General features: G+C 51.3%; 2 protein-coding genes and 1 long non-coding RNA gene across 3 annotated transcripts; all 3 read right to left on the bottom strand.

Moving 5' to 3' along the window:
- Positions 1–22,539: 22,539 nt before the first annotated feature.
- Positions 22,540–31,859, bottom strand: LOC116942074 (protein S100-A1-like). The gene is made up of 3 exons (XM_076066889.1): positions 31,589–31,859; positions 25,685–25,827; positions 22,540–23,965 (listed from the first exon to the last, which is right to left on the bottom strand). The coding sequence occupies exons 2-3, from the start codon at positions 25,814–25,816 to the stop codon at positions 23,762–23,764; spliced, it is 336 nt and encodes a 111-aa protein (XP_075923004.1). The 5' UTR covers positions 25,817–25,827; positions 31,589–31,859; the 3' UTR covers positions 22,540–23,761.
- Positions 31,860–46,179: 14,320 nt separating this feature from the next.
- LOC116942075 (protein S100-P-like) lies at positions 46,180–49,602 on the bottom strand. Its single transcript, XM_032953634.2, has 3 exons — positions 49,473–49,602; positions 48,525–48,690; positions 46,180–46,997 (listed from the first exon to the last, which is right to left on the bottom strand). Exons 1-3 carry the CDS (start codon positions 49,574–49,576, stop codon positions 46,833–46,835), a joined length of 435 nt encoding a protein of 144 aa, XP_032809525.2. The 5' UTR covers positions 49,577–49,602; the 3' UTR covers positions 46,180–46,832.
- A 6,720-nt stretch (positions 49,603–56,322) lies between these two features.
- LOC142924438 (uncharacterized) lies at positions 56,323–68,310 on the bottom strand. The gene is made up of 2 exons (XR_012941661.1): positions 67,020–68,310; positions 56,323–61,517 (listed from the first exon to the last, which is right to left on the bottom strand). It is a non-coding gene; the product is annotated as an uncharacterized LOC142924438 (long non-coding RNA).
- Between the last annotated feature and the right edge of the window lie 2,269 nt (positions 68,311–70,579).

Here is a 70,579-nt window from a genome sequence, read left to right as displayed (position 1 = left end):
GGTTGGGGTAGTGATAGTGGTTGGGGTAGTGATAGTGGTTGGGGTAGGGGTGGGGGTAGTGATAGGGTTTGGGTAGGGGTTGGGGTAGTGATGAGGGTTGGGGTAGTGATGGGGGTAGGGGTAGTGATGGGGGTAGGGGTAGTGATAGGGGTTGGGGTAGTGATAGGGGGTTGGGGTAGTGATAGGGGTTGGGGTAGTGATGAGGGTTGGGTAGTGATGGGGTAGGGGTAGTGATGGTGTAGGGGTAGTGATAGGGGTTGGGTAGTGATAGGGGTTGGGGTAGTGATAGTGGTTGGGGTAGGGGTTGGGGTAGTGATAGGGGTTGGGGTAGTGATGGGGGTAGGGGTAGTGATGGGGGTAGGGGTAGTGTTAGGGTTGGGGTAGTGATAGGGGTTGGGGTAGTGATAGGGGTTGGAGTAGTGATGAGGGTTGGGGTAGTGATGGGGGTAGGGGTAGTGATGGGGGTAGGGGTAGTGATAGGGGTTGGGGTAGTTATAGGGGTTGGGGTAGTGATAGGGGTTGGGGTAGTGATAGGGGTTGGGGTAGTGATAGGGGTTGGGGTTAGTGATAGGGGCTGGAGTAGTGATAGGGGTGGGGTAGTATAGTGGTTGGGGTAGTGATAGGGGTTGCGGTAGTGATAAGGGTTGGGGTAGTGATGAGGGTTGGGGTAGTGATGGGGGTAGGGGTAGTGATGGGCGTAGGGGTAGTGATGGGGGTAGGGGTAGTGATGGGGGTAGTGATAGGGTTGGGTAGTGATAGGGGTTGGGGTAGTGATGGGGGTAGGGGTAGTGATGAGGGTTGGGGTAGTGATAGGGTTTGAGGTAGTGATAGGGATTGGGGTAGTGATAGGGGTTAGGATAGGGAGAGGGGTTGGGGTAGTGATAGGGGTTGGGGTAGTAATGGGGTTGGGGTAGTGATAGGGGTTGGGGTAGTGATAGGGGTTGGGGTAGTGATAGGGTTGGAGTAGTGATGGGGGTTGGGGTAGTGACAGGGTTTGGGGTAGGGGTAGTGATAGGGGTAGTGATAGGGGTAGTGATGGGGGTTTGGTAGTGATGGGGGTTGTTGTAGTGGTAGGGATAGGGGTTGTGATAGGGGTTGGGGTAGTGATAGGGGTAGTGATGGTGGTTGGGGTAGTGATAGGGGTTGGGGTAGTGATGGGGATTGTTGTAGTGAAAGGGGTTAGGGTAGTGATAGGGGTTGGGGTAGTGATGGGGGTTGGGGTAGTGATGGGGGTTGTTGTAGTGATAGGGGTTAGGCTGGGATAGGGGTTGGGGTTGTGATAGGGGTTGGGATAGTGGTAGTGATGGGGGTTGTGATAGGGGTTAGGCTAGTGATAGGGGTTGGGGTAGTGATGGGGGTTGTTGTAGTGATAGGGGTTTGGGGTAGTGATGGGGGTTGGGGTAGTGATGGGGGTTGTTGTAGTGATAGGGGTTAGGGTAGTGATGGGGGTTGGGGTAGTGATAGGGGTTGGGGTAGTGATAGGGGGTTGGGGTAGTGGTAGGGGTTGGGGTAGTGATAGGGGTTGGGGTAGTGGTAGGGGTTGGGGTAGTGGTAGGAGTTGTAGTGATAGGGGTTGGGGTAGTGATGGGGGTTGGGGTAGTGATAGGGGTTGGGGTAGTGACAGGGGTGGTGGTAGTGATGGGGGCTGTTGTAGTGATGGGGGTTGTTGTAGTGATGGGGGTTGGGGTAGTGATAGGGGTTGGGGTAGTGACAGGGGTTGGGGTAGTGATAGGGGTTGTTGTAGTGATAGCGGTTGGGGTAGTGATGGGGGTTGGGGTAGTGATGGGGGTTGTTGTAGTGATGGGGGTTGTTGTAGTGATGGGGGTTGGGGTAGTGATGGGGGTTGGGGTAGGAATGAAGGTTGGCATGTTCACAGCTGGAGGTTGCGCAGCTCTGTGGCCCCACGCTCAACCTTCAACGAAGCTACTTCCATCCTCACGGTGATGGTGATGATGGTGGTGACGATGGTGAAGCTTGGACAGCTGAATGGAGTTCACAAGAAGTCACCAACAGCAAACTCCTGCTCTTTGAAGACCCCACGACACAGAAGACCCCCCGGTTGCGATATCCACTCTGATGATTCTGGGGCCACAACCGCCTCTACTGCACCAACCATGGTAGCAGCAGCAGATGAAGATGATGATGCGGATACTTGATTAATGTTGATGATGATGATGTTGATGATGTAATTGATGATGGTGATGTTATTAATGATGTTCCTGATGACGATGGTGATGCGGAGAATGTATTATGTTGATGATGTTGATGACGATGATGTTGATGATGCACACTTCGAAAATTGACAACTTTCCGCTCAGCGCACGGCGACTGTGGTCAACCCCCAGAACAGAACCATGTAACCTGTGACGTCGACTCAGTGTCTGAAGGAGGTGGTGTCATCATCATCATCACGGCAGTGACGATTCTAAACTAAGCTATTTTAATTTCTTGGATTCGAAGCTTTCGTGACTGCAGGAATCCGTACTCTTTGGTTCTTTCGGTAAAGTCACGTGGTAGGTAGAACAAATAATAAAAGGTCGCGACGTTTCGATCGCAACATAAGCGACCGTCATCAGGTGCCTGTTTCTAGCAGATTCCCTGCTGTGATTGTCTCACCTGATGACGGTCGCTTGTGTTGCGATCGAAACGTCGCGGTCTGTTATTTTCTACCTACGTGACTTTACCGAAAGAACCAAAGAGTATTTTAATTTTTTTTTCTATTTTACCAGGCAAGGCCCACCGAGAGCTCTGTTTCAGAAGCGACCTGGCCACGATCGATAGCTCAACGAAGTGGCTCATCACGTGGACATCTATTGCAGCCAATGACTCCAAACGCGTGGTGATGTTGATTCTAAATGTGGAGGGATAAACCGGAGGACCCGGAGAAAAATCCACGCCACCACGGGGAGAGAGAGGGAGAGAGACACACACTGCAAATATACAGCAGCAGGCGTCAGGGTTACAATTGAACCCACGATCTCCTGTATACCAGGCGAGGGAGTGAACATCTCCTAGCCACCGTGGCGCCCCACGCACCCACTCCACTACTGCTGGTACACTGCGAGACGTTGTCTGGCTCATGAAAACAACCTGATGGTAATATGACAGTGGAGGAGGAGTTGAGCTGGTGGTGAGTCGTGGATTAAGGTGGGGAGGGGAGACGGAGGGAGGAGTGACGCACGCATGAACCAAGCTTACAGGGCAACTCGGCTGAACCCGCTAACTCGGATCGTGTTGTCTATTTTCCCGGTAATCGACCGGGCCGGATGCTGATGGAGCTTTTAAAAGGCCGATGCCACCGGGAATTAATAAAATAATTACATAAGCACACACACACACAAAAAGAGACAAAGATTCCCCGTATAGCCTCTAACTGATGCCCGGTACATGGCGCACGCGGGGGGGGGGGGGGGGGGGGCAACACCACGCCCGACCGCCTTTGTTTCCCTAAGTGGCGATGTTTACAGGCCGCGCCAGGTACTCATTTGAGGCTGAGTCGACCTAGGGGAGGCCCAGAATGCTGGTACACTGCGAGACGTTGCATGGGAAAGGCCCAGCTCTCTCTCTCTGTGTTCCATGTCGATCCTGGTTCGACGCAGCGTTCTATAATACCCACACTGTTTTAACACGTAAAACACATAAAACACATTAACACATAAAACAGTGTCACAGCTGTGTCTGATGAGCGACGCTTCGGGCAATGGCCCTGCTGGCCAGCGCACAGAGATGCCCGTGTTGTCAACGACCACTGTATTGTGCAATTGTGAGTCTCGAGCGATCTTGAAATGTTCCACTGATGGTCCCTTGCAGACAGTTTCCCGGATACTTTAGCACGGCAGATCCGTGGGGCCACGATCCCTGCTGCACCACGAGGTGGCAGCCGAAACCACAGCTGCCTGCCGCGTGTGTGTGTGTGTGTTTGGTGTCTGTGTGTGTTGGTGGGGTGTGTGTGTGTGTGCTGGGGGTGATCAGGCTGTGTGTGTGTGTTGGCAGGGTGTGTGTGCTGGGTATGTGTGTGTGTGTTGGCACGGTGTGTGTGCTGGAGGTGATCAGGATATGTGTGTGTGTTTGGTGTCTGTGTGTGTTGGTGGGGTGTGTGTGTGCTGGGGGTGATCAGGCTGTGTGTGTGTGTTGGCAGGGTTTGTGTGCTGGAGGTGATCAGGATATATGTGTGTGTTGGGTATGTGTGTGTTAGCAGGGTGTGTGTGCTGGGGGTGATCAGGCTGTGTGTGTGTGTTGGCAGGGTGTGTGTGCTGGGTATGTGTGTGTGTGTTAGCAGGGTGTGTGTGTGTTGGCGGGGCGTGTGTTTGGGGTGATCAGGCTGTGTGTGTGTTGGCAAGGAGTGGCGTGTGCTGACTCTGAACATCCCCCGTGTAGCTTTAACAGACTGGGCAAGTTCTGTTTGTGAGCACCTATGAAGGCCGGCACGGCACACCAAGGGGTGGGTGGCCAACAATACCACCGGCCACCTTTGTCTCTCTAGGAGTAGCGATGTTTACACACCGTACCAGGTACTCATTTGAGGCTGAGTCGACCTAGGGGAGGCCCAGGACCGCTTCAAATAATCGTCACCCGTGTTGGCGTACAGTAGTAACCTCATGGATAATAGCACTGCACAGGCGGACTGTGCGTTCAGCTTGTACGCTTGCAAACGTTGCGCAAGGTGCTCTAATTATAGAATAATTGTAGATGTAGTGCTTTGGGCAAGGGCGCGGATCTGATTTGGTGGACTTATTCGAAACGAGAGAACGCGTCTCACTCTCCTACCTCTCCCTCTCATCTCACTCGACTCCCCTCCACTCACTCTCTCACCTCTCCCCTCTCATCTCACTCCACTCCCCTCCACTCACTCCCCTACCTCTCCCCTCTCACTCCACTCCCCTCAACTGACTCTCTCACCTCTCCCCTCTCATCTCACTCCACTCCCCTCAACTCACTCTCTCACCTCTCCCCTCTCATCTCACTACTCCCCTCCACACACTCTCCTACCTCTCCCGTCTCATCTCACTCTACTCCCCTCCACTCACTCTCTCACCTCCCCCCTCTCATCTCACTCCACTCCCCTCCACTCACTCTCCACCCTCTCATCTCACTCCACTCCCCTCCACGCACTCTCTCACCTCTCTCCTCTCATCTCACTCCACTCCCCTCCACTCACTCTCTCACCTCTCCCCACTCATCTCACTCCACTCCCCTCCACGCGCTCTCCTACCTCTCCCGTCTCATCTCACTCTACTCCCCTCCTCACACGGGGGATCTTTGTTTCGTGTGTAGTGGAGGGCGGTAGGTGGCTGTCGTAGGGAGTGGCTGTAGTAGGGGGTGGCTGATGTAGAGGGTGGCTGTCGTAGGGGGTGGCTGTCGTAGGGGGTGGCTGTCGTAGGGGGGTGGCTGTCGTAGGGGGTGGCTGTCGTAGGGGGTGGCTGTCGTAGGGGGGTGCCTGTCGTAGGGGGTGGCTGTCGTAGGGGGGTGGCTGTCGTAGGGGGGTGGCTGTCGTAGGGGGTGGCTGTAGTAGGGGGTTGGCTGTTGTAGGGGGTTGGCGGTGGTAGGGGGTTGGCTGTAGTAGGGGGTGGCTGTAGTAGGGGGTGGCTGTAGTAGGGGGTTGGCTGTCGTAGGGGGTGGCTGTCGTAGGGGGTTGGCTGTCGTAGGGGGTGGCTGTCGTAGGGGGGTGGCTGTCGTAGGGGGTGGCTGTCGTAGGGGGTTGGCTGTTGTAGGGGGTGGCTGTTGTAAGGCGTTGGCCCTGGCGACAGACGGGGCCGGCGGGACCGGACCGACCGCTCCGTGGCCGCGCCTCTCATTCCTGTGTCGCTGGCGCATGCCCGGGGCTCGGGCGAGTGTTAGGGTGACTGTTAGGGCTTTGGTGTTAGGGCTAGGGTTAGTGTTAGGGTTAGAGCTAGGTTTAGTGTTAGAGCTAGGGTTAGTGTTTGGGTTAGTGTTAGAGCTAGGGTTAGTGTCAGAGCTAGGGTTAGTGTTAGAGCTCGGGTCAGTGTTAGAGCTAGGGTTAGTGTTAGGGTTGGTGTTAGAGCTAGGGTTAGTGTTAGGGTTAGTGTTAGAGCTCGGGTTAGTGTTAGAGCTAGGGTTAGTGTTAGAGCTAGGGTTAGTGTTAGGGCTAGGGTTAGAGCTAGGTTTAGTGTTAGAGCTAGGGTTAGTGTTTGGGTTAGTGTTAGAGCTAGGGTTAGAGCTAGGGCTAGGGTTAGTGTTAGGTTTAGTGTCAGAGCTAGGGTTAGTGTTAGAGCTAGGGTTAGTGTTAGAGCTAGGGTTAGTGTTAGAGCTAGGGTTAGTGTTAGGGCTAGGGTTAGAGCTAGGTTTAGTGTTAGAGCTAGGGTTAGTGTTTGGGTTAGTGTTAGAGCTAGGGTTAGAGCTAGGGCTAGGGTTAGTGTTAGGTTTAGTGTCAGAGCTAGGGTTAGTGTCAGAGCTAGGGTTAGTGTTAGAGCTAGGGTTAATGTTAGAGCTAGGGTTAGTGTCAGAGCTAGGGTTAGTGTTAGAGCTAGGGTAAGTGTTAGGGCTAGGATTAGTGTTAGAGCTTGGGTTAGTGTTAGAGCTAGGGTTAGTGTTTGGGCTTGGGTTAGTGTTAGAGCTAGGGTTAGTGTTAGAGCTAGGGTTAGGGTTAGTGTTAGAGCTAGGGTTAGTGTTAGAGCTAGGGTTAGTGTCAGAGCTAGGGTTAGAGCTAGGGTTAGTGTTAGAGCTAGGGTTAGTGTCAGAGCTTGGGTTAGTGTCAGGGCTAGGGTTAGTGTTAGGGTTAGTGCTAGAGCTAGGGTTAGTGTTAGAGCTAGGGTTAGTGTTAAGGCTAGGGTTAGAGCTAGGGTTAGTGTTAGAGCTAGGGTTAGTGTTAGGGTTAGTGTTAAAGCTAGGGTTAGTGTTAGAGCTTGGGTTAGGATTAGTGTTAGAGCTAGGGTTAGTGTTAGAGCTAGGGTTAGTGTCAGAGCTAGGGCTAGTGTTAGAGCTATGGTTAGTGTTAGAGCTAGGTTTAGTGTTAGAGCTAGGTTTAGGGCTAGGGTTAGTGTTAGGGCTATGGTGTTAGGGCTAGGGTTAGAGCTAGGGTTAGTGTCAGAGCTAGGGTTAGTGTTAGAGCTAGGGTTAGTGTTAGGGCTAGGGTTAGTGTTAGGGCTAGGGTTAGTATTAGAGCTAGGGTTAGGGCTAGGGTTAGAGCTAGGGTTAGTGTTAGAGCTAGGGTTAGTGTTAGAGCTAGGGTTAATGTCAGAGCTAGGGTTAGAGCTAGGGTTAGTGTTAGAGCTAGGGTTAGTGTCAGAGCTTGGGTTAGTGTCAGGGCTAGGGTTAGTGTTAGGGTTAGTGTTAGAGCTAGGGTTAGTGTTAGAGCTAGGGTTAGTGTTAAGGCTAGGGTTAGAGCTAGGGTTAGTGTTAGAGCTAGGGTTAGTGTTAGGGTTAGTGTTAAAGCTAGGGTTAGTGTTAGAGCTTGGGTTAGGATTAGTGTTAGAGCTAGGGTTAGTGTTAGAGCTAGGGTTAGTGTCAGAGCTAGGGCTAGTGTTAGAGCTATGGTTAGTGTTAGAGCTAGGTTTAGTGTTAGAGCTAGGTTTAGGGCTAGGGTTAGTGTTAGGGCTATGGTGTTAGGGCTAGGGTTAGAGCTAGGGTTAGTGTCAGAGCTAGGGTTAGTGTTAGAGCTAGGGTTAGTGTTAGGGCTAGGGTTAGTGTTAGGGCTAGGGTTAGTATTAGAGCTAGGGTTAGGGCTAGGGTTAGAGCTAGGGTTAGTGTTAGAGCTAGGGTTAGTGTTAGAGGTAGGGTTTGTGTTGGGTTAGGGTTAAAGCTAGGGTTAGTGTTAGAGCTAGGGTTAGTGTTAGAGCTAGGGTAAGTGTTAGGGTTAGGGCTAGGGTTGGTGTTAGGGCTAGGGTTAGTATTAGAGCTAGGGTTAGTGTTAGGGCTAGGGTTAGTGTTAGAGCTAGGGTTAGTGTCAGAGCTAGGGTTAGTGTTAGAGCTAGGGTTAGTGTTAGAGCTAGGGTTAGTGTCAGAGCTAGGGTTAGTGTTAGAGCTAGGGTAAGTGTTAGGGCTAGGTTTAGTGTTAGAGATTGGGTTAGTGTTAGAGCTAGGGTTAGTGTTTGGGCTTGGGTTAGTGTTAGAGCTAGGGTTAGTGTTAGAGCTAGGGTTAGTGTTAGAGCTAGGGTTAGTGTTAGAGCTAGGGTTAGTGTCAGTGCTAGGGTTAGAGCTAGGGTTAGTGTTAGAGCTAGGGTTAGTGTCAGTGCTAGGGTTAGAGCTAGGGTTAGTGTTAGAGCTAGGGTTAGTGTCAGAGCTTGGGTTAGTGTCAGGGCTAGGGTTAGTGTTAGGGTTAGTGTTAGAGCTAGGGTTAGTGTTAGAGCTAGGGTTAGTGTTAAGGCTATGGTTAGAGCTAGGGTTAGTGTTAGAGCTAGGGTTAGTGTTAGGGTTAGTGTTAAAGCTAGGGTTAGTGTTAGAGCTTGGGTTAGGGTTAGTGTTAGAGCTAGGGTTAGTGTTAGAGCTAGGGTTAGTTTCAGAGTTAGGGCTGGTGTTAGAGCTAGGGTTAGTGTTAGGGCTATGGTGTTAGGGCTAGGGTTAGAGCTAGGGTTAGTGTCAGAGCTAGGGTTAGTGTTAGAGCTAGGGTTAGTGTTAGGGCTAGGGTTAGTGTTAGGGCTAGGGTTAGTATTAGAGCTAGGGTTAGGGCTAGGGTTAGAGCTAGGGTTAGTGTTAGAGCTAGGGTTAGTGTTAGAGGTAGGGTTTGTGTTGGGCTAGGGTTAGGGTTAAAGCTAGGGTTAGTGTTAGAGCTAGGGTTAGTGTTAGAGCTAGGGTAAGTGTTAGGGTTAGTGTTAGGGCTAGGGTTGGTGTTAGGGCTAGGGTTAGTATTAGAGCTAGGGTTAGTGTTAGGGCTAGGGTTAGTGTTAGAGCTCGAGTTATTGTTAGGGCTAGGGTTAGTGTTAGAGCTAGTGTTAGGGTTAGGGCTAGGGTTAGTGTTAGAGCTAGGGTTAGTGTTAGGGTTAATGTTAGAGCTAGCGTTAGGGTTAGGGCTAGGGTTAGTGTTAGAGCTAGGGTTAGTGTTAGGGTTAGTGTTAGAGCTAGTGTTAGGGCTAGGGTTAGGGTTTGTGTTAGAGCTAGGGTTAGTGTTAGAGCTAGGGTTAGTGTTCGGGCTAGGGTTAGTGTTAGAGCTAGTGTTAGGGCTAGGGTTAGGGCTAGGGTTAGTGTTAGAGCTAGGGTTAGAGGTAGAGCTAGTGTTAGGGTTAGTGTTAGGGCTAGTGTTAGAGCAATGGTTAGGGCTAGGGTTAGTGTTAGAGCTAGGGTTAGAGCTAGGGTTAGTGTCAGAGCTAAGGTTAGTGTCAGAGCATGGGTTAGTGTTAGAGCTAGGGCTAGTGTTGGAGCTAGGGTTAGTGTTAGAGCTAGGGTTAGTTTTAGAGCTAGGGTTAGTGTTAGAGTTAGGGCTAGTGTTAGAGCTAGGGTTAGTGTTAGAGCTAGGTTTAGGGCTAGGGTTAGAGCTAGGGTTAGTGTTAGGGCTATGGTGTTAGGGCTAGGGTTAGAGCTAGGGCTAGTGTCAGAGCTAGGGTTAGTGTTAGAGCTAGGGTTAGTGTTAGGGCTAGGGTTAGTGTTAGGGCTAGGGTTAGTATTAGAGCTAGGGTTAGGGCTAGGGTTAGAGCTAGGGTTAGTGTTAGAGCTAGGGTTAGTGTTAGAGCTAGGGTTAGTGTTAGAGGTAGGGTTTGTGTTAGGGCTAGGGTTAGGGTTAAAGCTAGGGTTAGTGTTAGAGCTAGGGTTAGTGTTAGAGCTAGGGTAAGTGTTAGGGTTAGGGTTGGTGTTAGGGCTAGGGTTAGTATTAGAGCTAGGGTTAGTGTTAGTGTTAGAGCTCAGGTTAGTGTTAGAGCTCGAGTTAGTGTTAGCGTTAGAGCTAGGGTTAGAGCTAGTGTTAGAGCTAGGGTTAGTGTTAAAGCTAGGGTTAGTGTTAGGGCTAGTGTTAGGGCTAGTGTTAGGGTTAGTGTTAGGGCTAAAGTTAGTGTTAGAGCTAGGGTTAGTGTTAGGGTTAGAGCTAGGGTTAGTGTTAGGGTTCGTGTTAGGGCTAGGGTTAGTGTTCGAGCTCGGGTTAGTGTTAGAGCTCGAGTTAGTGTTAGGGTTAGTGTTAGAGCTAGGATTAGAGCTAGTCTTAGAACTAGGATTAGTGTTAAAGCTAGGATTAGTGTTAGAGCTAGGGTGGTGTTAGTGTTAGAGGTAGGGTTTGTGTTAGGGCTAGGGTTAGGGTTAAAGCTAGGGTTAGTGTTAGATCTAGGGTTAGTGTTAGAGCTAGGGTAAGTGTTAGGGTTAGTGTTAGGGCTAGGGTTGGTGTTAGGGCCTGGGTTAGTATTAGAGCTAGCGTTAGTGTTAGGGCTAGGGTTAGTGTTAGAGCTCGGGTTAGTGTTAGAGCTCGAGTTAGTGTTAGGGTTAGTGTTAGAGCTAGGGTTAGAGCTAGTGTTAGAGCTAGGGTTAGTGTTAAAGCTAGGGTTAGTGTTAGGGCTAGTGGTAGGGCTAGTGTTAGGGCTAGTGTTAGGGTTAGTGTTAGGGCTAGTGTTAGAGCTAGGGTTAGTGTTAGAGCTCGAGTTAGTGTTAGGGTTAGTGTTAGAGCTAGGGTTAGAGCTAGTGTTAGAGCTAGAGTTAGTGTTAAAGCTAGGGTTAGTGTTAGGGCTAGGGTTAGTGTTAGGGCTAGGGTTAGTGTTAGGGTTAGTGCTAGGGTTAGTGTTAAAGCTAGGGTTAGTGTTAGGGCTAGGGCTAGTGTTAGCGCTAGTGTTAGGGTTAGTGTTAGGGCTAGGGTTAGTGTTAGAGCTAGGGTTACTGTTAGGGTTAGAGCTAGGGTTAGTGTTAGGGTTCGTGTTAGGGCTAGGGTTAGTGTTCGAGCTCGGGTTAGTGTTAGAGCTCGAGTTAGTGTTAGGGTTAGTGTTAGAGCTAGGATTAGAGCTAGTGTTATAGCTAGGATTAGTGTTAAAGCTAGAATTAGTGTTAGAGCTAGGGTGGTGTTAGTGTTAGAGGTAGGGTTTGTGTTAGGGCTAGGGTTAGGGTTAAAGCTAGGGTTAGTGTTAGATCTAGGGTTAGTGTTAGAGCTAGGGTAAGTGTTAGGGTTAGTGTTAGGGCTAGGGTTGGTGTTAGGGCCTGGGTTAGTATTAGAGCTAGCGTTAGTGTTAGGGCTAGGGTTAGTGTTAGAGCTCGGGTTAGTGTTAGAGCTCGAGTTAGTGTTAGGGTTAGTGTTAGAGCTAGGGTTAGAGCTAGTGTTAGAGCTAGGGTTAGTGTTAAAGCTAGGGTTAGTGTTAGGGCTAGTGTTAGGGCTAGTGTTAGGGCTAGTGTTAGGGTTAGTGTTAGGGCTAGTGTTAGAGCTAGGGTTAGTGTTAGAGCTCGAGTTAGTGTTAGGGTAGTGTTAGAGCTAGGGTGAGAGCTAGTGTTAGAGCTAGAGTTAGTGTTAAAGCTAGGGTTAGTGTTAGGGCTAGGGTTAGTGTTAGGGCTAGGGTTAGTGTTAGGGTTAGTGCTAGGGTTAGTGTTAAAGCTAGGGTTAGTGTTAGGGCTAGGGCTAGTGTTAGCGCTAGTGTTAGGGTTAGTGTTAGGGCTAGGGTTAGTGTTAGAGCTAGGGTTACTGTTAGGGTTAGAGCTAGGGTTAGTGTTAGGGTTCGTGTTAGGGCTAGGGTTAGTGTCAGAGCCTGTGTTAGAGCTAGGGTTAGTGTTAGAGCTAATGTTAGGGCGATTGTCAGGGCTAGGGTTAGGGGCTACTCCGAGAGTTCGTGTAAGGGGCTAGCGCTAGTGTTGGTGCTGGGGACCATGTTAGTTTAAGTGATAATTCAATAGTTAGTTTTGTGGTAGTGCAGTGGAGTTGGCAAGCAAAAGCACAATGAAAGCCAATTTTTTTCGTATTTTGTAAAAAAAAGGAACTGAATATTTCTGCAAATACGAAGACGGTCGTCAATCAATAACATCACGAATCAGTCCTCTTAATGAGCCGCACGCGGCCCCCGACCTACTGGGCTTCATGTTCGCGTGCGTGTCAGTTGATGGGCAAATGCAGTGGTCATGTTGGAGGGGTCCCATCCTTCGGCTGTCGCTCCACCGTCAGCCTCGACCAAAGGCCGTGACAGTCACTCCCAACGCCTTCGCCATCCGCCATCATCCCCCGCCCACGCAAACCACCAAACCTTCGTGGCCCACGCACCATGACTGCAAACAGACGCGCTGGTGCGACATTACCACCCCCCTAACAGCTGCCCCCATACCCCTGGGCAACAGCGTCTCTCGACAGGAATACTCCAGCCCGCAGGAGACCTGCGTGACCCCACAGCATGCCCATAGAGTCCACAGGTGTCTGAGTCTGGAGGAGCAGGCGCGTCCGCGGCGTGCGCGAATGGGTAGCTGCCGGCAAGAGGTCACACTCGCGACCTCGTCGCAGCAAGAAGCGTCCTGAGGTTGATGCCCCGAGTGAGGCGCCTCACAGGGAGAGCACAGAGTGCATCACTCTGTGCTCTCCCTCCCGTCTCATCAGCATCCTTCATTGACTCGCTCCTGACTACCTCTCCGACCTCTCATCTCAACCTAATCCCCCTCCACGCACTCTCCTCTCTCATCTCACACTACTCCCCTCCACTCACTCTCCTACCTCTCCCCTCTCATCTCACTCCACTCCCCTCCACTCACTCTCCTGCCTCTCCCCTCTCATCTCACTCTACTCCCCTCCACTCACTCTCCTACCTCTCCCCTCTCATCTCACTCTACTCCCCTCCACTCACTCTCCTACCTCTCCCCTCCCATCTCACTCTACTCCCCTCCACTCACTCTCCTACCTCTCCCCTCCCATCTCACTCTACTCCCCTCCACTCACTCTCCTGCCTCTCCCCTCTCATCTCACTCTACTCCCCTCCACTCACTCTCCTGCCTCTCCCCTCTCATCTCACTCTACTCTCCTCCACTCACTCTCCTACCTCTCCCCTCTCATCTCACTCTACTCCCCTCCACTCACTCTCCTACCTCTCCCCTCCCATCTCACTCTACTCCCCTCCACTCACTCTCCTGCCTCTCCCCTCTCATCTCACTCTACTCCCCTCCACTCACTCTCCTGCCTCTCCCCTCTCATCTCACTCTACTCTCCTCCACTCACTCTCCTACCTCTCCCCTCTCATCTCACTCTACTCCCCTCCACTCACTCTCCTACCTCTCCCCTCCCATCTCACTCTACTCCCCTCCACTCACTCTCCTGCCTCTCCCCTCTCATCTCACTCTACTCCCCTCCACGCACTCTCCTACCTCCCTCAACTTCGCGCGAGTCCCCATAAACAACCCTCCCCCGCTCCCCCTAGGTCGACTCAGCCTGAAGTGAGTACTCTGCCTGTGGCGGTGCAAAAAGCATTGGCACTGGGGAGACAAAGTCGGCCGGGTGTGGTTGCTATCCACGCACACCTCCTTCATGGGGGTATCCGTGCCCACCTTAATAGGCCACGCTTGCCAACATCACACTCGCCCCAGCAGGCGATCGAGTCTATACGGGGATCTTTGTCTTTGTGATGTTTTTTTACGAGCAGCAAGACACCTGGGGGAGGTTTCGCGTGGGGGGAGGGGAGACGTGGGTCACGTGACGCAGGTATGATGCAAATGAGACCCCGGGGGGGGCAGGGCGTGTGGGGTTGGCGGTGGAGGAGGGAGGGACGGGTTGGCGGGGAGATGTAGAGGAGTGATGGAAGGCAAGTGTAGGAGGAGGGATGGGTTGGCGGGGAGATAAGGAGGGTTTGATAGGACGTAAGGGTAGGAGGAGGCAGGGGTTAGCGGTGAGACGTGGAGGGGTTGATGGGAGGCAAGGGTAGGAGGGAGGAGCGGCTTCTCTCGTGAGAGGCCCATTTCACTTCCCATCAGCAGATCTCGCGGGCGAGATGAAGGCATGCCGCGTGCTATGATGAGAGGGTAGGCCACAGGCCGGCTGCGTGTTGGGTAGCAGAAGGCCGTGCAGCAACATCGCATTGCACCCACTTAGCATGGCTGACTACGTACGGTGCGAAAGAAGTTCAACGTACGATATACCATAGCTGTCAACCCATAGGGTTTGCCCCCTATTCTTGTACAGGGAAATTGAGTTTTCTGGTCCATACGGCATACAGCCGTTGAAATACGGGCAAAAAAAACCGTGTCTATTTGTTTGTGTTTCTCCCTTGTGATGGGACTTTGTAGGATGAACGTTGATATCTATAAGGACACGCGGGGTGACCAATAAGGTCTGAATTGGTCTGTAAAAAGGTAGGGCACTGATTATGGGTTGACAGGTATGGTATACATATGTAATGACAGTGGAGTTAACCTACGGTGGGAATTGACTAGTGGCAACGGGAGGTAATGACAGGAGAGTCAGCGTGCAGTGCGAACGGGCTGGTGGCCACAGGAATGATCGATAATAGGGGCGTGGCCAGATGACGTAAGAGGACAGGTGGTCTAGGCCAGCGAGAAAGTTCGAGAATAGGGGCGTGGCCACGGACAGTATATAAGGAGAGTAGGCTGAAGGCTCGGGGCTGCTGATGTTGGGGTCTCTGCCTGTTCAAGTGAACGTTTAATAAAATAAACAATCTCAATAAAGTGTGCCAAGTCATCATTGCACATGTAGTGACGTAAAATGGATCACTATGGCGCGTAGTGCTAAGTGCTGTAAAACAAGGAAATATGGGTGCTGGGGCAAGCACATCGTGCAGTACCATACAGTGGGTCACTAGGGGCGTAGTACCGGGTGCTGGCAGAAAGAGGCAAATTAGTCCTACCGACAGAGTAGGGAATAGCAGCCACTCCGCCAATGCAGTGAGTAATTGCCATATGAGGACGAGTCACCCCGGCATCGGGTGAAGCGTGTGATGGGCCATGAATCGTCTAGAGAGTTCCTGAAGGGGGCGTGGTTAAGGGCGGAGCCGGGCAGGTCGCAGGTGCAAGGTCGTCTGGAACCTTCGGGAATGTCCAGAGGGGGGCGCGGCCGAGGGTGGAGCCAGGCCGCGCCGAGAGGGATTAAAGGAAAGCCCCGATCTGATATCGGGGCTGTCTGCAGGTGAAGTGGAACCCAAATCTTCGTCTCCGACGTCGTGGGTCAGACAGCATGTTGGCTGTTCTGACCCGGTTATAGTTATCCCGTCTGCGTAAGAGGCGTGTCATAGTCCCGTGTATAACGTGTAAGAGTCAGGTGTATTGTAGTCCCGTGTGTAATGATGTTATGCGGTGTAGAATAAACGTTGTTGCCTCCTGAATAGTGTCTCCGATGTGACTCACTACACATGCATGGCTGTACTGAGCAGTGTTGCGCTTCTATGCTCCCAAAGGGCGTTGCCACCTTTTCCGCCACAGCTAAATCCAGGGGCATAATTTGTCAGTGGGCCGAGGTCTCTCATCAAAGCTGTACAGTTATATATATTTATACATACGGTATAGTCCAGTCCAGTGATACAGTTTGATTCCCGCTCGCCACGAATTGATCTCGGATTTGTATTTACTATGCTGGAGATAATCGATTATCCGGCGGCTTCATTGGGGAAGGGGGGCCGCCGGACTTTGAAAAAAGCCGAATAATCAAATAATTACGTCAAGTAGCTTATTTGAGCACATTCTTGTATCACGTGTTTTTAGGTCTTGTGTATATGTTTTGTTCGTGATTTAAATGTCTTTACTACAGTAGAACTCTCGATTATATGCGATAAATGGCGGGGAGGACGGCCGCAGATTATTCATAATCGCGGGTAATGAAAAAAAAACCGACCCGATCGATGCGAGTGCTCAGTGATAACACTTTCCTGCTCCCGCGCAGAAGAGTCTGCAGACCCACTAAGTGGATGATAGCAGAGCCACGCCAATCAACATCGATCAAACTCCGCCACCCGTTGTTGTAAAGATATGGCAACTATTTTACTCTAGAGGTGATCACGTGGATTTCGGATGAACATGTTTGTTCGGCTTAAGCACGTGACTTGTCATGAACTAGCAATGTATAACTGTTTTTAAATGATTAATTTGAGCTCATGGGGAAATCCATGAGTTATTAATTCATGTCCAAATCTCAGGTGCGTGGTTAATTCACAAATCGGATAACCCTCCGAAATAAACATGTACAAATAGAGAAAAATAAATATCCCACTGTAAAAAGTTACGGTATTTACTGTTGTTGTATATATTGTGATAAAACATGTTTGCACAATGTGTTAATATATGTCATTAATGTTAATGTAATGAGATGTGTTAAGTGTAATAATGTGTATGTTGTTAAGTGTAATGATGAATGTTTGCATGTTAAAATAATGATTAATGAATAATGATTGAGAATGTGTGTGGAATTATTGATTTTGATTTAAATAATATTAATGATTCATGTGTGTGTGATTATGTGATTATTATGAAGCGATCATGTTACGTGTAAAGTAATTATAGTTACTATTATTGACTATCGTTGACTAGGGGTATGCATTACCAATCGTGATAATACCAATGGTTCTCACTTTAACATTACTGATTCTCGCTCTAACAATTAATTGTGTCATTATATAAGGTCTCCGGATTCAGACCTCGCCACAGGATACAATTCTCGTAATTAAGACGATGCATGAGCTAGGAAAGAAGCACTGGGAAACCTATTTGATTTAAGCAACTTTAATATCAACTTGCTCTAATATCCAAAACACATCAGCAGGAAAAAATAGCGATGACAGTACCGATACGTACTCATCAATCTGTACTGAATGATCATAAAAGTAAAAATGGTCAAATATCACTATCACGTGATTAAAACAGAACAATTGGCAAACACCTCAAAATGATTAAATATTCGAACAGAAGATGTGTGCTCATAAAATGCGTATCAAATGGTTAGAAAGCATCAACGATCGGATCTCACGATCATGTGATTAAATGAAAATACACAATTCGCTTGCTGTTGTGTGTGATCCATGTGTAGTGACTAACTCGGAGACGATAAGACTTGGAGGCACTTCCCTATTTAGTTAGCACCATCGAGATTAACACACTCAATATTTTGTCTGTCTATTATCGACGACACGACTTAGAGCAGTTGGTAGGTTTTTAAATTAAGCAACCACTGGAAAGATGTAATAAACCAAGTCAAAACTTTAGCTACCTTATAAGGACACGGCATATTCTTTTCGAATTTTTCCATTTTGTTTCCATTTTTCCATTGCCCCCGTGCAGTGACCCACCGCATCCCCTGCACCCTCAACATAACACAAGACGAATTAACTTAGCCCCGCACCCCATCAATGTCCCCCACTTGGCTCCTCCCCCCCCACCTTAACCTGTCTTTAAGCTCGAGGGTCTCAGAGCCTCCCCACTTGATGCAGCGATCTTGCTGTGACTGTTCCACCTGAAGACGGAAGCTTGTGTTGCCTCCGAAACGTCGTGATTTAATTGTTGTATTTTATTTTACCTACGTGACTTTACCGAAAAAACCAAAGAGTATGAATCCTTGCTGTCACGAAAGCTTCAAATCTAGAGTTGGTAGGTTGTCTGACTAGCAGCGCCCTAAGATGGTAAAGGCGGAGACGACGACGAGAAGAATGGCGACGATGGACTTCAGCAGCACGACGGGGAGCCCACTCTAACAACAGCCCTGAGATCCCCCACAGGGGCCCCTCGCATACTGTCAGTGTGGCCTCGCTCCGCCACGGCCACACCGCCTTTCTGTAACCTACTAGCGGCTTCCTGGTGGGCCCCTTCTGTGACCTTTCCCCTAAATCCCCCTCTCGTGTATATCCTGCCCTGCTGATGTCAGGACTGCCGTACGCCGCAGATCCCCTTTTCTGCTAGCAGCCAGCGCTATGCCACTGCATCACCCCCCCCCCCCCATAAAAAACCCAGATGTCTCAGCTGACAATAATCACTTATGGAGAGGGGAAAACTCACAATAATGCTCTAACGCAATTTACCTAAAAGGGAGGGTTAATGATCGTCAGAGAAAACTTTTAACTATTAACCCCGAACCGCAAGGAAGTGAACAATATCCGACATCCGCCGGCATGCCTCAGCCCACAAGCATTGGCAAGGACCCCAGATCAACCAGAAGTCACAGCCCGGCTCGCATCTGCGGCCACCCGCCAGACGGCGTTGGAACTCAATTGAACGATGGAAAGGGAGTGGTTCAGCGGAATGAAGCACTCTTTGAACGGGTCCTCGCCACTGGACCCACATCTGGAACGGGAATTTGCGTACTGGGGACTACCGAGACACTACACAAATGGCCTAATGGGCACGGCTCCTCCCGTAGAGAAGGTAATGGCAACCAGTCCCCCGCACCCGGTCCACCCCTCGGAGGTGCTGTCGGTGGGTCTCCGGGCATCAGGTGCTGGGATCCTGCAGGTGATACAACGGAATCCTCCTGAAGCACAACTTCCGAGCTCACTCGCCCCAGGTCGTCGGACACGTCAGACACCCGGTGTTCAGGAGGTGGAGATGAGGGTTTCACCCGTGACGGGTGCACAAACCAGCGACGGCGACCAACCTGTATACGCACCGCACTGCGGCCGTACGTACCCACGGATACCTGGGGAAAATGCAGCCACGCCTCATCCTCCGCGGTCCATGGGGACCCGGACTCCCATTGTCCCACGAGTTCTTCATTCGCGGCCTGCCATTTAGCCGAATTCCCTCGAGATGTCTTCCGTGCCTCCGTCAGCCTCCTAATCGTGACCTGCATTGGCATGGGCATGACGGCTCTCTATTACGCAGGTCCATGCCCAACTGAGCCTCCATGGGGTGATCACTTTCCCTCCCATACATGAGGTAAAACGGTGAAAATCCTGTTGAGGCGTGAGGGGCCATCCTATTTACGGCCAGGACACCGGGAATGTGTAAGTCCCAATCCGACTGCGCCTCATTAACTTGTTGGCACAACATGGAGGTAAGGGTCCTGTGCAAGCGCTCCACCATCCTGTCCATCTGAGGATGGTAGGACAATGTCCAGATTTTTTTTGTTCCCAGGGAGCCGCACACCTCCCTTAACAATTTTGAAAAAAAAATTCGCCCCTGGTCCGTAAGAAGTTGTTCCAGAGCCCCCTTGTCCAGAACATACCCATGCAAAAATGCGTCTGCAATGGATGCGGCCGACTAGTCTGGCAGAGATCACACCACCGGCCACCGGGATAGGTATTCTACCCCGATAACGAGGAATGTTTTACCCCTTTGAGTGGCGGGAAATTGCCCGAGGATGTCCAGAGCGACTATCTTGTTGATCCGAGACACCATGATGGATTGCAATGGTGGCTGGACCTGCCTCGGCGGCTTGCGATGTGCACAGTCAGTACACCCTCTCACCATGTGGTACACGTCGTCCGTCATCCTGGGCCAAAAGAGTCACGCTTCAGTGTCCGCAAGGTTTTATGAACTCCGACGTGCATTAATTTATCGTGGACTGCCCGTGTGAGTTTACCCCGCAGGGCAGTCAGCACCACCATGCAATAACGTTGCATCTCCTCATCCCTGCTGGCACATGTTTACTGCCTCTTGCCCCGACAGGAAGCCGCAACATCAACAAGGAGGCGTCCTCCGCCTGGAGGCATCCCCATTCAACGTGTGTGAGACCCAATGTGCCGTCACTATGAGCAATTGTCGCCGGTGGTGGTACATCAATGGGCGCCACTACAGCGTTCAGCAATTCTGCAGCCTACGGCTTAGATCGGACGGCACCCATTAAGCATGCACACTGGTCCCTCGGTGGTAACAGGGACAGTGCATCTGCTTTGCAGTGCCATACACTCTTCCTGTAGGTGACCATGAAGGAGTAGTCTTGCAACATTTCCAATCAGTGGGACAGTTGGCCAGAAGGCTGGTCAATCCATAAGGCATATTGAAGAGCTGCGTGGTCCGTGCTCACGACAAAGTCCCGTCCAAATAGGTACGGCCTATATTGCTGCACAAAGTCCACTTTGGCCAACAATTCTCTGCGTGTCATGCAGTAACGCTGCTCCCGTAGGCCACTACTCTGTCCACACCATTCACGACCTGGGACAGCACAGCGCCGAATCTGGTGTCACTGGCTTCCGTATCTAACACAAAGGGCAGAGAGAAATCAGGGTATCCGAGGGGAGGCGTGTTGATGAAGCCTTCGTGCAGCGCGACAAATGCGGCCTCCTCCTCCCCCCAAGAACTCAACACGTTTAGCGACTCAGAGCCTTTGCTGGTTTCGAGTACCACTCGAAGTCTGCTGTTGCAAGGTTGGTTCGTGTGATTTTTGGGCACTGTTATGTAGGAGTTTATTCCCTAAGGGGTCCCCAACCCCCGGGCCGCGGACCGGTACCGGTCCGCGGCCTGTTAGGATCCGGGCCGCACCACAGCAGGAGGTGAGAGCGGTGAGTCCGCACGTGGCCCGCCCACATTATTTTATTATTCACCACTTCCGTCCGCGCCTCTTTCCCGCAACTGCGCACTTGTTTCAGTCACGTGATGTTGGTAAGCCCACAAGCTCTAACCCCTAGTAGCCAAAATGAGTAAAAAACAAACGTCGCTGCAGAGCTTCTATGAAAAGGGGGAAAAACCCATTGATGACGCCCCCCGCCCTGGTCCGTGAAAATATTGTCTTCCACGAAACCGGTCCCTGGTGCCAAAAAGATTGGGGACCGCTGCCCGAAGACACGTGACAGACCCAAAATATCCTCCCACTTTCACGCCTCTCGAGCATTCATCCGGTCAGTCTTAGTTCATCCCTGGTTCTGGCTTCGCAGATATCTTGGCGCCTGATGTAATAACTAACCCCTGGAATAACTCCCTCCCAGGGATCCGGAGGTCATCCCAAGATTTGTGTGAGCACAGACCCACTTAATTGTCCCTCGATGTGGCGTGCGTGTGTGTTTCTAGCCACGTGTTGATTGTGAAATGACCTTCCTCCCTCTGAGTGTTCGGGTATCGGTTTATCCCACCTCCTATTGAGCCCGGGTTTTCCAAGTTCGAGTCCCACTCACAATCAACAGTGGCGGTTATCTGAACTAGTCCTGCCCCCCCCCCCCCCTCTAAGTCGACTCAGCCTTAATATGAATACCTGGTGCAGCATGTAATATAGCCACTGAGAAGACAAATGCGGTCAGGCACGGCTCTGTTATTATTTTTCGTCGTGGAGGATTAGCTTAATTCGTAGTATGTATATTGTCCTAGATGATCCTTAGGTTCAATACTTCAATATTTTTTTTAACATAATTTGTTATCACGTGTATATGCTTAACCCATGGCACTCATGTATTTATAAGTGGATGTTCATAAAACATGCCACTAGTCGTATTTTTAACCTCTTGACTCTGTGCTGTATTGTCATTTAACAATGTATCACATCCCCGAAGTTAACGTTAAAAACCATTATGTTTAAGAATATTCGTAGGCTGCGATTGTCATTTGAACGCTTCAACTTGCCAGGGGTGTGTTAATTCAGAGAGTGAAATGGCAAGGGATATTCCTTGTCTCTGTGCCCTGTATTTGCCCACGGATAGGCAGCGAGTTGTGGTGTTTTGCCACGGGTTCCTCCCTTTCGTAAATTTTTTGCCCGGACCCCCGTCCGTAAATTTCTCTTCCAGAAATTTCCCTGGGTCACGCTTTGCTCTCACGCCAATTGTTTATTTATTTATTTTACGCTCAGGGCTCACCGATTCCACATATTTGTCGACAAGGAGCTATGACATAATAAAAAACAGACGCTATCACACTGAATATAATTTCTTGTTAAAGAAATATATACACCACTGTTCTGGACTTACCACTCCAATCCGCGGGAAGACTCTACATGGGGTGATTATGGGTTTAGAATTGGAGGTGGTTATACCACGTTTCTGCGACGTCTGGATTTTGCTCGCAAGCGCAATCGAACATCACTTTTAAGGAGCCTCCTGCACGTCCCCCCTTGTTTAAACATGTTTGCCGATCGCTGGATTGATTGCGGCCCTGAGACCGGTGATCCGGCAAACGACGAATTGCACGACTCGCTTTTCGCCGGATCGCACTGTATATTGTTTGTATTAGTTATTGGTCATGAAAAACGTATACGTGCCGTATTTTCATTCAGTTGTAAGTTGTATATAATGCACTGCATATATTTGACACTGAAATCAAGCAGAGCTACGTATTTTGTTTTATCATGCACATGGTGCCGATCGCCTAATCGGCACAGCCTTTGGAGCAATTTTCCAGATCGGTCTGGGACTGCCGGGTGTTGGCAGCCGGATAATCGATGATATCCTATAATATTGCTGTTTCCCTTCTACGTGGTGACTTTACAATGTTTTATATTTTTATTATTTTATTGTTTTCCTATCTACGTGGTGACTTTACCGAAAGAACCAAGAATATGAAACCCTGCGGTCACGAAAGCTTTAAATCAAAAGATATCCTACAAGTTGAACTTTTTATGCGCCGTACGTAGGCCACCGTGCTGAATCGGTTCGCTGGGTTCTGCAGCGCGAGGCCGCTAACCACCACGGCCACTGATCCCCGTATAACAAAAACCCTCGAGGCACTCGGCAAAAACACGGCCGTTTGTGTGTGCGTGTTGCTTTAAAAAATAAGCATTTAATAAGGCGACGTTTTGGGGCGAATACCCTTCACAGCACACAGGAGGCGGACGGCACCGGACACGAGAGACGCACAACATCGTCGTCGACGGCGTTTGTTTTATTGTTCACAAAGGAGACGGCGTTGTCTGGTTTGTCTGAACGGCGGTCGCGACGTTGGCCAAGCGAACGAGATAAAAAAAAAAGAATTTACGTTGAGAAAAGCAGCCGAGGGTCGGGGTTCTGTGCGCTCGGCTGTATCGTTGCACACGACGGCGGTGGCAAGACGTGGCTCAGGAGCTCGATGCCAATGTCGAGGTTTGCTGCTGCTGCTGCTGCTGGCCACGACGAGAGGGCTTCAGCAGAGAGGGAGTTCGTGTCGTCTCGCTGTTCCTCCGTTGAAGGAGTGCAGACCACAGCGGTGTTACTCTACACGCTTGTGCTGCTTGGCCACGAATCTTACGACTGTGGTTGCCAATCTGTCTATTATTTCTATGTATCTCTACGTGTCTCTACGAGTTTACTATATGGTCCATGGTTTGGATTGCATGGCCACAACCACGCTATTGCGTCAATGAGGTTGTACCGTCACCATCTCTTCGGCATCAACTCACAGCGTGGTTTGGTACCGGCCCCCTACACGCTTCATCGTTTCCATTCATCGACAAATCACCGGTGTTGAACTATTCCATTCAGGCACCGTGGCTTACATTCCCCGCCGCATCCAATGCGGATCGGCAAACCCGGGGATTATGAAATGTTGGCAGCCGGCACCCTTAGCCATAGTTCCCACCTGCAGGATATCTCCACCCCTCCCTCCCACTCCCCCCTCTCTCTCCAGTCTAGCAGGCAGCGATGAGCAACAATGATCACCTAGCTGGCCTGGGAGTAATCATTACCAGCGTAAGGCACTACCACGAGAGTGCAAATGTAACTGAAACACCTTATCCACAACAATCTTATATTATCATACCTTATGTTACTACGATCTCTACAAAGTTGGTTGCTATGAAAATAGGCTACAATAACCTGTTATGGATGGGCTTTGTACTCTAGTGGTAGTGCCTTATGCCAACAATTAAAAAGCCAATATCACTATGAACAGGTTGCTGTGAATTCGAGCTAAGAGGATAAAACTAGGAATGCAAAACAACTCCTGGAACGGCGTTCCCAAACATTCCGGTCAAATTGGAATCTCTGAGAATGACGATTCCACAACCAGAGATGTGGGGGGTGGTGTGGGGGTAAGGGGTGGGGGATGGGGAGGAGGGAGGGGAGGGGCTACCCCCCCCCCCCTCATCCTCCTTCTCTTCATCCTCCTCAGTCTACTTCTTCTTGGCCTGGACGACTTTGCCCTTGGCCTTGACCTTGGGGGGGTCCTGGTGGCCCACAAAGAAGTCGTTGCAGTTGATGGCCAGGCCCGCGATCATGATGACGAACTCCTGGAAGTCCAACTGCTGGTCGCCGTTCGTGTCCAGGTCCTTCATGGTCTTGTCCAGGGAATCGACCTTCTGGGCTCCTTGAGGGCACTGCACACACCGCGGATTGTGGGGGGGGGGGGAAGAGGTGGGGGGGGGGGGGTGAGCGGTGGGTTCGTGTGTGTAGGTGTGTGTGCGTGAGAGTGTACATGCGAGTGCGTGCGAGTGCAGATGGTTATCAGAGTTTTGATTTCCGCTCACGAACAACACCAGTGACGATTATCAGAACCGGTCCTGGGCCTTCTCTAGGTCGACTCAGCCTCAAATGAGTACCTGGTGCGGTGTGTAAACATTGCCACTAGGGAGACAAAGACGGCCGGGCGTGGTGTTGGCCACTCACCCCCTCGTGTGCTGCACCGGCCTTCATCGGTGCTCGCTAACAGCACTTGACCCAACATGGAAGGTGGAGGGGAGTAGAGTGAGATGAGAGGGAGAGGTAGGAGAGTGAGTGGAGGGGAGTGGAGTGAGATGAGAGGGTAGAGGGTGGAGAGTGAGTGGAGGGGAGTGGAGTGAGATGAGAGGGTAGAGGGTGGAGAGTGAGTGGAGGGGAGTAGAGTGAGATGAGAGGGGAGAGGTGAGAGAGTGCGTGGAGGGGAGTAGAGTGAGATGAGAGGGGAGAGGTGAGAGAGTGAGTGGAGGGGAGTGGAGTGAGATGAGAGGGGAGAGGCAGGAGAGTGAGTGGAGGGGAGTGGAGTGAGATGAGAGGGGAGAGGGTGGAGAGTGAGTGGAGGGGAGTGGAGTGAGATGAGAGGGTAGAGGGTGGAGAGTGAGTGGAGGGGAGTGGAGTGAGATGAGAGGGGAGAGGTGAGAGAGTGCGTGGAGGGGAGTGGAGTGAGATGAGAGGGGAGAGGCAGGAGAGTGAGTGGAGGGGAGTGGAGTGAGATGAGAGGGAGAGGTAGGAGAGTATGTGGAGGGGAGTAGAGTGAGATGAGAGGGTAGAGGGTGGAGAGTGAGTGGAGGGGAGTGGAGTGAGATGAGAGGGGAGAGGTGAGAGAGTGTGGAGGGGAGTGGAGTGAGATGAGAGGGTAGAGGGTGGAGAGTGAGTGGAGGGGAGTAGAGTGAGATGAGAGAGAGAGGTAGGAGAGTGAGTGGAGTGAGATGAGAGGTTCGAGAGTGAGTGGAGGGGAGTGGAGTGAGATGAGAGGGAGAGGTAGGAGAGTGAGTGGAGGGGAGTGGAGTGAGATGAGAGGGTGGAGAGTGAGTGGAGGGGAGTGGAGTGAGATGAGAGGGTAGAGGGTGGAGAGTGAGTGGAGGGGAGTGGAGTGAGATGAGAGGGTAGAGGGTGGAGAGTGAGTGGAGGGGAGTGGAGTGAGATGAGAGGGGAGAGGTGAGAGAGTGCGTGGAGGGGAGTGGAGTGAGATGAGAGGGGAGAGGTAGGAGAGTGAGTGGAGAGGAGTAGAGTGAGATGAGAGGGGAGAGGTGAGAGAGTGAGTGGAGGGGAGTGGAGTGAGATGAGAGGGGAGAGGTGAGAGAGTGAGTGGAGAGGAGTAGAGTGAGATGAGAGGGGAGAGGTGAGAGAGTGCATGGAGGGGAGTAGAGTGAGATGAGAGGGGAGAGGTGAGAGAGTGCGTGGAGGGGAGTGGAGTGAGATGAGTGGGGAGAGGTAGGAGAGTGCGAGAGTAGTAGAGCAAGATGAGAGGGAGGCTGTAGCCACAGATGAAGTCATCGTTGGCAAAGATCTGTGGCCCGTGGACAACGAACCCGGCCCCCCCTCGCCATGCCATCCCCGCCCCTCTCCCCACCCCCCACCGTGCCCCCAGGAGGCCCTACCAGTGTGGGGAGCTCGGCGGTGATGAGCTTCTTGAGCTCGGCCTTGCTCAGGGTGTATTTGTCGTTGTCCTCGCGTGCGTACGAGTGGAACAGCTTGATCAGCTGCTCCATGGCACACTCCAGTTTCGACATGGCTGATACGACTGGGGGGGGGGGGGGGCGGTGACAGAGCGGGGGGGGGTGGTCATGGAAATTGCATCTCAAATCGCGCTGCAGAAACCGCAGTCAACCACGACAGCCAGAAACCAGGTTCCAACGATAAACCGTCCGTGCTCTGTGGGGCCGTCCATAAATGACGTCACGCACCTGGGGGGGGGGGGGTCAGTTATAAACTTTTTAATAAATGTTTTCTACTGCAACATCAGAGTGCAGTGCCACATTAAATACGCACTACAACGACAATAGTTTAAAGCGATTTGAAACATGTTTTATATATTTTGGGGGGGGAGGGTGGGCAGAGTTTTGTGACGTCATATTTGAGGGGGGGGGGTCTGACATTTTGTGGCGCCGTGTGACGAAGGGGGGGGGGCTGGGCAAAAATCGCCCAAAATCGCGTGACGTCATTTATGGACGGCCCCTGTGGTCCTCTGTTGGGATGTTCGGCCAACAACTTAACTCGCGAGTTGTTTTCACGTGAGAGCGAAGGTGCAGCCCTTGCAATTGCTGGTGTCGCGCTACTGCTGGCGGATGGGCGTGCACGAGAGGATGCTCTCGACAGCCCCCACTTAGGAGGCGACCTTGGCCTGCTCGTAAGCCGCCACGGTGGCTATGAGATGTTAACTCCCTCGCCTGGTGTACAGGAGGTCGTGGGTTCGATCCCGACCCTGACGCCTGCTGCTGTATATTTGGAGTTTGCGTGTCTCTCTCTCTCTCATCATCATCACGGTGGCTAGGAGATGTTAACTACCTCGCCTGGTATACACGAGGTCGTGGGTTCGATCCCGACCCTGACGCCTGCTGCTGTATATTTGGAGTTTGCGTGTCTCTCTCTCTCTCATCATCATCACAGTGGCTAGGAGATGTCAACTACCTCGCCTGGTATACAGGAGGTCGTGGTTTCGATCTCGACCCTGACGCCTGCTGCTGTATATTTGGAGTTATATGTCTCTCTCTCTCTCATCATCATCACGGTGGCTAGGAGATGTTAACTACCTCGCCTGGTGTGCAGGAGGTCGTGGGTTCGATCCCGACCCTGACGCCTGCTGCTGCTGCTGTATATTTGGAGTTTGCGTGTCTCTCTGCCCGTGGGTCACGTGGATTTTTCTCCGGGTTCTCCGTTTTTTCCCTCCAGATTTAAAATCCACACGTGTTTAGAGTATTTGGGCCGCTATACATTTCCACGCGATAAGCTACTCAGTTGAGCTATCATTTGTGGCCAGGTCGCGTCTGAAAAAAAGAGACATACAGCTAAGTGGACCCAACCTGGTAAACTTATTTTTTTTTGCAAATGTGTAGTTTACTCTTCTTGCACGCTGGCCAGACGTCCCGGGACACGTGGCACTGCCCTCTCTCTCCAAATCGCGTCACGCGGGATTCTCTCGATCGTCCACTGCGAATCTTGGACGGCGCGTCAGCGCGCCATGAACGCCTCCCGCGCGGTATTTGCCAGGGCGGCCGCTTGGCTCGCAACAACCGAGAACCCCTTACAACGAAGCGGCCACTCCCCCTCGGCCGTGGCCACCAGTTTTTTTTGTCGTTTCCTTTAAAAAAAAACTTTTTTTGGGGGGGGGGGGGTCGGAAAGCCTCTGTCGGCCACGCACGCGCACAGGGAGTGACACACCCACTACACAAAAGACAAAGATCCCCCGACGCCCCCCCCCCGCCGAGTAGCCTACACAGGATGTTGGGGCAAGTGCAGTTAGCGAGCGCCTTTGAAGGCCGGAACGGCGCGCAAGATGGGCAGCTGGCCAGAACCACGCCCGGCCGCCTCCGTGTCCCCAGTGCTGATGTTTATACAACACCACATCAGCTGTTGATTTAAGGCTGTGTCGACCACAGCTCCTGTCACCCTGCACTACAGCTCCTGTCCCCCTGCACCGCAGCTCCTGTCACCCTGCACCGCAGCTCCTGTCACCCTGCACTACAGCTCCTGTCCCCCTGCACTACAGCTCCTGTCACCCTGCACTACAGTGCCTGTCACCCTGCACCACAGCTCCTGTCACCCTGCACCGCAGCTCCTGTCACTCTGCACCACAGCTCCTGTCCCCCTGCACTACAGCTCCTGTCACCCTGCACCACAGCTCCTGTCACCCTGCACTACAGCTCCTGTCACCCTGCACGACAGCTCCTGTCACCCTGCTCTACAGCTAATGTCGCCCTGCACTACAGCTCCTGTCACCCTGCACTACAGCTCCTGTCCCCCTGCACCACAGCTCCTGTCACCCTGCACTACAGTGCCTGTCACCCTGCACCACAGCTCCTGTCACCCTGCACTACAGCTCCTGTCCCCCTGCACTACAGCTCCTGTCACCCTGTACTACAGCTCCTGTCACCCTGTACTACAGCTCCTGTCACCCTGCACCACAGCTCCTGTCCCCCTGCACTACAGCTCCTGTCACCCTGCACCACAGCTCCTGTCCCCCTGCACTACAGCTCCTGTCACCCTGCACCACAGCTCCTGTCACCCTGCACTACAGCTCCTATCAGCCTGCACTACAGCTCCTGTCCCCCTGCACTACAGCTCCTGTCAGCCTGCACTACAGCTCCTGTCACCCTGCACCACAGCTCCTGTCAGCCTGCACTACAGCTCCTGTCACCCTGCACTACAGCTCCTGTCACCCTGCACTACAGCTCCTGTCCCCCTGCACTACAGCTCCTGTCCCCCTGCACTACAGCTCCTGTCACCCTGCACTACCGCTCCTGTCACCCTGTACTACAGCTCCTGTCACCCTGCACGACAGCTCCTGTCACTCTGCACTACAGCTCCTGCCACCCTGCACCACAGCTCCTGTCACTACTTCAGCCGCGATTCAACCCACGACGACTTCTGACGGACACTTCAAGGCCCCACCTCTTGCTTGGCTCTGCGACTCCCAAGAGTCACGCGATCATTTAATAATCCGTTACATTGTTACACGTTACGAATGGCAGCAGGTATTGTTTGTGATCACCAATGCATCCATTCTGCCATCATCATATCCATCATACTAAAAATAAATTCTCCATCAATATTGCCATTATCGTCATCTTCATCATCATCTTCATCTCCACCATCATCATCATCTCCATCTCCACCTCCACCATCACCTTCATCATCTCCACTGTCACCATCAAACTGTCCACCACCACCCCCACCACCGTCGTCACCATCGATGCGCCGCTCCCATGAAGCCAGCGAGACCTCAGGGTGTGGCCCTGGGAGGGGAGGGGTGGGGTGGGAGACCCCCCCACTACTCCCCCGGGCCTGCACAGCGCGTAGCGGTGGGAGGGGACATGGCTGGGACACGCCTACCAGGGGGCGTGCCCTGCGCGTCGTGACTTCGTGACGTGCAGCCCAGACAGATGATGGACCGCACGGTAAAAAAATGAACCCCGTAGTGACACACGCAGAGACGCACAGAGACCTACAGATTGCATCGGAGATACTCAGAGACTCGTCGGAGGTGCATTAAAGAAAGGAGCCGTGCGAGTGTGGCCATGCAACACAGGCTGCCCCAACAGTCTGGAACGCCATCCCCTCTGCACATTCGCAGCATCACCGCAATCGTCTCCTTCAAGAGGCACTTTAAAAACTCACGTCCACAACCACGCTTTAAAAACTCACGTCCACAACCACGCTTTCGAGCCGCTCTGAGCTTGGCTCCGCGCCTCTGAGTTGCGGTCGTTACGTCCGCATTTGCGCGTGTTATAAATTGCATTATTATTACATTGCATTATTATTATTACATTGCATTATTATTCAATTGCTTTATTATACAGACCGCACGTTAAACCCATAGAGACCTACAGACTCATACGAGCAACATTAAAGGAAGGGGCAGAGCAGTGCGACTGTGGCCATGCAACCCACACTTGAACTTCTTTCGCACCGTACGTAGCCGACCGTGCTAATCGGAGGCGCCGGGGCGGGTCAGCAAATTAAAACACAGAAAGCGGTTCAACGGAGGAGGAGGAGGAAGAACGGCGGACACAACGCGAACTCTCTCTCGCTCCCTGCGGAAGCCCTCTCGTCGGGGACTCGACATTTGATATGGAGCACCCGAACATGCCATCAAAATGCAAGATGAGAATGCTGTCGGCGTAACGTCGACTACAACGACGAGTCGTTCAACTCGCCGTACAGGAGGCTCTACATCCCCACAGCAGTCACGTACAGTCCGTGCACTTTTATAGGCCAGGCGCGGCTCTGCATACCAGAACACAGGAAGGTGGCACTTTCACCAAACACAGTGTGCGCGCGTGGCCTTGAAAACAGGGGAATTAATAATCGGCGACGTTTCGGGCAACGGACCTTCTTGTGCTACTGGAGGGCCATTGTCCCGAATCGTCGCCCATTATGGATCGCCCATCGTGTTATTGACATGGAACGATGTGAGCGGTTTGCTCGCCGTGGATGTTGTCGTCATCTGTGCTTATGCGCCACTGCTGAACGCAGCAGCAGCAGCGGCGTCGGCGGCATCACCACCACACAACGCCCTGCACCTTTGACGTAATTGTCGATGCGCTTCATTCAATAATCGATTAGCATCACCGTCGCAGCCACGCGGGGCTGCTGCGCGCTCTCCGACTCCACACAGCCACCACCATCAGCAGCAGCAGCAATCCATCGGAGACGTGGAGGCGAATCGTCACACCCTTGGCAAGAGGTCTGGAATTCGTGTAGCGGCGGCGACTCATCGATCTTCAAGCCGAGATATCAAACTCGCATTGTGCACTAACGCCACCCCGAGAACACGGACAACACGAACCCGAAAACGCGATTACCCTAAGCCAGTGGTCCTTAACCTTCACTGGAGCCTTGCAGCCCTCGGTTTCTCAAGCGTTAAAAAAATGTAATATTAATAAAGACATAGGTACGATGAAACAAAGTAACTTGTTGCTTACGGTGCCCGTTCTTAATTTGTGTTTCGATTATTTAGCTTCGAAAATAAATCTGGCCACGTCTCGCACCCCCAGGGGGTGCGCGCACCCCAGGTTTAGAAGAACGATTGCCAAGTCCTAGCCCAGTCCTCCCAACTGCTTAGCCCCAGTACCAGGACTGAACTAATAATACCCTAAGCTCCTAAACCCCAGAAACAGAATATTTATACTGGAGGAATCCGATGAGCTATAAAGCTCTTTTTTCACGGATGTCCAGTAGTACTCACCCAAATGCTACAACACCAACCATCCACCTTACACGAGTACTCACTCTAACCCCAAACTTACACAACCCTAAACCCGAACCCCTAACCTCTGGTGCTAAGCCTAGCAGGAACTCCCGACCCAAACCACTGCCCTCGTGACTGGCCCCAGCCCTAACCCACTATCCTTAACCCTAACTCATTAGCCCTAACCCGCCAAAACAAACCCACTAGCCCAGCATCCCTAATTTACTATCCCCAATCCACCATCCCAACCACTAACCCACTTTCCTTAACCCTAACTCACTCTCCCTAACCCTAACCCACTAGCCCAGCCCACTCATCCACTCGCCCTAACCCACTAACCCGAATACACTAGCCCTAACGCCTCTGTCGATTACTCTAGGACAGCGGTGTAAACATTGGTGGACCAGTTAATCTCACAGAGGCCAAATTGGGGGGGGGGGGGGGTATGGGAGAGAGCTTATTTATTTACTTCGTAAATGGAAAGAGATATCTTCTGCTGCATAATGGAATCGAGTAACGGGCGGGGGGGGGGGGGCGAGCTTGAGACTTGGCCGGGGGTGTCCATAGCGCAGTGCGGATCCTCGGCGGGACTCACCGTGGGAGACGGAGCGAGGATCGGAGGAGCAAGATCAGCTGTGCGAGTCGCGTTTCGTCCAAAAAAATCACACCGTCTCGCTCGCTCTCCACAAGGGAGGAGTCCTCGCTTTTATAGCGCGAGAGGGGCACGGTGAGAGAGAGAGCGAGATGGTGAGGGTTTGGTGGTGGGGGTATAGCAGCGCAGATGAGAGAGCGAGAGGGAGATCGACAGTGGGGAGAGATGGGGGAGAGAGAGCGAGAGAGCCAGACTCGCACTCACGCCGAGAGAATTAAAACTTGGAGCGCTCGCCCACATTCCGATCTGCCACGCCTCGCCCGAGCCACCCACACCCACCACCACCATCCTCAGTGCTCGCGGTCAGGGCGGTTCCAGCATTCTCCAGACAGGAACCAAAGGGAAATGTCCCCCGTATAGCCTCGTGACAGACTGTTGGGGCAAGTGCTGTTAGCGTGTAGCAACCTATGCAGGCCTGCACGGAGCACACACGAGGTATGGGGGGGGGGGCCTGGTCAGCACCACGACGCCTTTGTCTCCCCTTAGTGGCGATGTTTGCACACCGCACGAGGTATTCATATGAGGCTGAGTCAACCTAGGGGAGTAACCCAGGAGCGGTCCAGATAACCGCCACACTACCGCTGCCCCGGACGCGACACGACGCGAGCTTGTGAGCATAGCACCAAGACGTCCAACGACCCAGCAACAAACCGCACGGTCAACAGTTGCACAGCACTGCCATAGCGTACGGGTGATGAACACGGGTGATGAACACGAGTGATGAAAAAGCGTGCTTTCTTGAAACGACCCAAGGATGTTGTTGTAAGAGCGTGACGGGGGGAAAAGAGTCGATGGGAGCAAATTCCGCAGTGGTACAGTTGAAGGCGGACAGGATTGTAAACTCCAGTGCGGTGGGTGAGTGGATGGGTGGGTGAGTAAGTGGGTGAGTGAGTGAATGAGTGGGTGGGTGGGTGAGTGAGTGGGTGAGTAGGTGGGTGAGTGGGTGGGTGGGTGAGTGAGTTTGTGAGTGAGTGGGTGGGTGAGTGGGTGGGTGAGTGAGTGAGTGGGTGAGTGAGTGGGTGGGTGAGTGAGTGAGTGGGTGAGTGGGTGGGTGAGTGGGTGAGTGAGTGGGTGGGTGAGTAAGTGGGTGGGTGAGTAAGTGGGTGGGTGAGTGGGTGAGTTCGTGGGTGAGTGGGTGGGTGAGTGGGTGGGTGGGTGGGTGAGTGGGTGGGTGAGTGGGTGAGTGGGTGGGTGGGTGGGTGACTGGGTGAGTGGGTGAGTGAGTAGGTAGATGGGTGGGTGAGTGGGTGAGTGGGTGGGTGGGTGAGTGGATGGGTGACTGGGTGAGTGAGTAGGTAGATGGGTGGGTGGGTGAGTGAGTAGGTAGATGGGTGGGTGAGTGGGTGGCATAGTGGCTGGTGTCAGCGCGCGGCGCTACGAACCCGGCAACCCGAGTTCGATTCCCACTCACGGCCAACCAACACCCGTGACGATTATCTGAACCGGTCATGGGCATCCCCTAGGTCGACTCAGCCTCAAATCGGGACGCCACGGTGGTGAGATTTTAACTACCTCGCCTGGTATACGGGACGTGGGTCGCGTGGATTTTTCTCCGGATCCCCCGGTTTTTCCCTCCACATTTGGAGTATTTGGCTGCTATACATTTCTACATGATAATCCATTTCGTTGAGCCATCATTTGTGGGTGGGTCGCTTCTGAAAAAGAGCCATATGGCTTAGTGGGCCTTACATGGTAAAAACAAAAAGTTTAGTTTTTAGTTGAAATGAGCACCTGGGGCGGTGTGTAAACATCGCCACTAGGGAGACAAAGGCGGTCGGACGCGGTGTTAGCTACCCTACCCCCTCATGTACCGTGCCGCCCTTCATAGGTGCTCGCTAACAGCACGTGCCACAACTGTCTGTTCAGGCTATATGGGGGAACTTTGTTTTTGTTGTCTTGGGGGAGCGGGTGAATGAGTGAATAACTGAGTGGGTGCGCGACTTGAGTGAATGAACGGTTAATGGCTGGGCGAGTCAGTGGATTAGTGACTAAGTGTGTGAGTGACTGAGTGAGTGGTGTGTGCGTGTGTTCTTGTGGTGTTGGTGGTTGAATGCGGTCTGCTAGACCGGGTCCTCAACACTTACACAGTACAGAATATGTAACACCACAGACATACCAAGTGTATTTTCTCAACATACTAGGCGAATTATTATTTTGTGTGATGTGTAATTGTACTTTTTTGCCCCTAACCAGGACCCAAATCTAATAGAGAGTGGGGGCCTTGCCTGTAAACTTCTGCCAGTTTGCCAAACATCACAGACTTATACACGGACATAGGGGCTGTCCATAAATGACGTCACGCGATTTTGGACGATTTTTTACCCCCCCACTCGTCACACGGCGTCACAAAAAGTCAGACCCCCTTCCCTCAAATATGACGTCACAAAAAATGAAACATGTTTCAAATCGCTTTAAACTATTGTCATTGTGTTCTAAGCTCTTTCGGTAAAGTCACGTTGAAGGGAAACAATAAAATAATAAAATATATTTAAAACAATAAAAATTATCACGACGTTTCGACCATAACACAAACGGTCGTCATCAGGTGTGAAAACCCAACGGCAAGAAACATTTGAAATAAGTGACCGTTTGTGTTATGGTCGAAACGTTGTGGGAATTTTTATTATTTTATATATATTTTATTGTTTTATTGTTTCCCTTCAACGTGACTTTACCGAAAGAGCTAAGAATATGAATTGCTACAGTCACGAAAGCTTTAAATCAAAATTTATTGTCATTGTAGTGCGTACTTAATGTGGCGCTGCACTCTGATGTTGTAGGAGAAAACATTTATGAAAAAGTATATTTAATTAAGTAGAACGTGTTGTCTATATTTATTTAAAGTTGCACATTTTGATGTGACGTCACATTTCTCAAACCCCCCCTCCCCCTCGTCACACATCGTCACAAATGTCTGACCCCCCCCCCCCTAGGTGCGTGACGTCATTTATGGACGGCCCCACACACATAAATCATCCACATAGCTTTTAATAGACTATTGTGGCAAGAGCTGTTAGCAAGCACCTATGACGGCTAACGCGCACACGAGGTGGGTGGGTGGCCAACACCACGCCCGGCCGCCTTTGTCTCCCCCAGTGGCGATGTTAAAACATTGCACCGTGTACTCATTTGAGGCTGAGTCGACAAAGATCCCCCGTATAGCCTCGTAACAGGCTGTCGGGGCAAGTGCTGTCTATGCAGGTCACGGAGCACCTCGCACGGTGCACGAGGGCGTGGTGTCAACACCTCGCCCAGTGGCCTTTGACTCTCTCTCGAGTGCCAGCACCGGATGGCGCGCTAACCTCCACGCTGCCACTCCACACATGCGGAGAGTACGCACAACTGTGGCGGTAACGTCGCCGCGAAGCCTCCTGTGCCAGGCTAGGTGCACTGTGAGGCCCACGTGAAGTGTGGGAACCTCGCTGCTGGCAGGTCAAAGGCGATAGACCCCAGGTGCCATGGGTTGACTGACTGAGACGACTACTGTTAGTTGCTGCTCACTGTTCCGTTTTAGCCGCCCGGCGCTTCGTTCGTTGTTGTGAGCGTCGCTCATTTGCCCTCATTTGTTGTTGGAGGGCGACTGCCTCCGACTACCCGGTCGCGTCTTTCACGAGCATCCTCCACAGCGGGCGATCTTGACACCGCTGGTACCAGTCGTCGGCAATTCCACTCAGCTCCACGTGCTCCTGTACCACGTGACTCCATCTCTTCCCTAGCCCGTGCCGCGCCCGTTTCGACCCCTCTGTCTCCGACCAAACAGAAGCCGCTTGGACAGGCGTTGGCTGGGCATGCCGGCGACGTGATCCAGCTAACGCAGCCTCGCCTGCCGGAGGAGCCTCATCGATGATGGGGACCGTGTCCAGATCTGTCAAGGATCTGTGAGCACCTCACACAATCCAGTCTGCTGAAACCCGGGAGAGATAGTAGGCAGGCCAGCCGAAATGTTTGCAGCCAGTGCAGGCGTGCCTTTAATAAAAGGGTCCACGTTTCGTAAGGAGAGATCATTCAGGGTTATGACTGTGGCCGAGAAAGACGACGCCACACCATCAAACCGGAGCTTGCCATGGGTAAACCGCCCACGTACAGGAACTCCCCCTCCTGGCTTGCACGGAGGTGCAACGCAAGCAAAAGTCTGGACCGGTTTCAACACTCGGCGCCTCGTCAGCAGAGCCAGGCTCGTTTGAAGCAATGCCAGCGATCTGCCAGATGTTTGTAGGCAAGCACCCTTCGCATCCCTCCAATGTCGATCTCTAGTCCGCATGTACTTTGAACTTCTTTCGCACCGTACGTAGCCAACTGTGCTGATCGGAGGTGCGCGGGGTGGAGAGAATGCCACGCAAATTTATACAACTCCAGAGCGCATTTGGGCCAAGGTGCCATCCATAAAAGATGTCACGCGGGTTTGGACGAATTTTGACCCCCCCCCCCTCGTCACACGGCGTCACAAAAAGTCAGACCCCCCCCCCCTTAAATATGACGTCACAAAGCTCTGCCTCCCCCCCAAAAAATATAAAACATGCTTCAAATCGCTTCAAACTATTATCATTGTAGTGCGTATTTAATGTGGCGCTGCACTCTGATGTTGTAGGAGAAAACATTGATTAAAAAGTCTATTCAATTAAGTAGAACGTGTTGTCTTTATTTATTTAAATTTGCGCATTTCTACGTGACGTCACATTTCTAACCCTCCCCCCCTTGTCACACATCGTCACAAATGTCTGACCCACCCCCACCCACCCCCCCCAGGTGCGTGACGTCATTTATGGACGGCCCCCAAGGCGGTCACGTTTTGTTTATTTGCACCGGGTGCTCATGCCCAGCCACGCCACGACGCCGTCGAGGCTCCGTAAGGCTGGTTACTCCACTGGCGTCGTGTGTTCTGTCACCACCCTGCACGCAAACTGTGCCGTGCGTGCCCCGCGTGCTGAACTTCTTTCGCGTCGTGCGTAGCCAAAACGCCCTAATGGGAGCCGCGGGGGAAGAACAAGGAACTCAACGCAGACATGAGAGTTGTTTTCTTCAATCTGTACGATTTACACGTACCGAGCTCCAGTGGCTTCCGAATATCGGAAGGAAGAGCGTCCAGACGGCCGCACAGCCACTCCGTCATACGCACAAACACACTAAGATAAAGATAGCCGTACACAGGCTGTTGGGGCAAGTGCTGTGAGCAAGCATCTATGAAGGCAGGTACGGTACACGAGGGGGTGGGTGGCCGACACCACGACCGGCCGCCTTTGTCTCCCCAGTGTTGATGTTGACCTTGGGCGACAATCCACTAGGGTGGCCGGATTCGTAGCGCAGTGCACTGACCACTACACTACCGCTCCCCCATACCTCTCTCGCACGTAGATACGCAGGTACCGACGACAACAGCACTGGGTGACGGTGACGAAAACCACCGCGCTTGTGCCAGGCTAGGTGCACATTGAAGCCACGCAACAACAAAAAAACATTAAACACACTTGCGAAACAGTTGCAACCTTTGTACATTCCATGTGACCTGGCGGAGAGCACTATATTTATGCGTTTGATCTTGGGTGCGGGGTGATGTTGCTAAGTTATTGATTTTACAACTCGCGTTTTACGTGTCTTTGCTATGCATGTGTAATGACAGTAGTCAACCTATGGTGCGAGTGGACTAGTGGCCACCGCAGGTAATGACAGGGGAGTCAGCTTGCAGTGCGAGTGGACTGGTGGCCACGGGAGGTAATGACAGGGGATTCTAGATTTGAAGCTTTCGTGACTGCAAGGATCCATACTCTCTGGTTCTATCCGGTAAAGTCACGTAGGTAAAAAATAAAACAACAAAAATCACGACGTTTCGGCCACAACACAAGTGGCCTTCATCAGGTGAAGGGAGCATGCTGTCACGAAGACAGCATTGGAATAAAGAAAGTCAAGCCAGGTCGCGTCTTTTAAGCTGTGTGGGAGGAAACCAAACGCTTTGACAAAGGAATTAGCATAAAGAGCTGATCGAACACTTAACACGGGGGGGAGGGGGGGGAAGGGGAATTTGACAATGCAAGCGTTGTGTTGAAGGGAAATAAGCTGCTGTGAAAGTTTGCAATATCACTACTGGATAAACATACTGTACCATTGAAATTAGTTTAATGTTTGGTATGATTTAGAACATCTTTCCAATGATTGCTTAATTTGAAACCATCTTCTCGGTTGAAATTGTGTCTGTGTTTGTAAATCTGAATTGCCTCGTGGACAAATCTCTGATGATAACCTGTGGGTTTGCAAAGGACCTGGGTATCGGAGAAAATTATATCATGATCACCCACAGCGTTGTAACAGTGATCAGCTACGGCAGAAGAATTCGTTCTGCCGTGTTTCAAATCTGATTTGTGCTCGTGAATTCGGTCAGAGACATGTCGTTTCATCTCCCCGATATAGCAATCACCGCAGGTACAACTCAATTTGTAAACCCCGGGATACTGTAAGTCAGGAATGACATCCTTCACGGATGGGATCAGATTACGAATTTTGTGTACTGTATTGAACCGTACCTGGATCTTGTGTTTGTTTAGAATTTTGGAAATCTTTTTAGTAACGCCTGCTATATATGGTAGTGTTATGGTTTTGACCGGAGTATCAAGTGGTTGTTTCTGTATGGAGGGAGAAACAGCTTGGCGGATGGTACGGTCAGAGTATCCGTTTCTCTTGAGGGCCAGGTGTACATGTTTTAATTCACTGGTCAGGTGGTGTTGGTCCGAAATGCAATGAGCCCTATGGTATAAAGTTTTGATGAGATAATTATTTTGAGCTGGGTAGTGGTGGGAATCAGGTTTCAAGTAGGAATCTGTGTGGGTGGGTTTCCTGTAGACAGAATGGCACAATGAGCCATCAGGTCTCCTCTCAAACAGAACATCTAAGTATGGTAGCTTGCCATCTTTCTCCACTTCCATGGTGAATTTGATGGCGGGATATCTGGAATTGATGTGGTGTAGGAAAAGGTTCAGAGCTGGGAGGCCATGTGGCCAAATGACGAAAGTGTCATCCACATATCTCTTCCACAGGGAAGATCTGAGGGTGGAAGTCTGGATGGCGTACAATTCAAATTTCTCCATGAAAACATTGGCTATCACTGGTGACAAGGGGGAACCCATGGGAGTACCCTCATTTTGCTTGTAGAAGGAACCATTGCAAATAAAGTAGGTGTTGGTGAGGCAGTGCCTGACCAGCGTAGGTACCTCGAGGTTTAGTCCATGTTGCACCAAATTTTCAATTATTTCAATGGTATCAGGTACCGGGACCTTGGTGAACAGGGAGACCACATCGAAGCTGACAAGGATATCGTCAGGGGACAGTACAACATCTTTGACCATAGAAACCAATTGGGCTGAGTTAAGTACTACTTGCCAGTGAAAGGTAGCAAGGTATCCGACAGAAAACGTGCTAGCTTATAGGTAGGGGAGTTGATCGTGAATACGATGAGTCGTAGTGGACTGCCTTCTTTATGAATCTTTGGAAGACCATAGAATCTAGGGGGTCTTGCAGCAGAAGATTTTAGGGAGGGACGTTTAGTTGGTTCGATTAGGGAGGTCGAACTTGTGATGATCTTGTTGGTTTTTATAGTTAGGCTATTAGTAGGGTCATTTTTAATTTTTGAGTAACTACCATCATTGAGTAGGTCCTGAATTTTATTGTTGTATGAATTTTTATCCATAATTACAGTGGCATTGCCCTTGTCGGCTGAGAGGATGACTATATCATCTCTCTTTTAATTTCGCGAGTTCAGAGCGTTCATCTTTGCTGATGTTGCTAACGGGTTTCTTAGCACTCTTAAGAATAGTAGCTATTTCAGCTCTCGTGACATCTGCTTGGATGTGTCCTATACCTTTGAGGGCTACATCGACCTGAGAAATGATATCATCTATCGGTATATGTTTTGGGGTGACGGCGAAATTTAGTCCTTTCGCCAATACTGTTTTCAGATTGTTCGAAATCGGGGTGCTACTCTGATTGATAACAATTTTGTTAACGTCTAATTTTGTGATCTGTGGAACCGGGTTTTTCTTTGATAGGTGGTTGAATTTAGCAATTAGGTTAGCTTTGCATTTGACTGAAAGTGAATCGGCAGAAGAAGCAGTCATGTACTCTACGTGGTTCCAATCAGGAGGTAACATGTTTTGTGTTAACGTTAAATGAGCTTGTAGGAGAGTCCTGTCTAAAGTATAGAGTTCAAAACAGAGTAGTCTTATCCTCTCTGAGATTAAAGAGAGGCTGGCCTTAAACAGATTCTGTTTAGAATTCGGTGAGGACACAGCAGCAGAAGTGAGTGTGAAGGCGATGGGTATTACCTTGTGGTCGCGGCATCTTTTGAGGAAGGTTAGCATCTCGATGAGCTGTGACTTCTTGTCTCGTTGTCTGTTAGCTTGCAGTGCGAATGCACTGCTGGCCACGGGAGGTAATGACGGGAGTCAGGACGGTCGAGTCTGCTCGTAGAGCGAGCGTCTAGAACCAGTGAGAAGGTTCGGGTATGGGGGCGTGGCCTCGGACCGTATATAAGAGAGATGCGCGGGTCTCCGCCTGTCCAAGTGTGAGCACGTGGCACCTTGGTAAAGAAACCATCTGAAGACAAGTGCGTCCAAGTCGTCTTTACACATGTATCAGTTGACTTCCCGGACCGCCTTGCAAACGAGATGTTTTCCTCGCGAGGGGCTTTGCAGGTGAAATATAAAAGTGATCACATACACGCTCCATCTGCGAACAAAGTGGGGTGTGCACGTTTCAAGCGACAGACCCAGGTGGTGTGGCTTTAATTGCGTGACGTGCCCAGGCCCTGTTCGCTAACTTTCGAAAAGAGAGAGAGAGTTGAAGGTGGACAGGGTTGTGAACTCCATGGCGGTGGGTGGGTGGGGGAGGAGCGGTGGCGTAGTTGGTTGTTGTCGGCGCGCTGCTCTACGAACCAGGCCACACGAGTTGGATTCCCGCTCACGGCCAACCAACACCCGTGACGATTATCTGAACAGGTTCTGGGCATCCTCTAGGTCGACTCAGCCTCAAATCGGGGCGCCACGGTGGCTAGGAGATGTTAACTACCTCGCCTGGTATACAGGACGTCGTGGGTTCGATCCCGACCCTAACGCCTAGATATTTTGAGTTTGCGTGTTTCTTTCCCCGTGGTCGCGTGGAATTTTCTCCCGGTTTCCCCCCTCGACATTTAGAATAAACGTGCGTTCCGAGTATGTGGCTGATATAAATTTCCGCGTGATAAGCCACTTCGTTGAGCTGTCATATGTGACAGTCAGGTCGCTTCTGAAAAGAGCCATATGGCTAAGTGGGCCTTACCTGGTAAATTACAAAAAATGGATTCGGCCCTACCAATAATTGCCCAAGCTCTGCGATCCTCGATGTTTAAAGATGTTTTCAGCCAATTAAACTGCAGTGTTTATACAGTCTGAGGACACAACGGGAACATCCGCAGAAAAGCCACGCGTGCGTGCGAGGGGGCAACACTCTATCCCATGGAACAGATGCAGATCGGTCCAAAGGGCGCCGCGGTGGCGAGATGCTAACTACCTTACCTGGTTTTCCCTCCACATTTAGAAATATGCTGAGCGATCATTTGCGACCAGGTCACTTCTGAAAAATAGCTATTTAGCTGAGTGGACCTTGCCTGGTAGAATAAAAAATACTTATGTTTTCACACTTTTCCGTGCCGCATTTCGCCTGCTGAACCAGGGGTACGACTCCTCGACGCCCACGGGGAAGGGAGTTTCACAACCAATCTGTGCGGAGATCCAACAACCCTCGCTATTACCTCCACATCGCTGGATCACAGGCAGCCACGTGTAGCAGTGAACCCACCACCACCACCCCGACCACCCCGTGGCGGTTTCATGCCGAGCCCACCTAGGGGACGGCCAGGACCGGTTCAGATAATCGCCGTTGCTGTTGACCGTGGCTGAAGAAATGTAGGCGGCTGGTGTGCTAACCGCTGCGCCACCGCCCCCCACTCCGCACCCCCCCCCCCCCCCCCGACAACCTCGTGTGAGGTTCTGTTCCAAATTCTTTATCTTTCCCCCTCGTTTACCCAGGACAGGTTCGCCGAGTCTCAGTGCCTCTTTTTCATGAGAGTCCTGCCAAGTTTGTGCTGTGGGTGAGTTATTCGCGGGTCTTGTTCCAGCATTGGGCGGAGGCCAACAGCCAGTAACATTGTGGATGTTAGCGATGGGCCTGCACCGGAAACACGTGCAGGATCGAGGGCCAACAACCATACCACTGCGCAAGGTTAGGGGCCGACCATAAATGACATCACGCATCTAGGGGAGGGGGGGGAGTCAGACATTTGTGACGATGTGTGACGAGGTGGGGGGGGGGTGAGAAATGTGACGTCACATCAAATTCCGCAACTTTTAATAAATATAGACAACACGTTCTACTTACTTAAATAGACTTTTTAATCAATGTTTTCTCCTACAACATCAGAGTGCAGCGCCACACGAAATACGCACTACAATGACAATAGTTTAAAGCGATTTGAAGCATGTTTTATATATTTGGGGGGGGGGCAGAGCTTCGTGACGTAATATTTGAGGGGGGGTCTGACTTTTTGTGACGCCGTGTGATGAAGAGGGGGGGGTCAAACATCGCGTGACGTCATTTATGGACGGCCCCTTACGCCTATTCATAGGATAGAAAGATCCCCCGTTACAGCCTTTACAGACTGTTGCGGCGAGTACTGTCAGCAAGCAGCTATGAAGGCCTGCACTGTGAACACACACACAGGGGGTGGATGGCCAGAACCACGCCCGGCTGCCTTTGTCTTCCCAGCGCGGATGTTAGCACGCCGCACCCGGTATTCATTCGAGGCTCAGTCGACCTAGGGGAGGCCCAGGATCGGCTCAGATAATCGCAACTGGTGTTTGTGGCCGTGAGCCGGAATCTACCTCGAGTTCGTAGAGCAGCACGCTAACCACTACACTACCGCTCCACACACCTGTCCACACACCACAGAGACACCTGTACACACACACACACACAATAGAGTCGAGGCAATGCTACACCACGTGTGCCCAGAGGGAGCGAGGTGTTATGTTTGTTGTGAGCAAAGCCCACAGAATTTATTCGTTCTGTGTTGATGTCCGTGTGCGGAGATCGGTGGCGCAGTGGTTAGCGCACTGCGCTGTCAACTTTCCCGCACGACCTCGATTCTCGTTTCTATGCAGTGGTGCACAGGCACGTAAATAAATGCATGATTTGCCAACAACACTGACTGTCGCCTGAACGAGAAAAGTAAGAGGTGACGATTCGGGCAACGGTGCTCCTTCAGAGCAAACATGCAGAGAGGTCGGCTCACAACCTCCAGAAGCAAGATTCCTCGGGCAGAGTTTCTCAGCGGTGGAAGACATCGTCCGGTAGGGGGTTATGTGATGTCCCCCATCTCAGGAGACGCGGTGGCGTGAGCTGACGGTGGACAATGTAGGCAGGTGCAGACACAGGCCTGCAGGTAAGCCACGCAGGTTGACGTTCATTGAGCGCAGGTGTTTAAACGTCCGCCTGGTCGCCTCGGTGCGTATGCACCTCGACACGCGTCCAATGCACAGGAACTACGCGGTCCCAAACTCACAATGCGCGATACTCGGCGTGCTGGTTCAATGCTTTAGCGCCCACAGGGGGAGCCTTGGCTCGGCAAAGTTAAAGAAGAGGGTGAGGGTGGTCGGAGGTGGGGGGGGCAGGATGCGAGAGGGGGTGACTGGCGGTAGGACAGATGCCTCACCTGCTCACAGGTAGGACAGATGCCTCACCTGCCTCACAAGATGCCCACCTGCTCACAGGTAGGACAGATGCCTCACCTGCTCACAGGTAGGACAGATGCCTCACCTGCTCACAGGTAGGACAGATGCCTCACCTGCTCACAGGTAGGACAGATGCATCACCTGCCAGGTAACAGATGCCTCACCTGCTCACAGGTAGGACAGATGCCTCACCTGCTCAACAGGTAGGACAGATGCCTCACTTGCTCAACTAGGACAGATGCCTCACCTGCTCACAGGTAGGACAGATGCCTCACCTGCTCACAGGTAGGACAGATGCCTCACCTGCTCACAGGTAGGACAGATGCCTCACTTGCTCACAGGTAGGACAGATGCCTCACCTGCGCACAGGTAAGGGCGTCGCGGATGAGAGGAGGCGGGGGGGGGTTGCATTGGTGTGGCTCAGATCCCGAAGGTCAAGTGTCGACTCGGGATTGCCAAGAACGTGGCGTCAGCGCTGATTCCGTGGTGACACGTGGTGACACGGCATCAGCGCTTTCGGTGCCAATGTCTCTCCCCCCCCCCCCCCCCCCCATTGCAGTGTGATAATGGAGTCTCCCGCGCCGCCAACGTGAATCACGGAGACCCCCTCGCTCGCCACACCACCCACCCACCAACCCTATCGCCGCTCTGCTTACCGCGCGCCTCGCAACTGCACCGAACCTACCACCCCCTATCGCTCACCCCTGCAGACCCTGGCGAAGCCAGTTGGGGGGTAGGGTGGCACGTGCCCCCCCAAATGATCAAATCCTTAATTTCGATCGGATCATTGGGGTTTATTCGTAATAAATCGGCATTTTGCGACCCCCACTGCCACTGTGAAGCATGTTATTACGTGCCAGGGACTCGATGAGATGATGGGACAATAGTCTGAGTCCATAATTGGCAATAAGTAACGGCAAAGCAGTTATAAGTGACTCACAGAATTGTGCGCAGTTGCGTGTACAGTGCACGACTTCCCTGAAGGCATCAACACCTTCAGCGAGCGCGATGCCGATCACACAACACGGTTCGAATTCGACCCTCGATCGATGGCTCCGCCATCGCCGCACACGCGTCGAACAGAAAGCAAGGGACAAGTCCTTACTTACAACTCCTATCATGTTTCATCCCTGGAGGGGTTGCCCACCCCTACCTGAAAAAGTTGGCTCCGCCATTGCCTGCAACCAGCCACTCAGTTCCCGCCCACCATCACCAACACATTCCCTTCCACTCACCCCACATCCCTTGCTCCCGTACCCAATGGTTCACCTCTCCTCCCCCCCCCCCACACAACGCCTCACCTTGACCACCCCCCTCCCCGCCAAAGTCTCTCCCACCTCCGGCCACACCCAATCCTCACCAGCCCTCACCCCACTCACCTGTCCCCACCCCCCTCCGTCCCAACCTCTAACCGCACCCAACTGTCACACATGAAACCCAACGGGCTACATCGGTCAACACTGCCGCTGGCATTGGTGCACTCCGTAACACGAGCACGAAGTCACAATACTATTAAACTCTGTTTAAGGCTTTCCGTGACTGCAAGGATTCATCTTATTTGGTTATTTCGGTAAAGTCACGTAGAATGAGAATAAAATAAAACAATAAACATTCTCACGACGTTTCGGCCACAACACAAGTGACCTTATTCAGGTGAAAGGGACAGACCTGTTGGGACGACAGAACTTCAATAAACTGTCCCTTTCACCTGAAGAAGGCCACTTGTGTTGTGGCCGAAACGTCGTGAGAATTTTCATCGTTTAATTTTATTCTCATTCTACGTGACTTTACCGAAAGAACCAAAGACTATTAAACTCGTTTTATTTGACCAGTTCAGGGGTCATCGAGCTGTACGCCTCGCTTCCTACGCGACCTCCTTCCACGTGTTTGTCCCACCGTGGGGGTGTCTCGCCCTCCTTGCCAGTCTTCTCCACAGTCCCATCTCTTTCCGCTCCTCGTGCCACCATGGGCCGATCGCACCACATCGCCCCCCCACCTCTTCCGTCTGCCTTACTCTCGATATTTTACTTCCACTTGCACCTTTTGACCCGCACTTTCCCCCCCCCCCCCCCCCCCCCGTTGTTTCTCCACATGGCCAAACCACACCAGACGTTCTCTCTCATCTTCTGCGATTTCTACCACCTCGAGTCTTCCCCTCACTTAATTTCTCACCCGGTCCTTTCTTATTAAACCCAACATCTCTGACTGTCGTAGCTTGGTTCTCCCTCCGTGCCCCAGCACTCGGCCCCATATAACAGTACCAGCCTCACCGGCTTGGACACTTTCCCCTTCAAATCAAAGTGGGACCCGCCTCTTATTGCACGCCACACAGCTCTCGCCATTTCAGCCATCCAGCCAGACCTGGTGATCATGAATTATAGTTTAACAAAGTGGGACATCACGTAAATGAGCATTGCGGTCAACTCTAAACGGACGATGTGGAGTCTAAAAATGTGGATTGAGAAACCAGAGGTCGAAGAAAGATACACACGGCCACGAGGCGACACTCAAACCCTATATATGCAGTAGGTAGAGTTAGGATCGAACGCATGACCCCAGCATATCAGGCGAGGGAGTTCACCACGCCAATCAAGACACCATTGCAGCCATGAAAAGGGACAAGTCTATATTAGGCGACGTTTCAGGTCATGGGCCCCCTTCATAGCACATATGGACCCCCTGTGAGACTTTGTACAGCACATGTGACCACGTAAAATACACCACGAGGAGATGTCAATGCAACTCCATCGCCAGTAACAATAAAAACCCACAAAATCCAGCGAGTGAACGCGTACAAATATTTTTTATTATTATAGCAAACGCGTTTGGGTCATGAAAACAGCACCAAGACACCAGCAACATGCCGCTTCCACCCCCCAGCAGTCTCAAACACCCAGGGTGGTGGAGGGCCCACGAACGAGAAAACCTTAGCGAGCAGAACTACTGTGGGGGAAAGGGGGGGGGGGGAGTTGGAGGAGGCGGTGGCAAGTGGAGGCAGTGGTGGTTGGGGGGGGGGTCTTGTTTTTCCAGTGGCACGCATGGATTTGAGGCAGTTGGCTAAAATTTGGTGCATTTCCCCCCCCCCCCCACTCAACTTATCACTACCGCGGCGATGAACGTGCCATCAAGATGAAAAGCGGCTCGAGGAATTAACGCGCTAAAGTCTGTGGTCTGCATCGCGCGACATTAGAGGCCGTCACACACCCCTACGGCCAAACGCTTGAAGCAACGATCCAATTCACTAGGGTAGCGTCACGATCCCGAAAACTAACAGTACACAACCCGAACTAACTCACCCCAAAAGCCACAGTCTTCAACGTGCCACGCAGAATTTCCTTGCGAGTGTCAGCACTCTGGGCACTCCCCCCCCTCCACCACAGACCCCCTAACACCCACCCCACCGCTTGCATCTGGGGGGGGGGGGGGGGGAAATCAAATCACTTCTTGACCGGAGACTTTGAGGCCTGCGCCTCGATGGCGTCGTAGCAGGCGGCCGTGAGGGCTGCGATGAAGATGATGAACTCTTTGAAGTCCACCTGGCCGTCGCCATCTTCGTCCAGATTCTTCATCTCCTTCTCGATCGCCGCCGAGTCGTTGGCGTTCTGTGTGGGGCGAGGCGAGGCGGAGAGCGAGTGAGGAGGGATAGAGGGGAGGCGTGCTTGGGGGTGAAAGGGGATACGTGAGTGACGTGGGGGGGGGGGGGTAACGTGTACGATGGAGGAGGTGGGGGGAGGGCGGCGTGCAAGGGAGAGGGAAGGGGAGAACAAGCAAGTTGGAGTGGGGGGGGGGGGTGATGGAAACAGCGGGGGGGGGGGGGGGGGGGGACGGTACGCGAGTTGCATGCGCACGGTGGGTGTGTGGTGGGTGGTGGTACACGGGCAACGCGTGGGGACGCGCAGGGGAGACGCGCAGGGGAGAGCGCGTGGGTACGCCGCGAGCCCCGGGGGGAGACCCTGGCAGGGTTGCTGGGGCGTGGCGTGGCCATCTTCCCCAACTGCGCAACAACCTCGAGCGCCCGGGTTCCAATTACCAGACAATGGAAAAGAATAAATAAATCACTGCGGAGCGTCTCTCGTTAGCCACGGCCGGGAATCCAACCCGGAAGGCTTCAACGACCGTGCACAGCAAGCCCCACGCCCAGACAATCTCCCGCTGGAGAAAATAAAAATTCTTGCCTTCTTTAAACTGTCATTTTAATTAGTAATACCCAGTTCTCGAAATTAAGTCTGTAAAGCGGGTGTTTGTTCTGCCACTTAACTTTCCATTGCTGTTATGTACCTACGCGGTTTAAAAATATATATTATAGCATCTGGCAGGTTTCGGAGACTGGTTCTACTTAAATAAAAAAGTGTCAATCCCAGTCGAGTCGTCACCTGGCTTAAACAAAAACGTAAAAATCCCAACATAGGCACGCCCTCGTCACAAAAAAACCCCCTTCAATTAATCATTAAGCGATGGTTCATGACTGCCGTACCATCTAAGGTTATTGCACAAGTGCTGAGCGAGCACCCTCACGTTAAAGTGGCCGGAGCGCCAGCAACGGGCGTCTGGGTGTGGTCACTACCACGCCCTACCAGCCCAAATGTCCGATGGTTAACGCAGGGCACTCAGATTTCAAATTCACCTAGGTGGAGGTCAGGTCCAAGAAAGGTTAATTAACTTTGCACTATAATCCAACATGCTGATCAAAGTTAAATTTCCTTTAAAACATGCCACGCTATTTTTTTACCTTCACACCATAATACCCCATTAACACTACTTCGGCTGACTTCTCAAAACTTGCGTAAACTCTTGCTGGTAACAGCTTCTCTTCACAAGGCAGCAGACATCGCGATTTTCACCTGAAGACGGGCACTCGTGTTGCTGTCGAAACGTCGTGATCTATTTTATTTCTACCTACGTGACTTCACCGAAAGAACCAAAGAGTATGGATTCCTGCAGTCACTCAAGATTGAAAAGGTACAAATATTGAGAGAGCGCGAATCGAATTGTTGTCAAAGTGCCCTGCGCCAAATCACAGCGCCTCCAGCCTTTAAACAGACCGATGGTGCATGTGCTGTTGGCGAGTAGCAGCAGCACCACCACCACGCTCGGCCGCTCCCCACCCACCACCACACGACCAGACCCACCTGAAGGTATCCGGGCAGCTCCTTGGTAAGGAGGCACTTCAGCTCGGCATTGGAGAGCCTGGAGCTGTCGCCATCCTTGCCGGCATACGCCTTGAAGATCCCCATCATGGAGGCGATGGTGAGTTCCAGACCCGTGGGCACGTACTTGTCAGACATGCTTGCTTTGCTGGTAGGAGGTGGTGGAGTGGTGGGGGGATACAACGGTGATGGGAGTAAAATAATGCAGCAGCTTTTGAAATGTTCCGAATCAAAAGCTTCAGTAAGCAAGATTGCATGCTTTTGGACAAGCACGTAGTATGGCACACACACGGGATGGTCGCTAAAGCGGTAACAGTTTAAAAATAAAAAAACATGGGTTTCGTCACGGAGCGAAATGGCAGAGGCAAACCAGCCAAAAGCTTCACCGCACACAATCCTCACCTTCGCTACCAGCGTCTAATAATAATAGTACAGAAGCCCTGGTGGCACGCCAATACTGGATGGATGAGCTCTCCGCCCCACCCAAATTGGACCACGGTGTGGAGGATTGCGCGACTATACTTCACCACGCTGGCCAATGCAGGTTTAGCGAAAAGGAGGATAAAAAAAACACATCAGCAACGTCGGTAGGATGCAGCCGTAAGTGCTATTGTCCAAACAGAACGCGGCAACCATTCGCTTAAAAAAAAGTTAAAATAAAAAAGTGGCGACCATTGCAAGCGCAACGCCACGAGATGGAGGTGGCGTTGGCTTGCTTGTTCGCGGTGTGTATGCGCGCGAGTCCGTGCGTGTGTGTGTGGGTAAAAGCCCTCATCCAGCAGTGGATCGCCTCTCCGCTACGGCCGATGAAAGACGAAAAGCCCCCCCCCCAAAAAAAACACCATTAGCCACGACCATTGCCCGTACCTCTCCCCTCGATAAAAAATACATGTAAAAAAATGAAAGATTCCTAAAAAAAAAAGCTCTTACCAAACCGAGCTGGCGTAAAGACGTGAGGCGATGAAAGGTGAGCACCCTGCGAATCCGCTGTTGACGGCGCTCCACTCCACGCTATTTATACTCGAGGCGCCCATCACCACACCTGCGCCGGCCGACCGACAGCGCCGTCACGTGACGCGCGGGTGAATGATTCATGAGCGACGACGGCCCCTGGGCCAATGAAAAAGAAGAAAAGGCACGGGAGCACGTGGCGGACACACGGTTGCAACCCCCCCTCCACCCCCTTGATTTAATGAGCAGCTGCAAGGGTGCAGTGAGGCAAGAATGACGACGTTCGGCGTCGTGTTATCGCGGGGTGGGTGGTGTTGGGAGATTATAGCGCGCGGTTGTGATTTCGCGGGGATGGGGGGGGATGGGTGGTGATTGCAACACTATGCGAGACGATTTTTGTCCCCTGGGTAGTGTTATTTTCTCAATGCTTACGCCTCAAAGGTATATAAAATGGCTTTTAGTCTCCGCAAACTTTGCTTTTGTGACCAGGACTGTATGTGATGGAATGACACAAATGGACACCACGTTTTCTCATTGAACATAGGTACATTTCAAAATATCACTGTCCTGGTCACAAAAGGAAAGTTTGTGGGAAATAATAGCCATTTTTTGTACTTTTGAGGAATCATTTTTTTTTTTAGAAAATAACACTTACTGGAACAAAAAATACATTTTTGTTACACACTGTTGTCTGTCTCACCGGCCCATGTGTGTTCTGGCTCGGCGGTGGTCTGAGTAGAGTCGGATATTCCACATTCCTATGACAAGCGAAGGTTCTGTGGGGTGTCGGTCCCCTTGATGTGCACGCAAGTATAAAAAAATAAAGATCCCCCGTATAGCCTAAACATCCTGTCTGCGCAAGTGCTGTTAGCGAGCGCCTATGAAAGCCAGAACGGTACACGAGGGGGTGGGTGGCCAGCACCACGCCCAGCCGCCTTTGTCTCCCGAGTGGCGATGTTTACTACACACCGCACCAGATACTCATTTGAGGCTGAGATATAATCGTCACAGATGTTGGCCGTGAGCGGGAATCAAACTCGGGTCGCCAGGTTCGTAGCGCAGCGCGCTAACCACTTACACAGCGCTGATGTTTAACCCAGCGCACACCAGGGCACTCCGTTGTCATGGTTGAGTCGACCTAGGGGAGGGCGACATGGATCCGGCGCCAATGTTCGCCACCGTTATTGATCGTGAGCACACACACACACTTAGCCACACACAGCTGCGCACGGTTTGAACAGGTAACACTGATGGGTAAGGGGAGGGTGGTGGTTGTTAGGTACACCTCAATCCAATTTAGGATTCACTCACCGCCGACTGCACGAGGTTACAAACCTGCACGGGCTCTGGGTATTATACACTGTCGTATGTGTGGTCGTGTTTGTGTGTGTGAAGGAGTTTGTGTGTGTATGTATACTGTGTATATGTAAAGTGTTTATACTGTGTACATGTATAATATGTGCATGCACAATGTGTGCATGCATAGGCTGTGCATGTGTAGGGGGTTAATCGGCACCCACCACCCTGTTGGCTGGTAGCTCCCCCTTCTCGTCAACAGGGGGCGGAAGCGCTCTCACGCCACCCTTAGTGACCATGGCCCAAAGGAGCCAACGACAATCCCTGGGAAGCCGATCCTGGGACACATTCCCCGGCACCCCTGGAGGGGCGACCGGGGGATGACGTCACCGTCCAGAAAGTTCTGGAAGGGAGGCGTGGCTAGGGCGGAGCAAGGGTCTGGCTCAGTCACCTCCAAGCCGAAGACCTGGGCTGAGGTTAGGACTCTGGACCTCCAAGCTCCGTCGTCCTTCTAAGGGCCGGAGCTCAGTGAGGCCAGCGGTCAGGACCCACGGACCGGGGACGGTCGGGTCAGCGTAGCCTCCCCTAGGGCCCGTGTAGTCCTGAGGCCATACCTCCCCAGGTATCGGGTAAAGGGGCCGCTACCCCTTTGTGTTAGGGACCTTGTATAATAGAACCAAATAAATATCGTGTTGCCTCTCAAATAAGTTATCCGCCAATGATTACCCACTACACATGCATACTGTGTATATGTATATTGTGTACGTGTATAGTCCGTACATGTACAGTGTGTGCATGTATACTATGTGCATGTTTAATGTGTACATGTATAGTGTATACGTGTACTATGTACGTGTATAGTGTGTACACGTACATTGTATACGTGTATAGTGTGTACATGTATAACGTGTAATATATTATGTGTATAGTGGGTACGTGTATAGCATTTACATGTACCGTGTGTGCATGTATATTGTATACATGTATAGTATGTTCATGTTTATTATGTACATGTAAAGTGTGTACATGTATATTATGCACATGCCAATTCACGCATTCAGTCTATTCTCAGATGCCTCCGCCGTCAGGAAGGGAGGGCAGTGAACGTCGCTTTGAGTCTAAATGGGTGAAATGGCCCCAGCAATGCATCCCGAAGTGTGTCGTTTCTGCCCCTCAATACACGGGCACACCTTCCCACAACGCAATGTACAGTACTCGTATAACTTGAATACAGTAAAAACATGAGACTATTTAGAACGATAATATTTTGGATTTTTTTTCAGGGGTGTGTGCGTTATTAAACGTCTACTTTTGGTACAGCTATTAATCTGCCAATTTAAGAATTGGTTTTATCATAAGATATATTTTTAAATTCAATTGTCATGAGGCCCCATGATGGAAACAAGACCGTCTCCAACGTCGCATATTATGTAATTTTTCCGATTAAGGCTACAGTGCTATTGACAAATGTATTGAGTGTATATATGGTGGCAGTTCTTGGGTCCAGGTTGATGAGGCGAGGCAAATCCGCTCCGGGGTTTCCAGTCCAGTGTGAAAATACCAGATGCAGATCTAAGTGAGAACGACATGGTGGCTAGGAGATGTTAACTACCTCGCCTGGTATACAGGAGTTCGTGGGTTCAATCCCAACCCTGAAGCCTGCTGTATATTTTTAGTTTGAATGTCTATGCATTCCAACATGACAAGCCACTTCATTGAGCCATCATTTGTGGCCAGGTCGCTTCTGAAAAAAGACCTACAAGTTGAGTGGGTTTTAACTGACAATTAAACAATAGTTAGTTTTATAACCCGAACACAAATGTAATGAAGATGGTGATGCTGACTTAATGCTGCTGAACCCCCTACCAAACCAGTTGTCAATAGGATCTCTCTCCATCTCTCGTCGAGTTCGGTACAAATTTATAACTCGTGGAACGCAGTGCCCACGTGTGGTGACGTGGATGGTGATGATGCAGCCAAGTTAGACAATGGTGTTTACACAAGAGTGCATTCATGCGACACACTTCCATATGCTGAACACGAATGCAGTTATATCCTTGCGCACGATGGCAACATCAAGATGTTCAAGGAGCGAGATGCTAAAATGTCGAGATCTGTTTCTGCTGGCCGCGACGAGAGGGCTTCAGCAGAGAGAGAGTTCGTGTTCTTCCTCCGCTGAAGTAGTGCAGACCAACAGTGGGGTTACTGTGCGGTGCATAGTTTGGGTTGCATGGTCACAGTCGCACGACTTGTGTGGCTCCATCTTTCGTTAATGTTCCTCCGATGAGTCAGTATCTGTGTAGTGGCGTAACACGTGCAGGGTTTGTAAACAGCAGTTGCATTTATGTACGGGGTTGCAGACAGTGAGGTCATCTAAGGATAAGCAGGTACAAGCGGGTGGCCTGGGTGACAGCAGACAGAGAGCCGCCAGCAATTAGGGAAAGAGGCAGTGATTGGCTGGCTGCAAATACAAACGCTGACTAGGCGCCACGGAGGTGAGAGATAGTGGCGATAAGGGGGAGAACGCGTGTGAGAGGCGTCGGGAAGACACCGGCTTAATGAGGGCCATCTGAGGGCACTTAATGAGGAGGGGGATAAAAGGGGAACGTGTGAGGCAGTTTGGTTGAGTTGGTTGGAGATGAAGCAGTGAAGAGATTCAAGAGAAGTCCGAGACCTCGCGTTCCACACCTCGTCCTCCCCGGTGGTGTTGGCTGAACCCCCGCTGGCGGAACGAGCGAGGTTGGAGGTGCGGGTGTAGACAGGCTAGCAGTGGAGAGGCCAGCGGAATCTTTAGTCTGAGTGTGATAGGCTAGCGGGGTGAGAAGCTAGCAGAGTATACGGAGAGAGAGTCCGTGACTGGCTCGGAGAGCGAGAAGTAACAGGCTAGCGGAGCAAGGGAGAGCAAGCTCGAAGTAGTAGGCTAGCAGTGGAAGAGTTCGCGACAGGAGTGCGTGGTGTTGAACAAGAGAGGCATCCCTGTGGGAGGCTGTGAATAACGTGACACAGGAGAAAAGACGAAGTGTCCGCGTGAATAAACACCACACTACATCTGTAAGCAATCTGCAGGTCTCTATGCATATCTTTGTGTTGTCGGGGAGGCTGACCCCAGTCTCCTCACTCAGGTGGGATCTGCTGCTCCCCCCTTCCGTGTCCTGGGGAGGGTTACTGTTCACCGACTCCCTCCCCCCCCCCTTCGCTGCAGCCCCTCAGGGCATGATTCATGGCTGGCGCTTAGCCACCTGGGGTCAATTTACACAATCTCTACGCACACTCACACCCACTCACTCGAAATCCGAAGTCGCTCCTCTCCTGTCCCACGCACCAATTGCGCGCGCGGGACTCAGGGTCGGGGGTTAGAGGGCAAGGACGTCACTCGCACATGCGCAGCAGCTTGGGGGGTTGTCTCGGAGATTTATTTAAAGGGCTGTATGAACAATCTCTCCGGTACGCCGCCCGTTCACCCCACGCACACGCTAAACAAAAGGCCGCACGAATAATCTCGCGTGTACGCCGCCCGTTAGCCTCACGCACACGTTAAACGAAAGGGCGTATGAGTAATCTCACGTGCCCCTGTACGAGTCCGCCGCCGCGCACCACACGCACACGCTAACCACGAGCTACACGCATGGGCGAGCGCAAACACGTGGGTAAATACACACTCGCGCACAAACACAGGGTACAACGACACACACCAACAAGCATCCGTTCCACCCTCGCAGAAACCACAGGACAAGGTTTATTGATCCCCAGCAGTTTATTCTCAGCGAGTCAGAGGTTAAATTACCCGAGTCAGTTTGAGTGACCAGGGCAGGTCTAACCTATCTCCAGATGGTCTAAGACCCAAATCACTCTCCTAAGACAATCTCACAATGGCCTCAATACCTCACTCTCGGGTACTCACGGTTCGACTCGTACGGAGCTGCTGGGTCGGGTCCTCGCCGCACTTCGACTCGTCACACGGACGTTCGAGTGGCTGGGAAGTCGACCGCTCCGAGCGCTGGCTGGAGTAGAACACGAACTAACTTTATCCCTACATTCTCTCCTCTTTTTATTGTCCTCTACATCAAAGATAAATCGGCGCTGATCCGCTGGCCTCCCGTCCAATCAGGTGGCTCGGATTTTCCACCACTCTCCCCGGACTGGTGCTCTCTCAGACGTCCGCTTTTTACCCTCTAAACAAGCGCATATATCCTACCAATCAGAGGACCGGCCCTGTTTTACCGTCGTTCGTGACTCCATACCCCCCCCTCTACCTGCCTGCCGACCCGTGTGTGTTGTGGGTGTTTTATACCAGCGGTGGCTCAGCAGCCCCGTCGTGACCACGTGATTACAACCCAAGTCACGGCGCCGTGGTGCGAGTTAGCCTCGGGGGAGGTCGCCAAATTCCCTGGTCGCAGGAAACCGTGAAGCTTGGTCCCATGAGAGGGCTTCTGGGTGAAAACCTGTCGGCCAGGTGATCTCTTCTCGGGGCTCTATGTGGGGGTGTGTGTGTGTTCATGTGGGGGCTCTATGTGGGGGGTGTGTTCATGTTGGGGGCTCTATGTGGGGGGTGTGTGTGTTCATGTTGGGGGCTCTATGTGGGGGGTGTGTGTGTGTTCATGTGGGGGCTCTATGTGTGTGTGTGTGTGTTCATGTGGGGGCTCTATGTGGGGGTGTGTGTATGTGGGGGCTCTATGTGTGTGTGTGTGTGTGTTCATGTGGGGGCTCTATGTGTGTGTGTGTTCATGTGGGGGCTCTATGTGTGTGTGTTCATGTGGGGGCTCTATGTGTGTGTGTGTTCATGTGGGGGCTCTATGTGTGTGTGTGTTCATGTGGGGGGTGGTGAGGGAGGGGCAGCGTCGGCCCCGTCGCCCGGAGGTGGCGGCGTCGCGGCCACGGAGTCGTGAGGACGGCCTCGCTGCTGCTGCTGCTGCGGCATCACGGTGGCAGGCACGGCTCAGACGGAGCGGCTTCGCTGCTGCTGTGACAGCACCACCACACAGTCTCTATGGGTTTACTGTGCGGTCCACAGTTTGGGTTGCTTGGCCACTGTCGCACGACTGCGGCTCGTGCCTTTAAAATTTCTATTTGCCCATCGGCCTGTTGACTTTCTGATGCGGTTGATGATTACACCAGTGGTGAGCGAGTGGGTGGTGTCAGCGAGTGACTTAGTGAATGAGATGGTTACGCAAGTGTCTTCAAAGTGGAGGTGGTGCAATGATGTTTGCGTCCAGGTGTTTAGTCTGGACGTCCGCGCCGTATGTTGAACGTCATTCACACCATACGTATCCAACCGTGCTAATTGGAGGTGTCGCCTCGCTGGATACCACGGCAGAGGCTAGACGCGTCCTATATAATGAGGCAAGGATGTCTGTTTGTGTGTAACGCGCGTGACGTCACTCCACATGCCACACCCCCCCGTCATTAATATTCATGAGCGGGTGGATTTTTACACTCACGCAGAAGATCGAGCGTAATGAAACATTTTTTTTCGCAAATTCGCCGTTTCTTTATTGAAAGTGAATCTATTAAATAATTATACGCAGCAACAAAGTGGATTTGGTGTCTTTATTTATTTCTTCAGCACTTGAGACAAAAGGTAAGTCTAATTTATGCTTCTACATTACGGTTTAATAGACATTTATTGGTGATTTTCCAGATATTGTATCTAATTCCCATTTATTCCAACCCCAGCGACCGAAAGCAGAAAAGAATAAAGTATCAGAGCAGTGAATTTGAACAAATTTAAGGTCAGATATATACAATGCTGCAGTGACCTGCAGCGAAGTGTTTGATGACATACTCTTGTGCAAGATTCACTGCCATATTAAATTTACACAAGATACAATTATACACTCTGCTACATTTTTCCGTAAATGTTACAGCTTCCGTCCTGGAACGGGCAAACAAGCTCGTAGCAGTAATAATAACAATCATAACCATCGCGACAATGGGAAGGGAACGCGCGCGCAGGATTCTTTAACGGCGCCTGGCACCAGTAAATCGATGAACGTGGAATGGTCGGTGCGCGTTTGCTCGCGCCAGAGGAATGCGGTCTGCCCACTTCACCCGTCTAGCACAGCCCAATCGTTGCCTCGCTGCGAGGGGGGACAGTGAGTGAGTGGCTCTACCAGTCGACCGTACCTACCCCCCCCCGCCGCCGCCGCCGTCCATAGTAATGAGGAATTCCCACATCTTGCATTCAGTCACAAACAAAAGAGGAGCAGATGTTTGTGGCTATGAGATGTTAACTACCTCGCCTGGTATATAGGAGGTCGTGGGTTCCATCCTGACGCCTGCTGTATATTTGGAGTTTGCGTGTCTTTCTCATCATTATCACGGTGGCTAGGAGATGTTAACTACCTCGCCTGGTATACAGGATGTCGTAGGTTCGATGCCGACCCTGACGCCTGCTGCTGCTGTATATTTGGAGTTTGCGTGTCTCTCTCTCTCCGCGTGGTCGCGTGGATTTTTTTCCCGGTCCCCCCGGGTTATTTTTCCTCAACGTTTAGAATCAACATCACCACGCGTTTAGAGTATTTGGCTGTTGTGAATGTCCGCGTGATAAGTCACTTCGTTGAACTATAATTTGTGATAGCCAATTCGCTTCTGAGAAGGAGCTACATCGCTCAGTGGGCCTTAACTGGTTACATTTAAAAGATTTAATAGTTTTATAGTTTACGCTGCGTTGGCTGTGGTGCACAAGCACAAATTATAACCTCAAGGGAAATAAATAAGCAGAGAATAGCTGACGTTTCGGGAAAATGGCTCCTCTTAATCGCGCTCAAGAAAAGTCATTGCCCGAAACGTCGTGCATATTTTATATGCACTCGAGTAAGAGATGTTTTTCTCTCTCTCTCTCTCGGCCGAGCGAACGCTTAGGAGCCGAGGGTGGGTGGATCGCACCGAGATTCGTGAAACTCCCCGACGAGGTATGTGAGCAGGTGGCAGTACAGCAAGGGGGATCGTGAACCCGTCTGTACGGCGATGCTTTGAGTGGTATCCCCTCTAAGCAGTGACGGATTAAGCTGTAGCATATGTTATAAAGGGGCCCTAGATAAAAAAAAACACACAAATATTAAAACACATTTTTTTACTTGCATAGTAAAGTAATAGTATTTGTTCATTTTCTATACAGCCAGATAATACGACAAATCGCTAACCTTATAAACACCCGGTCGTTCAAAAAAGTTGAAGGCGGTATAGTACTATAGTAATAGAGCAAGTGCAGAATCACTGATTCGGAATTGATAGCTTGAAAGCATTTCGCGTGGGGCCCTTGAAAGTGCGGGGCCCGTAGCTACTATACGTGTAGCTACTGTTGCTACTGGGATAATCCGGCACTGCCTCTAAGCAAGCTCGGCTGCCACAGCCCCGGATTCTCAGGTCTAACTCCCACATGAAGGCAAACACTCGCGAGCTTAACGGGGTTAAGTCATCTGGCAGCGCGCCTCGTTCCCACATCAATCGTGCACGGTCGTTTCCGTGAATGGGTTTACCTTCAGCAAGCAAGACTTCGACTTTCATCGTCCCATCAGCAGCCAGGCTCGCCGATGCCGATGACGGTGAGCTGCTAGATATTTACAGTGTTGGCAAGGACCCTGTTTTGTAGAAGACGCTTCAACACAACGGAAGGTGTCGTCTCATTTAGCTTCTTCGCAGCGACTCGGTGTCAACGAAAATGGAATTTAACGAAACATCCCAAATGGCAGCAGGACCCTCCTGCCAAGGCTTTCATGGGCGAATGTTGCGGGTGATTGTACATCAGCGGGTAGATGTGTTGCCAACTTGTAAAACGTGGTGACCACAAGGCGCACAACTACCGGATTATAAGACGCACCCCCGCTCCCCACCCCCACCAACTTTTTCTAGAATGACACAAGGGGGAAGGGTTGCGTCTTATAATGCGACAAATGCGGCCATTCACTGACCGCGTTGTGCAAGTGACAGCCGAGAGATGGCGCAAGAGAACGACGGCCTCCGGGCGGTGGCAGATGGAGAGAGAGAGAGTGTGAGAGATAGAGAGTGTGAGATAGAGAGTGTGAGAGTGTGAGAGATAGAGAGTGTGAGAGTGTGAGAGATAGAGAGTGTGAGAGATAGAGAGTGAGAGATAGAGAGTGTGAGAGATAGAGAGTGTGAGAGATAGAGAGAGTGAGAGATAGAGAGAGTGTGAGATAGAGAGTGTGAGAGTAAGTGTGTGAGATAGAGAGTGTGAGATATAGAGAGTGTGAGAGATAGAGCGTGAGAGTGTGAGAGATAGAGTGTGAGAGATAGAGAGTGAGAGTGTGAGAGTGTGAAAGATAGAGAGTGTTAGAGATAGAGAGTGTTAGAGATAGAGAGTGTGAGAGATAGAGAGATAGAGAGTGTGAGAGAGAGAGAGTGTGAGATAGAGTGTGAGAAATAGAGAGTGTGAGATAGAGTGTTAGAGATAGAGAGTGTTAGAGATAGAGAGTGTGAGAGATAGAGAGATAGAGAGTGTGAGAGAGAGTGTGAGATAGAGTGTGAGAAATAGAGAGTGTGAGATAGAGTGTGAGAGATAGAGAGTGTAAGAGATAGAGAGTGTGAGAGATAGAGAGTGTGAGAGTGTGTGAGATAGAGAGTGTAAGAGATAGAGAGTGTGAGAGATAGAGAGATAGAGAGTGTGTGAGATAGAACACAAACACACAAAGTCACCAGCAACACAAACACACAAAGTCACCAGCAACACAAACATACAAAGTCACCAGCAACACAAACACACAAAGTCACCAACAACACAAACACACAAAATCACCAGCAACACAAATGCACAAAGTCACCAGCAACACAAACACACAAAGTCACCAGCAACACAAACACACAAAGTCACCAACAACACAAACACACAAAGTCACCAGCAACACAAACACACAAAGTCACCAGCAACACAAATACACAAAGTCACCAGCAACACAAATACACAAAGTCACCAGCAACACAAACACACAAAGTCACCAGCAACACAAATACACAAAGTCACCAGCAACACAAACACACAAAGTCACCAGCAACACAAACACACAAAGTCACCAGCAACACAAACACCACACAAAGTCACCAGCAACACAAACACACAAAGTCACCAGCAACACAAACACAAAGTCACCAGCAACACAAACACACAAAGTCACCAGCAACACAAACACACAAAGTCACCAGCAACACAAACACACAAAGTCACCAACAACACAAACACACAAAGTCACCAGCAACACAAACACACAAAGTCACCAGCAACACAAATACACAAAGTCACCAGCAACACAAATACACAAAGTCACCAGCAACACAAACACACAAAGTCACCAGCAACACAAATACACAAAGTCACCAGCAACACAAACACACAAAGTCACCAGCAACACAAATACACAAAGTCACCAGCAACACAAACACACAAAGTCACCAGCAACACAAACACACAAAGTCACCAACAACACAAACACACAAAATCACCAGCAACACAAATACACAAAGTCACCAGCAACACAAACACACAAATTCACCAGCAACACAAACACTCAAAGTCACCAACAACACAAACACACAAAGTCACCAGCAACACAAACACACAAATTCACCAGCAACACAAATACACAAAGTCACCAGCAACACAAACACACAAAGTCACCAGCAACACAAACAAACAAAGTCGCCAGCAACACAAATACACAAAGTCACCAGCAACACACACAAAGTCACCAGCAACACAGATACACAAAGTCACCAGCAACACAAATACACAAAGTCACCAGCAACACAAATACACAAAGTCACCAGCAACACAAACACACAAAGTCACCAGCAACACAAACACACAAAGTCACCAGCAACACAAACACACAAAGTCACCAGCAACACAGATACACAAAGTCACCAGCAACACAAACACACAAAGTCACCAGCAACACAGATACACAAAGTCACCAGCAACACAAATACACAAAGTCACCAGCAACACAAATACACAAGCACTCTTCATCCACGCGCTGTGCCGCTAAATTCACCTCGCACAACACGAAAGAGAAGCCACGTGGTGGTGTTCATCGCGCACGCCACGTTGACGAGCGAGCGCTTCAGAAGGTGAACACGTGGAGGGTGCCGTCCACGCTGGTACAGAGAGGGGCTTGTCCGGCTCCCCAGCGTTCGAAGAAGACGCGCTGCACATCACCGACACGTGTGTGTGGTACGCGGCGTGCTCCAGCCGGAGCCGCGCCTTGAGCAGACCCCTGAACACTGCCAGCACAGAGCAGCCGTCAGTGTCACCTTGCAGCATCTTTTTACCTCGTTCTGCACACCGCCACCTTCGCCTGAGCACAGGCGAAGTTGGCGAGGTCATGGCGCTTGTTAGCCAGGTAATGCACCACCCCCATATACGAAGCTGCTGTTGTAGAAGGGCACCCCCAGTTTCCTGAAGATATCCCCCAAAAGGCGGAACATTGGTTTGAGCCGCTGGCAGCGTAAGTACCGGTGGGGCAGATCCTCCCTGGCACCACAGGAAATGCACCAAGTCTGGTGCCCCTCGCGAGATTCGGCTGAGCCACACGGCCGATGGTAACGTGGAGTGTGCCAATCTCCACTGGAGGTCACCGCAGCGTTTGGCTACGGGAGACTTGTACATCTGTTTCCGCTGGGGGGCGGCCGGTAGGTCGGCCAGGTCCCGGGAATGCAGCGCCTTGACACAGCCACGTGTAGAGCGCTTTGTTCGGGGCACTCTTCAGGGACACGTTCCTGCAGCCTCGGAGCGAGAGAGAGTGAGAGTAAGTGTGTGTGAGAGAGAGTGTGAAAAAGAGCGTGTGTTAGAGAGAAAGTAAGAGTATGAGGGAGTGTGAGAGAGAGAGTGAGAGTCTGAGAGTGAGAGACAGTGTGAGAGAGAGGAAACATCCACATTTAATTTATTGTAACGGATCCAGTAAATATTTTCCAGGCATTTCTAACAGATATGTTGAGTGTTGGGATGATCGGTGACTGAAACTAACATTATAGCAGAATGGCATTTGACTAAGAGAATAATGCATTGTCAAGAAACATTTTATTTCCAATGACAAAATTACGTAAAATTTCACGTAAAATTCTGCATTCATTACCAACCCATATAAATGTAAAATTGTAACTTTCATTTTAGACTGCCTTGCGCACACATGCATTTAAACCACAATTTATGCAAATTACATTCCTAAGCTGCCGTTTAAACCACGAAAGAACAACAATGCAGCTAAAAATAAAGCCATCATCTCGACACCACCATAATGGGAAGGAAAATAATCATTCTTCTTTTTAAAACACCCCACTGTTAAATTTAAATTTGACAAAAAAGTAAGTTATCACAGTTAAAAAAAGGATGTCATGCCAATTGGTTGTGTACCGATCTTAAAATGTACTTAATAATGAGAAACTACTGGTTAATAATGCTGCATGGTGGGAATGTTTGCACTGCCGATGTGCTGTCTAAACTCTAAACTGTCTTACAACACATTTAGAAGTCTGAATAATCAGCGTTCCTGAGCGTTCCAACTGGCCTAACACAAAGCGAGATCGAAAAATAGCGTCATGGACACTGGGCCGAAGATACTCTCCTTGGCGATGGGCCTTTCTCACAAGGAATGCTCAGGTCTGTTGCAGCCTTAACTAATGGAACAAATTACGAGGTGGGTAAGCCTAGAAGCGGGTTTGAAATCTGTAATAATAACATTTTCAAAAAGGGCAACTGTACAGGAATATGGGGATGTCACAGACTCGGTAAAGCGGACGAGCTGAGAATGAGCTTCGCTTGGAGTCGCTGGCTTTTGTCTGCATCCTGCTTGGGTTGCTCGTCGTCCGTGCCCTTCCCCTTCGTCTCCTTAGCCTTCTCCTCCGCAGCCTTCTTGGGGGTCTTCTCCTTCTTGGGGGCAGCAGCTTTCTTCTCTGTTTGGGCTCAGGCTTTGGTGCCTGGGGGCGTTGTGAAATTCTGGCAAACCTCTTCTGCGGCTCACCCTCTCGCCTTCTTTGCGTCTGCAGCTCCCTCACCAGCACCCATTCTCTTGGTGGTCATGTTTGCTGTAGTAGTGGTGGTGAGAGAGAGAGTGTGGAAGTGTGAGAGAGAGTGTGTGTGTGTGAGAGTGTGAGGGAGTGTGTGAGATAGGGTGAGAGACAGTGAGGGAGAGAGTGTGTGAAGGAGTGTGAGAGACACTTTACGTGTGCATGACTGAGAAATAGGGAATGTGTGTGGAAGAGAGCTTACTGTACGTGTATACAGTGAGGGAAAAAAAGTATTTGATCTCCTGCTGATTTTGTACGTTTGCCCACTGACAAAGAAATGATCAGTCTATAATTTTAAAGGTAGGTTTATTTGAACAGTGAGAGACAGAACAACAACAAAAAATCCAGAAAAACGCATCTCAAAAATGTTATAAATTGATTTGCATTTTAGTGAGGGAAATAAGTATTTGACCCCCTCTCAATCAGAAAGATTTCTGGCTCCCAGGTGTCTTTTATACAGGTAACGAGCTGAGATTATGAGCACACTCTTAAAGGGAGTGCTCCTAATGTCCACAGAAGCAATCAATCAGATTCCAAACTCTCCACCATGGCCAAGACCAAAGAGCTCTCCAAGGATGTCAGGGACAAGATTGTAGACCTACACAAGGCTGGAATGGGCTACAAGACCATTGCCAAGCAGCTTGGTGAGAAGGTGACAACAGTTGGTGCGATTATTCGCAAATGGAAGAAACACAAAATAACTGTCAATCTACCTCGGCCTGGGGCTCCATGCAAGATCTCATCTCGTGGAGTTGCAATGATCATGAGAACGGTGAGGAATCAGCCCAGAACTACACGGGAGGATCTTGTCAATGATCTCAAGGCAGCTGGGACCATCGTCACCAAGAAAACAATTGGTAACACACTACACCGTGAAGGACTGAATCCTGCAGCGCCCGCAAGGTCCCCCTGCTCAAGAAAGCACATATGCATGCCCGTCTGAAGTTTCCCAATGAACATCTAAATGATTCAGAGGACAACTGGGTGAAAGTGTTGTGGGGGTGTTTGTCTGTTAAGGGGACAGGACAACTTCACCACATCAAATGGACGATGGACAGGGCCATTTACCGTCAAATCTTGGTTGAGAACCTCCTTTCCTCAGCCAGGGCATTGAAAATGGGTCGTGGATGGGTATTCCAGCAGGACAATGACCCAAAACACACGGCCAAGGCAATAAAGGAGTGGCTCAAGAATAAGCACATTTAGGTCCTGGAGTGGCCTAGCCAGTCTCCAGACCTTAATCCCATAGAAAATCTGTGGAGGGAGCTGAAGGTTCGAGTTGGCAAACGTCAGCCTCGAAACCTTAATGACTTGGAGAAGATCTGCAAAGAGGAGTGGGACAAAATCCCTCCTGAGATGTGTGCAAACCTCGTGGCCAACTACAAGAAACGTCTGACTTCTGTGATTGCCAACAAGGGTTTTGCCACCAAGTACTAAGTCATGTTTTGCTAAGGGGTCAAATACTTATTTCCCTCATTAAAATGCAAATCAATTTATAACATCTTTGAGATGCGTTTTTCTGGATTTTTTGTTATTCTGTCTCTCACTGTTCAAATAAACCTACCATTAAAATTATAGACTGATCATTTCTTTGTCAGTGGGCAAACGTACAAAATCAGCAGGGGATCAAATACTTGTGTTCCCTCACTGTATGACTGTGTGGGTGTGCATTTGTCGTAGAGTCGTTTGAAAGCAGCTCCGCTTTGACAGCAGAGGTCTCACTCCGAATGGGTAGAGCGGCATTGTCTTTCAATCGGCTGCGTAACGCTTCGGGTCTTCTCGGCCACAGCTATGCCCTCCCTTCTCTATGATTGCGAAACCGGAACCTCTCTAATGGAACACCTGCGCCGGTTAGAAACATTCAGGCTGGCCTGCCTACGATCCATCCTGGGTTTAATCAGCCCGGATTGCGTGAGGAGCTCACAAAAACCCGGAAAGGTGTGGACACATTTCCATCAGCTCCTCCGGCAGGCAAATGCTGCGTTGGCTGGGTCATGTAGTTCGCATGGCAAGCCACTGCACGCCCAAGCAGCTTAGGGCGCTAAACGGGCTCGACAAGGGCTGGAGAAGAGATGGAGCCGATGCGGTACGGGAGGATATGGAGCTGAGTGGACTTGCCGAAGATTGGAACCAGCGGTGTCAAGATCGGCCTCTTTGGTGGAGACTCGTGAAGGACGCTGCGACTGGGCAGTTGGAGGCAGTCGCCCTCCAGCAACGGAAGAGCGACGCTCACAACAACGAACGCCGGGCGGATAAAATGCAGCAAGTTGGCAAAGTAGCTGGTGCATCTGCCAGTCATGTCATTCAACCTATGGCACCTGGGTCTATCTCGTGACATCCTGCCAGCGCGCCTTCGACACTTCACGTGACCTCAAAGTGCACCTAGCCTGGCACAGGCACCGTGTTGACGTCACCGCCACTGAGTGGCGAATGGCGGTTGTTGTTGGTAGTGTAGTGGGGGAGCGGTGGCGCAGTGGTTAGCGCGCTGCACAACGAACCGAGCGATCCGACTTCGATTCCCGCTCACGGTCACCAACACCGGTGACGAATTATCTGAACCGGTCCTGGGCCTCCCCTAGGTCGACTCAGCCTCAAACGAGTACCTGGTGCGGTGCGTAAAAACATCGCCACTGGGGAGACAAAGGCGGCTGGGTGTGGTGCTGGTGACCACCCACCCCCTCGTGTGCCGTTCCGCCATAAGGTTACACGGGGGATCTTTGTCTTTACCTGTGAATGTGTCTGCACTGGCGACGAGAGGTCTCAATGGTCGCGATGGAGATGGCGAGATCATGCACTCCCGTAAGTTCGTAACATAAAATAAACTTCTCATGTGCTCACGCGTCTCGTCTGCTCGTGTGTGTTGTGTTGATGGTGCAGAATCAACAGCTTCGGCGTTCTCTGATCTGACGCTGGTGAGACCAGCCCTTCAAGAAGGCTATTGCCTCTGGTAAGACAATGTGTACTACATTATAGTTACATTATTAGTAAAGACAATGCCATATTTAATGACACATCAGGGCCATGTTTGCTTGCATGTTCACCACAAGCACCGTGTGCGATTAATGCAGCAACATGATCCTTTGCTAAAGGTTTCTATTTAGTGTTTGAACATCTTAACACCCCCTGCTCTATTAACAGAAGGGTACAACATATTCTTACTTTTTCTTTTAATACTTTGTATACTGCCAGAAAACAGTCCCATTCGCCTAGCTTTAGCGTTGTTGTGAGATGTAGCGACCTCTGGTGGCTGGCGGGGGTGGGCACGTGACGGGGGACGCGTCGACAATCACAATCACACACAATCACAATCACACACAATCACAATCACACACAATCACACAAAATCACACACAATCACGCAAAATCAATCGCACACAATCAATCACACAATCACACACAATCACAATCACACACTCACACACAGTCACACACAATCAATCACACACAATCACAATCACACACAATCACACACAATCACAAACACATGATCACACATAATCACACAAAATCACACGGTCACACAAAACCACCACTGGCGTCGCTCTAAGTTGTCTCTTCCACGTGCACATACAGGATAAGAAAATAAGTGCACGCACTGTGTGTTAATTGTTCTGTACCTCATCAGCAAGCAATGGTTTCATCACAAGCAACACGAATTGTACCGATTTCGACACGCGGTGTCTCACCCGCCAGGCGCGGGCTTGCCTGTCAAACGACAACCCGGTTAGGGAGACATCCATTGAGTAGGTGCGCAAAAATCTGTCAAAACTTGACCACACCCTGTACGCACGCGGACTTTTGACTCACCCCCCCTCCCCGAATCCTATAGAACGGCCGATATTCAATCGACGCAGAAACGATCAAGGATTAATAATATTAACGTGTTTAAACAAACAGATAGTTCACCGCCGGACTATCTAACTCATGTCGAAGGCCATTGCAGACAAATTATGATCGAGGCTTCACCGCCCACCCCCCCGTTTCCTATGCGTACATGGTCAATAGACCCCCCCCCCCTCCATGCGTACTTAATGGATGGCCCCTACCCGGATTCACAATCGATTACCGGAGCGCGAACCGGTAAGCCGAGTGCGTGGTGCGTCACGCGCCCTCGTCTCTCAGGATGTTAAAGGCAAAGTACTCGCAGGCCCCTCCACTTGACACAGAGAGAGAGGGAGCTCTGCGGTGGTATTTGGCCTACTCTTCCACGCTCACCCAAGACGTCGTCTCGATCTTCCAAGCAGCACCCAAACCTTTACCCCTTGCACACACGCGACCTGCAGACGGACACGGTTCGCTTACAAAGCTGAATGAATATCTTTGCTGTATTTTTTTGTGAAGCGTTCCTCGGTATAATCGAACCGGGCTTGTAGTTTTGTGAAGATGCGGTTACAGGAGGTAATGGGAAAAATAAAACCGATCCCACACGGCCTCCATTGCGATTTGCGTGAACATCAGCAATTATGGATGTTCGAGACGAGCCCAATGCAGAAGATCCCCTGGGGTTTGATCATCCACGAAGCTCCCCGAAACGGCATCCAACTGCACAAAGCATGGCAGCGGACGCGAGATGCCTGACGCACGAATTGAACATAAAAATGATTTAACAAAAAAAACTCTCCAGCAGCCGCAAGTGGCCATCGATCACGGAGACCGCAGTAGAACGTGCAACGAGGCAACGACCCGAGCCACGAGTACGTAGGAGACATCACAGCGACGACGACGACGAACTCCGCCGTCTCTGGCCTGACCAGCTGAATGCGAACGCGTGGAGCCATTGAATCTGCGTCCAACATCGGCAGCACGAGAAAGAAGGGAGCCAAGTGGGGAGCTCCGTCCGCCAGAGGGCAGTGGCTGCACGTGGTTACGGGCTGTTGACAAGACTCGGGGAGCGGTGTTGTTAGCGAGTACCTGCAAAGTAGGTGGTGTAGCGAGAAAGGGATTATAGTGGTGTTTCTACACAGTGGTAGTGGAAACACCCAAATAAGCCCTCGTAGGAGGAGTTGGAGCCGCTGCTGCTCGACCTGGAGTGTGTCTTCCCATCAGCCCCGCCAAAACCAAGCACCTGCCTTGGTATTTTGTGCCACCAAACACTCCACTCTCTCAGCTCCCCATTGGTGATGGAACAGTTGTGGAGAGAGTGGAGAGTTTCCCATACCTGGACAGTGTGCTTATGACCAGCTTCGGTTTGACAGCAGAGGTCTCACTCCAAATCAGTCGGGCGGCATTATCTTATCATAGGCTGCGTAATGCTGTGTGGGAGCTACCTGGTCTGTCGCTCCGCACGAAGCTTCGAGTCTTCTCGGCCACAGTCATGCCCTCCCTTATCTACGCTTGTCAAACGTGGACGCCTCGAATGGAACATCTCCGGCAGTTAGCAACATTCAGGCTGGCCTGCCTATGATCCATCCTGGGTTTAACCAGGCTGGATTGTGTGAGGAGCTCACAAATCCTTGAACGATATGGACACATTCCCATCAGTGAACGCCTCCGGCAGGTATGACTGCGTTGGCTGGGTCATGTAGCCCGCATGCCTAGCCACCGCATGCCCAAGCAGCTTCTGTTGGGCCGCATAGAGGGGTCTAAACGGGCACGACATGGGCTGGAGAAGAGATGGACTGATGCGGTACGGGAGGATGTGGAGCTCTGTGAAGGAGGCTCGTGGAGGACGCTGCTACTGGGCAGTTGGAGGCAGTCGCCATCCAGCAATAACGGAGGGCAGAGGAGCGACGCTCACGACAACGAGCGGAGCGCCGGGCAGCTAAAATGCAGCAAGTTGGCACAGTAGGGGGTACAGCTGGTGCATCTTCCGGTCATCTCAGTCAGCCAACCCATGGCACTTGGATCTGTCCCGAGACCTCCTGTCAGCGAGCTTTCGACATCTCACGTGGCCTCAAAGTGCACCTGGCCTGGCACAGGCGCCATGTTGACGTAAACGTCACTTTGTGGCGAATTTCGCGCTATTGGTAGCGAGAAAAAACGCTGCTAATTTGAGGTCGAGCAAACCTATGGGAGACCCGGGACCGGTTCAGATGATCGTCACTGGTGTTGGTGGCCGTGAGCGGGATGCGAACTCGGGTCGTCAGGTTCGTAGCGCAGCTCGCAAAACCGCTGCACCATCGCTCCGACACACACTGACACAGCTACAACAGCCGTTTACCACTAGGTGGCGGTGACGTCACCACGGCGCTTGTGCCAGGCTAGGTGCAGGAGGTGTCATGCAGGAGGTGTCATGCATGGGTTGACTGACTTAGATGACCGACAGATGCATCACCTGTGTTCCCCACTGTGCCAACTTGTTGCGCTTTAGTGTCGTTGTGAGCGTCACTCCTCCGCCCTTCGCTGTTGTTGGAGGGCGACTGCCTCCAACTGCTCAGTAGCATCCTTCACGAGCCTCCTCCATAGTGGCCAATCTTGACACCGCTGGTACCAGTCATCGGCAAGTCCACTCAGCTCCACATCCTCCTGTACCGCATCGCTCCATCTCTTCTCCAGCCCGTGTCGTGCCCGTTTAGCCCCCTCGATTCAGTCAACCAAAGGTTGCTTGGGCATGCGGTGGCTGGGCATGCAGGCTACTTGACTAAGCCAACGCAGCCTTGCCTGCCGGCGGAGCTCACTCGTGGGAATGTGTCCAGATATTTATTTGCAGCCTGGTTGAACCCAGAATGGTTTGTAGGCAGGCCAGTCTGAAAGTTTAAAACTGGCCCAGATGTTCCATTAGAGGTATCTACATTTCGCAAGCAAAGAGAATAGAGGGCATGAATCTGGCCGAGAAGACCTGGAGCTTCGTTTGGAGAGACAGAACAGGTGGCTTCCACACAGCGGAGCGCAGCTGATGAAACTGTAATGCTGCTCGGCTGATTCGGAGCGAGACCTCTGCTGCCAAACCGGAGCTGTCCATAAGCACACTACCCAGGTACGGAAACTTCTCCACTCTCTCCACAACTGCCCCATCCCAGGGTGTTGAGGGTGTAGAGTATTGGATGTTAAAAAATACCCAGGCAGGTGCTTAGTATTGGTTGGGGTGATGGGAAGGCCCATTCTGTTGGTGGCACACTGCAGTGGAACCTCCAACTCCTTCTCAACATGAGCAGCAACCACCATGGGTGACCAGTCGGGATTCATCCCTTGACCGCACCCGGGCATCAATCAGCCTCCCATTGTATCTGTGCCAGAATTAAACTCCACTGGTGAAATACGCGGTGCGCATAATGTTAAGCGAAGCAACTGAGGGCAAACAGGTGTGCGTGACGTTTGCACGGACAAACCGCCATTTGTAAGGGGCGAAGCAGGTGCAAACGGGGTCGACCAGTTGCGCGCGTTAATACCGGAGGTGTTGCCAGGGAGATGAGGGTTGATTGATGGGCCAACAGGCGCCAGGCTGGTGAGAGCCTAAAGAGACGCACGAGAGGTCTCGGATAATTAGCAGAGGAATATAAAGGCGTTTGCGTGAGCGGAGCGGGGAGTTTGCCGGGAACCAAGAGTGAAAACATCTCGCCACTGCCGCTCCAGGGGCAGCGGTGGAGATGAAGAGTTGCTGTGTGCGGAGACGCTGGGTGTAGAGACACTGAGTGCGAGGACGCTGTGTGCAGAGACGCTGTGTGCGAGGACACTGAGTGCAGAGACGCTGCGTGCAGAGACGCTGTGTGTGGAGACGCTGTGTGTGGAGACACTGAGTGCAGAGACGCTGCGTGCGGAGACGCTGAGTGAAGAGTCGCTGTGTGCAGAGACGCTGTGTGTGGAGACGCTGAGTGCTAAGATGCGTTGTGCAGAGT

This window comes from Petromyzon marinus, chromosome 13 (genome assembly GCF_048934315.1).
Source record: "Petromyzon marinus isolate PM22_M1 ecotype Great Lakes invasive population chromosome 13, UKy_Petmar_22M1.pri1.0, whole genome shotgun sequence".
NCBI lineage: Eukaryota > Metazoa > Chordata > Hyperoartia > Petromyzontiformes > Petromyzontidae > Petromyzon > Petromyzon marinus.
The sequence above is the reverse complement of the archived record's forward strand: the minus strand, read 5'-3'. Positions and strand labels throughout refer to the sequence as shown.

Bases quoted from the DNA above. Each gene is read 5' to 3' on its own strand.
- LOC116942074 (XM_076066889.1), bottom strand. From the start codon at position 25,816: ATGTCGAAACTGGAGTGTGCCATGGAGCAGCTGATCAAGCTGTTCCAC. The intron at 23,966-25,684 runs GTAGGGCCTCCT...CGGTGTGTGCAG, and splicing joins CCGCCGAGCTCCCCACACTG to TGCCCTCAAGGAGCCCAGAA.
- LOC116942075 (XM_032953634.2), bottom strand. From the start codon at position 49,576: ATGGGCGCCTCGAGTATAAATAGCGTGGAGTGGAGCGCCGTCAACAGC. The intron at 48,691-49,472 runs GTAAGAGCTTTT...ACCTCCTACCAG, and splicing joins CTTTACGCCAGCTCGGTTTG to CAAAGCAAGCATGTCTGACA. The intron at 46,998-48,524 runs GTGGGTCTGGTC...CGCCCCACACAG, and splicing joins AGCTGCCCGGATACCTTCAG to AACGCCAACGACTCGGCGGC.